This window comes from Panthera pardus, unplaced genomic scaffold (assembly GCF_024362965.1).
Source record: "Panthera pardus isolate Hobbes unplaced genomic scaffold, ASM2436296v1 HiC_scaffold_24, whole genome shotgun sequence".
Classification (NCBI taxonomy): Eukaryota; Metazoa; Chordata; class Mammalia; order Carnivora; family Felidae; genus Panthera; species Panthera pardus.
Genome location: NW_026526810.1, coordinates 119,993,909 through 120,065,997, shown reverse-complemented (window position 1 = coordinate 120,065,997; position 72,089 = coordinate 119,993,909).

Sequence of the window (72,089 nt, the reverse complement as noted above, 5' to 3'; positions counted from 1 at the left end):
TCATCATCATCATCATCAACAACAACAACAACAACAACAAAATAATGCTCATTTTATACCATGCGACTTGTTTTCACAAGTGAGAAACCGTGGCACCTTTTGCCAGAACTTCCACTGAGAGCTTTCATAACACACAGTGCTTTCTAGTGAAACACATAGGAATTTATGCTTATAGAGGTGTCCAGAAATGGGGTGGGGATGAGAAGGTTAACACTCACTACTGTGAACTATGTGTATTCCTTTCATACTAAGGTAGATTAAAAAAAAACATTTTGCAAATGAGACAGCATGAACTCAGAGATTAGTGACTTTTCCATAAATGTATACTGACAACTAGCCCATCGGAGCTGGAACAGTCACCCAAATCTATCTGTCTCTAAACCTCATCTGACACTTTCCGGTTCATAGTGAAATCTCTTAACTGCCAGATTTGCATATGAGACAGTCTGGTGTATTCTGTGAGCACAAATTAATTCACAAGTAGGAAGGATCAAAAAATACACTGTCTAGTTTACAGCAGGGTCAGGATGAAGGGAAGATATGAGCACAAAATATTAAGCAGAAAGCAATAGCTAGTAAAAAGGATTTCTGAAGTTCGAGCTACCTATTGGAGAAGTGGGCAGAGAGCAAAAATATAATTATCACTAAGCTGCAGAAGCTGAGAAAGAGTTTTGTAGGTTTCACAGAGCACCATGAAGAACAAATGATGTTATTAGCATTTGTTTGCAAGAACGATGAAAGCAAAGTGGAGTGGTGCCAGAGATCACAGAAGCATGAATCTCAGTGGCCCAGCTGAACTTGGCCTTGAACTCTTGTTACGAACTCAGCGTCACAGTGCCATTTTTACCTGAACAGGTTATATACGTTTAGCTACATATCAATTAAAGCGACTTAGAAGTCCCTGTTGTCAATAAGATACGCATCACTTAATAGCTTCACAGGCTGTGAAAGAGTATGGGATACACACAAAATGCTAAATGATAACAGATTTAACCACTTTCCAAGAAAGAAAATTTTAAAAATCCAAAGCAGTGTTGAAATGGTTTGTTACAATTGCCTTTCAATTCAGGTTTTTGTTTTGTTTTGGATTAGCTTTCCAAACGAAATAGTTTTTGTCTTCTTTATGTTTTTTTCTCCACAAATTTCAATGGACTTGCCTAGGGGAGCGTGTCTTCAAGAAAGTGGTAGGGCTCAGAGGCAGGGGTCATACATGCAGATCGGACAGACGTGCTCAGAAAGGTCTTTCGTGTCAACTTTTCCAGGCAGGAAGGAAAAGATAGGAGAAGGGAGTTTGGAGGAAATGCATTCTGATGTACTGCTAAATAATGGTCTTCTCATTCATTGGGCGACAGAAAATACCCAGGCATTTCAGGCATGAAAAAAAGAAGTTTTTTTAATGGATAAGCCAGCAACCCTAGAAATAATGGAAATTGGGGGCTTAATGCACATTCTCACTAGATGGCTTACTCGAAGACGAGACTGTAAGTGTCTGCAATTTACTAGCTTTTTTTGTGATTCTTTGATGGACTGTAGATTGTCTCAAAGTGGCACTCCATTACCCCTATCTATCACTATTAATGGACTAACTAAAAGTGATCTAATTGCTGGTCATGGAAATACAAAAATACTCTTTTCTTCTCACCGATGACTATGAGTTTTAGAATATCAGTGTGGATCTTCTTTTGTTTTAAAATAATTGTAGTGGTGATCACTTCTAAATGTAAATGCTAATGGCAGCCATGATACTACGTCTACCGCTTTAATGGCTGGATGGTGAAAGCTACAAACACTGATTTTTTTAAAGCAAGAAATGCAGAAGTGTTTTCATATGATGGTGTGATTCCTTTTTCCGTTATATCGCCATTTTCGTAAATATTTTATATAATCCGTTAGGTCATATGTATGCGGTGAGGTTAAAATTAATACCATACTGGAGCAGACATTTGGTATCACATTTCAAACATGGATCCTGCTCTATTTTATCACTTGTTTATATACATGTAGGATCTTCAAGTATTTTTTGTTTCTTCTCTTAAGCTCAATCACAGGGCCATATCTGGGAGGGAAATGTGTTTTATTCTAAATTGGAGGTAACTTCACCTTCCATACTTGACATCTGTAAAAGTCTACACTTTGTATTCTATGGATACAGCAACTGAACTCTTATTCTATGGATTATCGTAAGTATGGGGATTATTGTCCATGCTTATAAATGAAAGTTTTCTGAAGTTTGCTTATGCTGAAATTCAAGAAACAGAAATCCTATCCACAAGGACTTATAGCCTTAAGGTTGATTTTTAACGTGGCAACCTGAAATCTAGTTCGTTTGTTTTATTCTTAAATATGTTTGACTATGAATAAGTCAAGAAAACTCTGCACATACTGTGTCTTGCTTTGTGGGGGTTGTTTCACATTTGGGGGGGCAGGAGGTTCTGTGTGTGTTATTGCTTTTATAATAACTGCAACATTGATACTAATGAAATAAGCAACACAAAGCTAAGGGGCCTGACAATCAAAAGTAATGTTGAGAACACATCCATATCGATTCAAAGATAATATATTTTTGCGAAACTTTTCTGTGTTAAGAGATTTGACTGGGTTTTTAAATGTTGCCATTTTGGTGATTAGAGCGTTAAGGCAGATAGACAGCTAAATGACTTTTGCCCTGTTAGATAATAAAATCACTTCCATTACTCAGAAACTCATTTCTTGCTGCAGGAGACCCACATCATTTTAATAATAGTAATTATAATAATTATCATAGCACTTACACTTGCAATTATACTGTGCCGCCTATCCAGCGAATCCTCTAACTCTAGGAAGGAAATACAAAGCATAGATGGGAATCACTGTACCACTGAAACGCAGACCTCACTGGAGTGAAAAAAGATGGCGTCTCTATTCTCTCTTGTTTCCAGCTTTTCCTAACAGTTGTTATTCGGAAGACCAAATTTAATTAAAGGCCCCAAAATTAAAAAAAATAATAATAACAATTTGTGAGAATCGGGTGGAAACTGAAAAAGCCTTAGGTACCCTAAGATCCCCCAAGTTGTTTATACCAAAGAATATTGACTGGCTGTAGTATGTCTGTCAGTCATTGTATGCTTGACTGCACATATATACATTGTCCATAGTCTTTTGGATGATTCCCTGCGAATCAAGACTGTGTTATTTAAAATATAGTGGGAAAATAATTCTATTCTACTCTCATAGCTCCTTTTGTTCCAGCAAATTCAAACCACACCATATTTTCAGGGTTATTTTGGCTACATTGTGAATATACATGGATTGTATATAGACAGCATTACAGCAGTAATTGCTGGTTGGCAATCTCTCAGAACATTCTGGGTTTGTTCGACTTAAATTGTTTTTTCTCTTGCTCTTCGTTTTGATGAGTCTCTAGATATAATAAAAATAATTCTGTTGTATTAATACTTCTTAGGTGAACCTGACTGGAATTAGTAGCTTAGCGTAGTTTAAGACTAAGAAATATCAGCTCCAAAATTTGACCAAAGTTCCCAATTCTTACAAGTCCTCCTTAATAACAGCCTCTTTCTAGACCTCAAGATGAAAGTAATTTAGATGTATTACTTTTCTTCTTTCTCATGTCTGCATTTCCAAACCCACGTCTTTCTTCAAATGCGCCCTCATCTACAAAGAATAAAATGGTCTTGCTCTGCTCTGAAATTAATAACACGTAAGCTAGCTTATTCCTTTCTTGGAGCACTTAATCCCTGTCCAGTCTATGAAAGCAATGATCTTGTCAACTGGCGTCATGAACATTCATAGTGCCTGTCACAAGTAGGTGCCCAATAAAATTATTTCACCTACACTGAGATCTACTTTGTACAAAAACCGTTTTGTGCTCAAGTGGATGTCTTAATGTTTACCACCCACAATGCCAAATGCTTAGTAAATATTTACTAGATAACAACGATTATTGTTGTCTGCCCTAAAGTTCTTTAAACTCATAAAGAAAAGGGTCCTATCTTATTTGTCATCCTATCTTCCATAGTACCTTGCATATACTACACATAATACTTATTCAGCAAATGGATTCAGCCTAAGAATTCTGTTCACAGTATGCTGCTTAAATCCAAGAATAAAGTTTTATATTCTTTATAGAATATTTGCATTCTATACAATTTGTAATTCATTAGGAGTTAGATTTCCAGAAGCACTTTGGAAACAAGTGGCAACTATTCCAAAAGTCCTATCCAAACACAATAAATTTGAAATACATTTGAAGAAAAAAGAAAGAACACTCCCCATGACTCCCCCAAAAAGTTGCTCTATACTGAGGGATTTAATGTTTTTAGCAGATAACTAAAAAATGTGCTGAATCCAAGAAAAGAATTTATGTGTGGCCATCTGAACTTTAAGAAATAATTGCCCTGCTAAGATTTATCTTCTCTACAATTGGGTTAATGGAAGCCTGTATTTTGGTATGCGAAGAATCCTTTTTTAAAATAAAAATTTGTAAATCTCTTAGGCGTGTTACCCTCTTATTTGACAAGAAAGTTGCCTTCACATATAATCTGTCATAGCGAAGACTGCAAAAATGCACTACTGGTGAGTCTTTAAATGAAAACACTATTTCTTAGAGATGAACAATATTGAGTATATTCTTTCAGTTATGTGTTGTTGAAAGAATAAATGATTCTCATTACGAAGGAAAATGTTGAAAAAAATTGCAAAAACAACATATTAGTAGTTTTCACTGGAAGAGAAGACAGCGATTCAGAAACATATGTGAGAGGACGATGCGGGCCTGTTTGCTTCTCTTGAAGGCTGTGTTTTGGGAACAGAAAGCATGTCCTTGCTGAGGGAAATGAGTGCCATGTAAGTTTTAGATTAGCTGCTGCCCTAAAATCCATCTTGATGAGCTTGTGTTAAATGGCAAGGTTGTGAAATGAAATACAAATTAGGCTTAAATAGGATAGATTGCATTAAAAATGTGCTCGACTGAGCGGGAAAGTTCAACCAAAGTTCAGTGAGTTCATGCTGGTGGTGAAGTGGGGAGAGGAGCCGGGCACAGTGTCGTGTCTGCTGTGGGCGGGACCTCTCCCGGGGACATCTTCTGGCTTCCAAAGGTGACACTATGTACGCACACAAGGGCATTCCAACAGTGACTGACATCCTGCCGGATGAAGTTAATTTGATCCACCTGAGGATGAATCCAGCGACTCCCTTAGGACCAGCCTGCTCACTGCCGGTTCACACTAAATATATATGTTGACCGGGGCGCCTGGGTGGCTCAGTCAGTTAAGCGTCTGACTTCGGCTCAGATCATGATCTCATGGTTCATGGGTTCAAGCCCCACGTGGGGCTCTGCACTGACAGCTCGGAGCCTGGAGCCTCCTTCAGATTCTGCGTCTCCCTCTCTCTCTCTCTGCCCCTCTCCCGTTCACACTCTGTCTCTCTCTCTCTCTCAAAAAATAAATAAACATTAAAAAAAATATTTTAAGTATATATGTTGACTGATCCTCCAAGCACAGCGTTGCTCTGCATTGTGAGGAGATACTTCCGATTTTAAGTTATCATTCGTTCGATTCTGAGTGAAGAAACTAAGCTGAATGGCATAAAAAAGAGATTTTCTTATCTTTTCAATTACTATCTACTTGTAGCATAATTTACATAATTCAAAAGAACTTTGAATGATTTCATGTACCCTACTGAGAAAATGTCATCATTTTTTACATTAAAAATTTCATAAAGTTGAAACAGATAAAGTTGAAACAGATGACTCTCTTCCTTCCAGCTTTATCTAGTATAGCTGAAATTTGATACACAACGATTTTCTTCTGAGTGACCGGAATCTAAAACTACTTGCATTGATAAAAATGGTGAGCTTTTATAACTAAGAACTGCTCATTATACATGAATATTTTGTATTTAATTTAGTTCTTCCAATAGTGCTGTGATGGAGTTACTATTATTACCTTCATCCCCATTCTATAGATGAGGAAGCTGAGGCACTAAGAGGTTGAGTCATCTGCCCGAGAGGCCAAACCTGTACGAAATGGAACGAGGATTTAAACACAGGCCATTTGGCTGCAGAGGTGGAAAACTAAACCGGGGATTGTGTCATCCTACCCTCTTAGGCTCCATAAAAGAAGAATCCATTACAAGACATACACACCTAGAACACCTAAATGGTCCAAATTAAGAGATCAAAAGTGGGAATACACATAAATCGCTTAAATTTAAAGTAATGGGCACAGGGTCTTTTGCAGGAGATGAGGATGGCTGAACATTGATTGTGGGGATGGTTGCACACTCATGTAAATATAGTAAAAGACATTGTATATGTATATACGTATGTATGTGTATATATCCATATATATATATATATGGATATATGGATATGTACATATATATATATATGGATATATGGATATGTACATATATACATATGGATATATGGATATGTACATATATATATATATATATATATACCAAGCTGTATTTTTAATATATGTATTTTATTTTTGTAATGTTTATTTTATATTTCAAAGAGAGGCAGAGCACAAGTGGGGGAGGGGCAGAGAGAGACAGAGACAGAATCTGAAGCGGAATCCATGCTCTGAGCTGTCAGCACAGAGCCCAGTGTGGGGCTGGAACCCATGAGCTGTGAGATCATGACCTGAGCAGAAGTCAGACACAACCAACTGAGCCACCCCGGCACCCCTATATGTATTTTACTTTAAATAATCTTTCCAATTTTTATTGAAAGGTTTCCAGATCAGAGAAAGATGATTAATGCTATTTATAACCTCATGTGACCATATTTAAGGATAGTCCAAAATCATGGCATATAATCACCTGAACTGAATTGTTTCCATGCCACAAATCTTTTTGTGACTTGATTGTGAGACATACACACATATGGGTGTGTGTGTGTGTGTGTGTGTGTGTGTGTGTGTTTCCTACTTATTTAGGTATCTTTTTCATTACTCAGGAAAAAGAAGCCCTAATTTCTTTTTCTCCATTTTGAAATGTTCTAATTATAATGGAAAATACATTCAAATATAATTATTTTTAACTATCATTTTCCTTCAGCCTTCATTAAAGATTTTTTTTTTTTTTTTTTACCATTTGAACTATGGGAAAGCAGAGAAGCCACTTCGGAGTGGTTCACTTCCTGAAAACATTTATCTTCAAAATAAATTGGATTTCGGCGGCTTTGGTTAATGACTAGAAGTTGACAAGGCATCACCCTTATCAAACCAAAGCACTCTGTTCTCCATTTGGGATATTAACATTCATAGTCTCATTTTCCTAAGGTTACACCCTCATGTGTTTAAATTTCTAATGCCCTTGGGAAAAGTGTATAGTTTAATCCCACAATGTATTAGATACCCTATACTACATTCGTTCTTGTTTTGTTTTACTTAAAAACATGTTCTGCGGTATCGCGAGAGAGAATAAAATAAATGTACTACATTTTATTCATATTTACAATGTGCTCTATTCTCTCATATATATAATGAAAGGATCTTGCTGACCCTTATGTTCTAAGCCACATTGAAAATATACATTTAAGATTTTAATCATAAACAGATTTAGTTTCCATTATGGTTTTCTTGTTTTAGCCTGAACCAACACTGTCATTTAAAGCGAACGTTTATTTGTGAAAGCGTGCACTTTATCTGAAATAGCTGATTATAACGTTGTTTGGGGTTTTTATGATACCTCATTTAAAGAGGTAATTTTTTTAGGTTAAAATGCAAACATTTCACCTTTTAAAATGCTTCGTGTTTGATTTGGTGTGCTTGAATTAAACATATCCAGTCTACTGGAATCTATCTCTATTTAAGGGAACCTTTCTGAAAAACAGGCATGGCAGTTGACTTCCTCTCTGTGGCTTTCCAAGAATGAATTAAAATGTGCAAAATGATTTGAGATTCATGGTGAAAGCATGCTTTAGAGTGTTAATCCCCCATGAATTCTGCCTCCAGGATCCTGCTTAAATGAGCAGGAAACTTCTGGAATTAAAGATGTGAGTTAAGTCACATAAATACCATTATTTGTTGGTGCATGTGCATGAGTTGTAAATACAGGCCTGCACTGATAGGGTAGAAAGGCCGAGAGAGACTGAAAAATAAAGTCTCCTGTGTGTCAGAGGAAATGCTCTGGAGATGGAATGGATATTTTCAGGAATTTGTTTTGTATCTCTTAACGTACTTGAGCAATGTAACATCCCATTGAATTTGACTCTGATCTGAGTTTCAGAGACTTGCAGATAAATTAAAGGGTAGCATTACATTTTGGTTTACTGTTGAAATTTTAGAGTTTAAACTGTTTTTCCACTTCTATTTCCATGTTCTGGGGCGGGGGGGGGGGGGGGAAGGTAACGTACATTTATTTCCTGTGTATTACAACTGGAAAAAATTCCCACACTGTATGGCCGGGCAGTTTAAAGGGTACTGTCTTTAAGAGCAGAATTTAGAAATCCTGTGTCTCATGAGTACTGCAGAAGTTTAATGTATGAATTGTTTTCTAGATTTCTCCATTCATTCATAACTATATTACAGTATTTCTAGGTTGGCATACACTGGCTAGAGTTTTAATATTTTCTTTAACCATCTCTCTCTCTGTCTCTGTTTCCCCCTCTCTCTCACACAGATATGTGCATACATACACACAAATCTATAATTAGATTTATACTATTAGAGTTATGATTTGTTTTTTTTAAAGAAGGTAAGATTGGAACACTTCAGTTTCCCAAAATCAGTTACTTAAACATTTCTAATTTACAGATATGGCAAATATGATCATTCAGGTGGTCTAATTTCAAGTCTAATATTAACTCCATTTATAAAGAGGGGTAAACAGGTAGGTGGTTGGGATGTGGTAGGAAATACTGTGAAAATATTAAAAAAATCAGAGTTTAAAATACAAGTGAATTTATGGTAAGACTAAAATAGAAACAGTGACTTTACCATTTGCTTTTTAATACAACTGTCATTTGCATCAGGAGCTTTGTTTTTTTAAAGTGCTTTCTGATTTGGTGCCCTGGTATCTTTTCAAAGCCTTGTAGAACAATTGGAATTAGGCACTTAATCCTTCAACTTGTCAATGTCAAGGAAAAGGAAAATGGATTAAGCAGCAGAAGATGCCTGAAGGTTTGACTGATACACTTACTTGTCTTTAAGAGCACATCTTATTCACTGGGCTTTGTTATTTTTTCACAACTTCTCCTGAAGAATGAGACTGGCCTCTGCTGCTTTTAGGACAGAGCTGTATCCAAGTCCCCATGTTAGAGAATTGCCTGGTCCTATAGTGGACATCTCCAGGATGTAGTCAGAGAAGACTCCACTGGACCCAAATCCCCAGAGGGAGTCTCTGTAATGAAAAGTACAATGTGTTAGTTTCTGTCTGGTTGTCTCTCCTGCTTTAGACATGCTTGGTACACTGTGTACTCTTTCCGCCCTTTAACAGCAAACAGCAGGGATGTTTGTTTGTTTTAATTTTTTTTAATGTTTATTTATTTTTGAGACGGAGAAAGACTGAATGTGAGCAGGACAAGGGCAGAGAGAGAGGGAGACACAGAATCCGAAGCGGGCTCCAGGCTCTGAACTGTCAGCACAGAGCCTGATGTGGGACTTGAACCCACAGACCGCGAGACCACGACCTGAGCCAAAGTTGGGCTCAACCGAGTGAGCCACCCAGGTGCCCCAGGAGTGATGTTTTTTATAGAAACTTTACACCAAGTATTCCCTTGAGGTTCAGGAAGCTTAAGATTCAGAGACTCCAATTTATAAGGCCCTGGGAGAAGCCATCCCAAAGTGTTCACACCGTCATGCTTTTGTAAAATGTTCCAAGGTAAGATAGTTTCATCACAACACATCAAGGCCTCACATTTTACCACTTTAGATTCCCTGAGGTCACATCTCCCCTCATGCTGGGTGCCCTTGGAGGGATCAGAGGTAATTTTAGGATTTGGTAAAGGAGAAGGTGAGTTTGAGGATACACTTAGTCTAGTGTTCTGGGATGATGTTTATTTGGTTCACAGTAAGTTTCATTTGTAGTTATTGTTGGCCATACCTGTGCTGACTCATGCTTATCACAACATAGAGAAATGTGTCCTGTCGCACTTGGCACGGCAAGCGTGTGCCTGATGGGGTAGATAAGTGTTCGAAATATGTGGAACTGGAAGCTAGCTTGTGAAAAAACTTTCCAGGATCTGATGTGCAAAATTTTAGTCCAGAATATGTTCAAAGAATACATTAAAATTTGGGACGTATATAAAATGTGTCCAATAAATTTGATTTTCTTTTGTTTAATGGGAAAGGCATATTTGCAAAAGTTTAATGTACCTTCTTAAGTGGAAAGTTATCTTGGAGTATTGTAGTAAAGCAAGAAATTGCAGAACCTTCTATTTGGACGGTAATGTTGTGTACCTTCTTAGATTTTGTACCTACTTGGAAAAGTTTTAAAATAAAGTGAATGGGACATGACATACAAATTATAAATATGAATGGTAAATGTCTTACATGCTATTTTGATATTGACAAGAAAATTGTAACCAAATATTTTTATATTATTCCAACAGCAGGAACACGTTTTGAGAAAGAGACGAGATTCAAATAGAAGTAATAAATGTTTTTTTAACTAACCTACTGTTACTAATCTAGTAATGAAAAGGAAAGTATTACATGCATATGTGGTAAAAGATTTAATTATTTTGTTGATTTTACAAAAAAACTAATGCCAACAAAAAATATGATAGAATTCATAATATACAAGTACAATGCAGACTGTCATCCAAAACTGGCGATAGGTATCAGAAAATAGAAAACTTAGGTTTTGTCACTATACACACACACACACACACACACACACACACACACATATACTTTAAATGCTCTGAAATTAGTCAAATCTCCAACTGACAATCCTAAAAATCCTAAAACTTAAGCCACATTACTAAGAAGGTGTGAAGCTGCTGGTCTACATGTTCAATTATAATAATGAAAAATTCAATCAACCACGACTAATGAAAATTGGATTATCTTTCCTTTTTTTTTCCTTTTTCTTTCTTTCAGTTTATTTATTTATTTTGAGGGAGAGAGAGAATCCCATGATGTCAGCACAGAGCCCAACGTGGGGCTCAATCCCATGAACCTTGAGATTATGACCTAAGCTGAAACCAAGAGTCAGATGCTAAACTGAGTCAGCCAAGTGCCCCAGAAAACGGGATTATCTTTCTATTTTTACTATAGATATGAGAGATATGATACTAAAATTCTTGTCATAAGAAGACATCTAATAAATACATAACCAAAAATGTTTATGAAAAGAAATACTAAAGGGGCATATCAGGAAAAAGTTATTAATAAAAAAATTGAGCTATGTGAATATCTGATTTTTGTGGTTTTGTCAGCTTTTAAAATTTGCAAGTTTGAAATTTGCATATATTCACACCATATGTGTATATACACTATACACATACACATATATGTCGTGTGTGTATACACTTTCTATGTACAATTTTCTACCTAATTTTATATTCTCAACTTACACTCTTTTTTCTTAAAATGAAACTCTAAAATAATGCAAGCTTTTAGGCTCCTGAAAACCTAGATCTATCCCTACCTACAGAATCAAATACATTTCTCTGAGTACAAGTAACAGAACCCCGGTGTGTGTTTAATTTCAGAAAAGGGACAGGTTTATTATAAGAACACTCCATTCATCACAGAATCAAAGGTAGAAGTCAGTGACGAAGATTGAGGAGGTGGAAGCCAGGATGGTAAGACTCTGGGTTCTAGGAGTGTCTCTACTGGTTGGCCGGTCCTGCTGTCTTTCTAACTGCATCTTTACTTGAAGTTCAAGCAATGAGGAGGAAGAGTCTGTGCTAAAAAGGATCCTGCGTGTGAAATCCCTTGAATGACAGCCTACCAGAATTGCCTGGATTGAGAGCCAAACAGTTTCACTAGGGGAAGGTAGGCAAGAGAGAAAGAAATAAAGAATCTGCTGCAAACAGACACTGTGCTTAATGTTGGGGATATGTGGGGGAGATGGGGTTCGGCAGCCGTGCACTTTTCAAAAACTTGCACTTAGGTGTAAGAGATAACACCATAAAAAAATAGTTTGAAAATTCTGTTAAAGGCTAGGGAGATTTGGAAACACAGGGTAAGAAGACAAAGCCCCAACCGGATTTTCTTGGAGAGAAAGTGCCTGAACTGGATCTTGATTCTGATTCTAGACTTCTTTTCTTAAAAATTAAAAAGTAAAGTAAAATAAAATAAAATAAAATAAAATAAAATAAAATAAAATATTTTGGTATGTGACCTTTACAAAAAAACCCAAAAAACTGGGGAATCTAATCGTTCCAACTCATCCAGTATAATATGCTCTTCTGACATTAAGGAAATTGAATCCCAGAGAAATGAAGTAATTGACAAAAGAAAATACAACTATTTGGTGGCAAAGTTTTACTGAAAAACTCAGGTCTTGTGAATCTTACCCCAATACCCTGTTGATCATTTTACACAACAGATGAAAGGAATTCAGGGAACTCACCAAACATCAAAGTGAATAAATGGAAATTTATAGGAGGTTCACGGAAAGCAAGCAAAAAATCTGGTATTTATCATTTTAATTCAGAAAACATGACTAAAAATGCATATATATAAAACAAAACATAGTATGTACAGGTTAAGGAGAGCAATCTGTTGGGGAAATTAATGGGCATTTGTAAGAGGAAGCCATAAGCAGGAGTCCATGGGATTTTCAAGCTAACTGACAGCATGTTCAACAGTGAAAGCAATGACATATGTCAAACATCATTGAACAGACTTTAAATCTGCACTTAATAACAAATACATAACCCATTTAGACCCAGATTCCTGGCTTTGATTTCTTAAGAACATATAGACAAATACACTTTATAGCATATATTAAGATTCATGATTTACAATATACACAAGGATGATATTACCCAAAACTCTGGGTAATGGATAATAGAAATTCCAGATTTGTAAGCATAAGAGTAATACTGAGCGTGAGGAAAAGGATCAATGCAGAAAGTAGCAAGGGCGTAGAAAATACCCTGCACTGAAATGCATTCCCACTGCATTTGTTAAATTGTTTATAAACTTGTTTCTTTCCTTCTTTCTTCTTTCCTTCTTTCGAATCCTCTTTTGTTCTTCTTCTAATGAACCCTTGCAAACACTTACTTTATTTCCTGGTAAGTTTCCCTCATCATCACTCCACTGCTATGTTTTCCACTGTTATGTCATTCAGTGAAAACGTCTTCCTCAGCTAGTACAGGTAAGATTTCATTACTTGAATTTACTACCTGTAGGTAATGTCCTAGGGAGATTTTAGTGCGAATATGTGATTAATGAGGCAGTAGAGAACAGTGATAAGAATATGAACTTTCGTGTTAGACAGAATTGTGTTAGAATCTTCACTTTATTACTTGATAACCTTATTACCTTGTGCAAATAAATAAAATCTCAGATTCTTCTTTGGTCCTATGAGAGTAATAATAATACCATCTCCTTGTGGTGTTGAAAGGATTAAAATAATTAAAATGCAGAGCTCTCTGGAAATCCTACTCATCATCATCATCACCATCATCATCATCACCATCATCATCTCTGACGAAAGCAATATTTGGACAAATGTCTGTCCTCTCTGAAGCAAACATACATCTTGTATGCCACTTCTGTACTTTTTCCTAATGATTCCTTTGCTTTGGCTCCTTGTTAATTTTCAAGGAATTTCCTGCAGTAACTTTCTTTATATTTGAGGGTTTTCTGTTAAGAGTTTTTAATACAAATCAAAAAGAGAAAAGCAGGAAAAGATGAAATATTGTCAGCGGGAAAATAGAAGTGAGAGGTGGATATAGTAGACATGAATTTAATACACAGCCATTAGCCATTGAACTTAGTACTCTTATTTGTTTGCTCTCAGGGCATCGCTTTATTCCCAAGAAGTGGCTGCAGCGGGTTAGGAAGTTCAAACCTGCCAGGCTTCATCTGAGCGAAACAGATGAGAGCGTCATCTGATGAGAGTGGGGGAGGCAGGGTGAATTCAGGGGCTGGAGTAAATCGAGTATGCTTTGGAATAGCTCCTCTGGGAAATTGTACAGGGATTCAGCCGGGAGTGAATAAAAGGGTTACCGAGAAGCGCTGAGTGGAGAGAGAAGGCATTTCCAGAGGATCCAGTTAGCCTAGTTACATGACTCTAACACAGCTCAGCAATTCTTGGTTAGCAGTAAAGAAGGGAGTATTTTGTGTTTAAAGGGCTTGCTAACGGGTGGAGATTTGAGAGCACCCAGAGTAAAATTAGTCTCATTTGTACTGTTGCAGGGCTGAATTCCTGGGCTGCACACTGAGCTGTTTGTTTTCATTGTGTACAACATTTTGTGTGTTTCATGTGACCTAGTGAGGTCATTATTTCACACATTTACTTTTTTTTTTCTTATCGTGAAGGAAATATTTAGTTGTTGGAAAGGGTTTGAAACTAAATGTGGAAAAATCATATGGCTCTTAATTTAATTCACCCTAAATAAGAAATTAGCAGTTTGAATTTTTTATAGGCGTGTCTTTTATGTGAATGAACAGAGAGAGGGAGACATAGAGAGAAATAGCTTTAAGCATATTTCTATGAAGGCATGTGTATGTATATAATATACATGATAATATAATACAGATTGTCTCATAACCTGATATTGAAAAAAATTAGTACACTATAACTTTATCTATACCTTTATTTGCTGTTCTATAATTCAGAATTTCTACATGGTGTTCTATTTCCATTATTGGTGTGGTTTATTTAACTAAATCTGTAAGGTTTATTTGCATATTTTATTTTAGCTTTTGCTATTACATTCAAAATTCCATCAAATACACTATAATTAATGCTGGTAATCATTCGTGATTGTTTGTTTAGTAGGTATTGCGAGAAGACTTGATTGAATATATGACCTTCTGTATCTCACTGTTGTATATTGTCAAATTCTCCTCTAGAATAACTGTTATAAATATATCTCCTTTGATTGTGCATAGTAATGATTCTAAAAACTTATTCTTTCTCCTCCTCCTCCTCTCTCTCTTCTCTTTTGTTCTTAGCCAGAAAAAGTTACCATTGCAAAAGATTACCCTAAATCATATTTTACAACATGTCAGAAAAACCTTTACACACTAATAAGTGTAAGACTAGCTTATTTTATTCTTGCTATTTAATATCACTAAATCTGAAAGCACCACAACTAAGTTCAACATTAGAGGACTCTAACTTGTCTACAATATTTTTGTTATTGAAATTCTGCATTATGTATTTCTGTTCACAAATTATTATATATTAATAACATTTTATGTACCACATACCCTTAAAATAAAATTCTAGAGCCAAAATACATTCACATTTTCTTAAAAACAGACATTATTAGTATGTGAATTTGCAATATTAGGGCAACTTATAGCCGGCTTATATTATTTTATATTATATTTATTATTTTTTATTTATTATAGCGCTTTATTAGTGGACATTTGCACATACTCTCACCTGCATTGACTGTTACCACTTATTTTTATACAATGTTTTATTGTTTCACAAAATTACCTCTAGGGCTATAAACCCATTTCTGAGGATAACTTCAGTCATCCCCTTTAAATTTTATTTTTATTTCTATCTTTTTAGTTTCATCTATTTTTCTGTGTTCAATATTTCCCTGATTCTATTCTTCACATTTTAGAATTTATACATCCTATTACTACATATTAAGACTTTATATGGAGTGTCTTCGTTACTGAATGAGCTTTTATTCTGGAGTAGATTTCGATTTACAGAAATACGTGAAAATAGTACAGAGCGTTCCCATTTCATCCCCATTCAGTTTCCTCTGTTACTGACTTTATTAAGGTTAATTGATAATGATTAATGAACCATTATTGACACATAATTATTAACTAAACACCTTACCTTATGCAAATATCCTTAGTTTTTACCTAATGTGTTTCTCTATTGCAGAATCTAATTCAGGACACCACATCACATTTAATCATGACAGCTCCTTAAGTTCCTTGTGACTGTGACAGCTTTTTGGAATTTCTTTGCCTTTGCTGACCTTGACTATTTTAAGGAATACTGACTGGTTAGGTATCTTATAGATGGCCCCACATTTGGGATTTGCCTGATGTTTCTCTCATCTCTCATTATTAGATTGAGATTATAGGTTTATGGGAGAAAAGCCACTATGGCAAAATGCCATTCTCAGGACATCACAGCAAGGGTAGGTCAATGGCATACACTATCAACAAAACTTATCACTGTCGTGAATCTTGGTCACCTGGCTGAGGCAGAGTTCGTTAGGTTTCTCCACAGTAAGTGACTCCCTTTGCCTCTCTTTCCAAACTGACTTCATTGTAAGGAAGTCACTATGCACAGCACATACACAGAAGTAGGGAGTTACGGTCTGCCTCCTTGAAGGAGGATTATCTACATAAATTATTCCAATTCTACCTGTAAGATTTATCTTTTCTCCCGATTTCATTTATGTATTCAAATATTTATTTACAGCAGCCTGTAGGTAATTATTATACGCTTTGGTGCATAACCCAATATGACTTTATTCTGCTTACCAAATTTTTCCCAACTTCGGTCATTGGAAGTTTTGTCATTTGGAGCTTGTGTCCTTTTGAGATCCCCCTTGGTTGTGGCAGTGTAAAAAAGTGCTTTCTCCTCAGTCGGTTGAGCGTCCGACTTCGGCTCAGGTCACGATCTCGCGGTCCGTGAGTTCGAGCCCCGCGTCAGGCTCTGTGCTGAGTGCTCAGAGCCTGGAGCCTGTTTCGGATTCTGTGTCTCCCTCTCTCTCTGACCCTCCCCCGTTCATGCTCTGTCTCTCTCTGTCTCAAAAATAAATAAACGTTAAAAAAAGTGCTTTCTCCTCTTGTATATTTCCTACCCTAATCCTAGAATCAGCCATTTCTGCAAGAATCTCTACTTCTATGTTTTAAAAAAAATGGTATTAGGACCAAGCTCTAGGTACTAGGTATGTTTGTGTCTTTGCCCCCAGGGCTTCTCAGATGAGAAAGTAGGGAAATACACCTGACTACACTAATACGTGTCTGTACACATACAGTCTCCAGCTGTAATCTCTTATCATGTGGATCATTCTAGCTTCTCCCCTTGCTTGTCTACAAATTCTCACTCCATCAGGGAGCAATGTGTCTCCTACCACATGTCATCTGTTCACTTGATTGTTCAGTTCTTGCATGCATGCATGGTGGTTTCAGAGTTGTTATCCCTGACATGGTGGCAAATTTGTCAATTACAGTATGGCTCAAGTTCTCTGGCCTTCGGTCTTACAGACTCAATTCATTTCCGGTTATGAAGGTAAGGGACTGTTTCCTACATAGCTTTCAGTTAGGTTGTTTTGTATATTTGTAATGTGATTTCATCATTTTGTCACACTCTGCACTCTCTCCTGGGATACCCTGATCTCCTAACTCATTTTCTCAATACACATCCGTTAAGGTTAACCCTTTGTTCTGTTTGTTTAGCATGTTTATACACTCCTCTCTATCCCCCAAAATATTTCTTTCTCTGAAGTCAGCTTTGTTTGAAATTAACAGAGCTACATCTATTTTATTTGGTTAGTAGTAAAATGCTTCTTTCTTCACTCCTGTAATTTTAACCTATTTGGATTTATATTTAAAGTAAACTTCTTCAGAACTACATAGAGTTGAGGGTATTTTTAATCCAGTCTACCAATCTCCATCTTTTAACTCATCCATTTATACCATTCACATTTAAAATGATTACTGATGTAGTATTATTATTTGCCATGTTTATAATGGTTTTCTACTCATCACAGTTCTTTATCACTTTTTTCCCTTCTTTTTCTGCTTTCTCTAATTTTCATTTTAAATGAGAATTTATATGATTCCATTTTGTCTCCTCTCTCCAGTGTACCAACTATACCCATTTTTTAGTGGTTTCAGTGGTTGCCTTAGAGTTTACAATATATATTTTTAACTGATCCGTGCCTGCTTTCTTTTTTAAAATTTTTATTTATTTGTATTCTTTGCCTGCCTTTTAATAATACTATTTTGCTTTATGTTTGGTGTAGGTACCTTATAATAGAATATTCTCCATCCCTTTTTCCTCTCTTGTGACATTGCTGACATTCATTTCACTCATCCATATGCTACCACGACCCGATACATTGTTATTAACATTGCTTTAAGCAAACAATTATTTTTTAATGAATTAAGAAGAGAAAAAAAATATTTTTATTCATTTATTCCTTATCTGATGTTTTATCTTTCTTTATTCAGATCCATGTTTCTGACCTCTATCATTTTTCTTCTTCTAAAAAAACTTCTTTCCAACCTTCCCCACAGGTCAGGTCTACTGATGATGAATTTCTTCAAGCTTTGTTTGTCTGAGAAAGTCTACTTTGTCTACTCCTCCTTCACTTTTAAGAAATAATTTCATCAGATATAGAAGTCTGATGTTTTGGGGGGCACCTGGGTGGCTCAGTCGGTTAAGCATCTGACTTCGGCTCAGGTCATGATCTCGCGGTTTATGAGTTCAGACCCGCGTTGGGCTCTGTGCTGACAGCTCGGAACCTGCAGCCTGCTTCGAATTCTGTGTCTCCCTCTCTCTCTGCCCCTGCCCTGCTCATACTCTGTCTCTCTCTGTCTCTCAAAAGTAAATAAATGTTAAAAAAAATTTAAAAACAAGTCTGGTGTTTTTTCTTTCTTAATTCTTTAAATATTTTATTTCATCATCTTTTTCATTCCATAGTTTCTGATGGCAAGGTTGCTATAATTATTCTTGTTTCCCCATAAGTACTTGTTATATGCCTGTGATGTTTTTCAGGACATTCTTTATCTTTGATTTTCTGCAGTTTGAATATCACATGCTGAGTTATGGTTCTTTTTGGCTTTGAACCTGGTAGTGTTCTCTGAATTCCCTGGATCAGTAGTTTGGTACCTGTCATTCGTTGGTCATCATTACATTAATATTTCTTCAGATCTGTTCTCTCTTTTTCCTCCTTCTGGCATCCCAAATATGTGTATATTATGCCTTTTGAAATTGTTCCACAGTTCCCCAATGTTCTCCTCTGGATTTTTCCCCCATTTTTTTTTCCCTTTGCACTTACGTTTTGAAAGTTTCTCCTGAACTATCTTCAAGCTCATTGAAGCTGTGTTGACTAAGGATCAGCCTGCTCAAGTTTTATTAATTTCAAGAATTTCTTTTTTGTTCTTTCTAATTTCCATCTATCTGTTTACACTGCCCTTCTCCTAGCTCTGGCTGCCTTTCCCCTGGAGAGTAGGACTTTATTATAAAGGAAGTTCTAGGTATATTTCACGATGATAACTCTAACCATCTCCCCCCCCCCTGCTGATTTCATGGGGAGAATGTTTCTGGATTTTCATCATAACAGCCTAGGGGGCTTCCTAAGGTAATACTGAGAAAATATACCCCCCACCCAATGAAGACTGTAGTTCCCAAGAACATCTCTATAACATATCAGTCCTCATTCTGACCCCAGAAACTAATCCAAACCATCACTTGAGTTTCCTGCTAGTTGGTGACTTCAATGGCTTCTGTTCCAGGGAAACAGATGCTGACCATTTCTCTTTGGGTATGCTTGTCTTTTCAGATTTTGGGGGTAGTGGTTTGTTCTGAAACCTCAGTTCTTTGAGGGTCCGTGATATGTCCTGATTTTCAGTTTTTCCAGATTTTTCGTCTTGTAAGTACGGGAGTGACAGCCTCTAAACTCTTTAAAATTCAGAGCTGAAATCCGAAGTCTTACACTTAAATTTTTAACACACTTTAAGAATATTTTTTTTTCTGTCACTTCCTCCAGCTAATTAGAAAGTATATCTTTTTCTTCGAAACAAGAAGGACCATAGCATCTGTGCTAGTTATAAAATTAATGCTTCTCAGTTCAAATCCACCCTCCTTAGCCCTATTTTATGGTAGCAGAACAGGACTCTGTAAACCTTTCTCCTGTGACAGCTGGAAAAACGGTAGGTCTTCCAGTAGAGGATACTGGAGGAAAATGACAAGAACAAGGAGCCTTCTCTTTTTGTTCTGAGTGTGTTTCTTCTTGTGTCTATGGCTTGGAGGCCAATGGGTACTTCTTGACCAATGGTGTGCATGAGACCTAATGGTACGTGCCCTCCAGTAAGTACGGCCAGCACCCAGCAAGCTCATTTTTAGCAAGTAATCTAACACCCAAGTGGTTAATTTCTAAGTCCATCTCTCTAGCATCTCAGAAGTCAGCTATGCATCTCAGACACTAGCTTCAAAGTCACAACTCATACCTTCATTTCTGAAGACTACCCAAACGGTCATCAATTTATTTTTTTCCATAAAACAATCTTTTCCACTGTCTCACTGGAGTTTAGAGAAGTAAGACATATTCACTTGTGAGCTTCTATGACTTAGTCTCCACTGTTGTTATATGGATCCAGTTATACTATTTCCAAAAGTACACCAAACCTACTTTTACAAACACATAAAAATGAGTGAGATCTGCTCTGCCTCGAGACACATTATAATCAATAATTAATCCAGAAAGGACATACTATAATCTACACTCCACTATCATTTTTCATCTGACATTTGATTCTCTCTTTGAAACTAGAGAGGTGGCACGGTTGTGCTCTGTATGAGGACTTTTGTTGGAAAGAGAGCAGATCACTTAACAAATTAAAAAGAACTTCAAAAATGTTAGCCCAGTTTATAGATATTATCGATTGAAATGCGTTGCAATGCATGCATTACAAAATGTAATATATATTGGCTATATTTATTTATAAGCAAGCACAGCAGAAACTGCGGGTTATCCTCAAATACTCATCCTCTCCTTTTTCCCAGTAGTAGTGAGATGTTCAGGTTTTATCTTAGCTCATGGTTGCTCGGGTAAAGAATCTATATCTATGCTTTTCTTTCAGCTGAGGAGCTATTTGACTAATTTCTGGCCAATAGGATGACAAGAGGAATGTGTCCAACTCCTGGATTATGTTCTTCAAGGAAAGACATGTGATTTTCACTTCTCGTCCTTTTCCCAGTGGATGGAATGTAGCTCCAATGGCAGGATCTGGTCTTATACTATTAATGGAGGCCTGTTCTCAGGATGGCAAACAATAAGTCAGAATCTAAAACGTCCTACCAGTGCTGCCCCATCAGGCTTGATGACAGCAAGGAGATTACCAAACAGGCTGTCTATTTTAGCCCACTGTTATTTTCACATTGATTTCAGAAATTGAACCACTCTATAAAATAATAGAGAAGTTACATTTAAATAACATGCAATTGATGTTAAAATATGTGAGCATATTCCCATAATTTAAATATGATATCCCAAAATATTTAATATAGTATGTGACCATAATTTATTACCATGATAATCATAATTTTTAGTTTTAAAATTTATTTCCACCATATGCCGTTATTCATAGGACATTCTTTACTTTTTTGGACGTGCCGGGAGGGCTCCTTTGTGACCACTGAGACTACTCGATGGTAGAAACAAAAGCAACAGCAACCAAATCAGTTCAATCTGGATAAAATGTATTTGTATCTAATATTTTATACTGTATATTTAGGTTTAATCATGTCGCTTTGAGTTGTAATTTTTTTTTCTTGTTTGTTTTGCAGGTTGTTCTCATAATTCTACCATCAGTTGACAGCAGAGTTGTGGGGGAAGGGTGTCTTGTGGAAACTCATGGCTTTGGTGGGTAAGGGGCGGGACACATGTGATCATCCTTATCCCTGTATTCATGCTGGATGGTGTCTGCTGATGTAGGGATGGCCAACACCAGGGATCCCTCTGTTTTCTGTTGTTGATATATTCTATGAATTCACGTATATGACTTCTTAGCTTTGTTAGAATCCAGTAGACCCTTCTTTCTAGTTTGGCCTCCATCGGTTGTCCCTGATTTTACCAACCTCTCTGACTATTGTGCCTGTGTCCTTCATCTTTCTTCCTACTCATCCGACAGTATATCTTGTAAGGTCAGCACACACTTACCATAGAAGTCCCTGTGTTTGACCTCTTGGCTTTCAACTCAGGGTTCTTTCACAAAGAAAATTATTGAACTTTGGGGGTGAAAATAAGATTTCTGTCTGTCCGGCTAAGCTGCTTTGTTTTCTTAGCTCTTCAGTTGCCTCTTATGTGATCTCAAAGAAACCCCAATACTGGTTCCTCCCAGAGATATAACCAAAATTAGAAAAAAAAAAAAAAAAGTTCTACTGTCACGAAGAATTCTCTCAATTTACCCAATAACCTCCTCCATGATGTTTTAGGAAGTTAGCCTCCAGGTTGGGGATTCAAGGACCATTATCTATTTCTTCCAATTGCCTCTTTTCTTCAATCTTTTTTTTTTTCTTTTCCTCAACATCTCTCAGATGTGATGAGGGTAAGGCCTTTTTTTATTCAGGCTCAGTGCCCTAACTAGCAAAGTAACTGCAGGATTTTCTCAAAGAAGAACCTTTGCCTTTGAATTGTTTAATGTAAATTAAAAGCATGTGATAAATTCTTTTTGTCCCCTTGATAAAGCTTGGCTTTTGAGCCCATTGCCTTCTGGCCATTTTGGTTAACCAAAATGTATTATTTTCCTCCTTTCTTTTTCTTTCTTTCTTTCTTTCTTTCTTTCTTTCTTTCTTTCTTTCTCTCTCTTTGCACCGCATTTCTAACAATCTTAATTACTATCTCTCCAAAAGAATGTTCACAGTTTTAAGGCATATATTTCCATTACCTATGGATATGAAGATGAAGTCTATAGACATATTAGATGGCAGAGTTTAATATTTGACCTAGCTATTAAGCCATGTAGTTATTTTGTCAGGAAAAAAAAAGATTTAATAACAGATTAAAAGCGTTTTATTATCATAGATGGGAAGTTTTTGGTTAACATATGTTTGAACCTTTCCAACACCATATATTCTTTTATTCCTAGACTGGCTTCTCCGGTGTGCAATAGCAATCACTTTCAAAAAAGCAACAAAATGCTTGTTTTCTTGAGATTTCAAGGTTGCAGCAATATTGATAGCTAACAGCTATGTGAACCATTCATGGATCTTTGAAAACTTCCTTGTTAGAGAATAATTTAAGAGAATAACTCTTAAGTCTAGATGTTTATTTGTTCTGTTTTGAAATCACATTTCCTCTTTCATTAAGTACCAGGGTGAGCCTTCAGTGCTCTGTAAAATACACTCTTAGCTTTGGTGGTGTTTCTATGTGCAAATCATATTATTCATGCAAGTGACTAATGTATTGCAATTTCAGAATTGCCTTAGAATCTAGTAGCTTTACAGAAAATTTGAAGTGATTTTGGAAAACGAAGTCTACAAAAATTCTTTAACATTCTAAGGTACATTGATTTGAAAACCCTGTATCTATGTCTGCACAGTGACAGAGAAAGGATCTGGGATTATTTTATGAGTCATTATAACTACAGGATTATATTGTTCCTTAGAAATAATGTGACAATAGAGTTCAGAGAACCTTGGACTAGTCACAAAATCATTTTAAAGAAATGTTGTTACTACAAATTTTATCTGTAACATATTTGGAGCTTAGCACATCCGCCAGCAAGTACCAGAAACCACAGAATAGGCATAGAACCTTCCCAGAAATTTTATTTTATTTAAAGACTTGGAAAGCAGAAAGCATTTAAAATTTTAAACATATATGGGTATGCTATGAGATAGAATGAAAAGTTAAGATAAATTTAAACTTCAAAGGAAGACTTCAAACCCCTAAGGCTTTATGATCTTGCCTATAGCTCACAAATGTTTCATTGCTAAAATTTTCACTTTCTTTCTCTTTTATGAATCCTTCATTAGAAAAGTTTCAAAGGCAGAGCTTTAGGATTAGAATTAAAAACATGATTATCTAAAAAGAGAAATGAAGCCCATTCACCATAGCAAGAGAAAGATAAACTATTTAAGAATTAATGTAAAAAGATGCACTGAATTTATGTATCATTCAGAGTTTCATTAAAACACACACACACACACACACACACACACAAAACAAAACAAAACAGGGCCCTTATAAGTGACGTAGGAACAGGATTTATTATAGGGATTGACAACTTTTCAGTAGTAGGAGCTGGTAGAGATATCTATGCACGACAATTGTCTCTGTCTAAGGTTGGGATTCCCGTCACTATAGGTCTGTCAGATTGGCAGTCATTAAGAAAATGAGAACTGGGTGAAGATGGAACCAAGGTCTCCAATAAACACTGGAGCCCATGAAAGCAAACTGGCCTGTGCTTGTCTCACCACCTCCAAGCTCCAAGGCATGGCCAACATCCAGGAAAGGGTAACACTTTTCACCACTGGGTGGCACAAGGTTCACGTAGGTATTCTTATTCCCAAGGAACAGATTGACCAGAGCAAGGAAAGGGCCAATCTTAAGAGAAAAATGTGTTATTCCGACGATTCTCAAGTGAAAGAAAGACAGGCTTATCGTTAAGGGAAGAATGTATTCACTACGCTTGGATCTAGGGTGTAAGTTTCATAACTGGAACAAAGCAAGTCCTAAGGACTTCAATCAGACCACATCGTCTTGGTGGATTCAGAAAAATGAGAATTTCTTGGTCTAGGTAATTTGAACTGTGTACAGTCCCTTCTGACTCCAGACAGATTGATTCTCATTGTTTCAGGAAGGGCTTAGTGGGTAGCTATTTGCTGAAGTTACTCAAATGTAGGTAACATAGGGACAAAAGAGCCAGAGGAATGGGAGAGAGGAGAGCTCACACTTGCTGAAAACTAAAGGTAAAACCACAAAGGAAGGAAATAAAAAGTAGAAACAAAAAAGACAAAGAAGGAAAGAAGAAAGAAAGAAAGAAAGAAAGGAAGAAATAAAAAAGAAAGAAAAAGAAAGAAAGAAAGAAAGAAAGAAAGAAAGAAAGAAAAGAAAGAAAGGGAGAAAAGAGACTGAGAAAGAAAAGAAGGAAAGAAGAAAAAACAAGAAGAAAGGGGAAAAAGTTGCATCAAACTATCACGAGAGAGATATTATTAACTTTCTATAAGTTATTTAATTAGCTGTTTAACAATTTTATGGAGCAATATTTATTATTTTTCATTTTAAATTGACTAACTAGAAATGCAGAGAATTAAGTCACAGAGCCACAAATATATAGTGAATGCTAGAGCAGAAACTTAAATTCAGGTGCGTCTCATTTCATTATCAATTTCCACTGTACCGTCCTTTCTTATAAATCCAAGTTGATAATTCCGAGATGATCCCTCCTGACAGTTTCTGAACCAGTGTGATCAGGCTTCAAAATCCGGAAAGCTGAGTGCCATTTGCGAACTTGTGTCTTTTTAAAAATACTGACTTGCAATAAATAAATAAATACATAAATAAATATTCATACTTATTTTTAAGCTACACAAAGTATTTGTTAGTACAAGTTTATTGAAAAGGTACTTGTTTTTCCATCTCTGATTTCAAGCTTATTTGTTGGATATTTTTTCTCAGTGCTTGGTAGCATCGAAGGCAGATTCCAACACTTTCTTGCCACTTTGGGGTAGTAGAATTGTATTAATTTGTGATCTTAACATGTAAGGGAATGTGATTCGGGGTCTATTTATTCCCTCTTCTTGCCGGGCAACTTTGCCACACTAGGTGGTGACTGCTCATGCTCTTTCGTATCAAAATTGTGAGGAGGGATTAAAAATTCCAATAAATAAATAAATGAAACGTGCTTTCAGCTAGTACTGTGATGTATTGATTGTATGTAATGTTTTAAAGGAATTGTGAAAAGAATAGGTATTTTCATATGGAGGGTACAGACCTTTTCTATAGCCCTCAGATTCCAGGGAGCAACTTGTAAAACGAGTGACTGCATGTGTCAACATTAGGCAAGCACATAGCTGGAGAGAACATTTCTGGTTGCCCCGCCCCACCAGGCAAGCTGCCCTACTGTCTTTCAGCGGAGTCATTGAAACCCTCCTCACTTCATTTGGGAAGAGAAAAGCCATCCCACTCCCTGTCATATAAACTCAACATCCTTTGAAATAACCTGCATTTGTCCTGATGAATCTCTAACCTGTAAATACAGGTTACAAGTGGGTGTTAGATAAGAGTGTCAGAGGGGCACTTTGGTGGCCCAGTTGGTTGAGTAATTCTTGATCTCAGCTCAGGTCATGATCTCAGGGTCGTGGGATTGAGCCCTGCTTTGGGCTCTATGCTGAGCGTGGAGCCTGCTTAAGATTCTCTCTCTCTCTCTCTCTCTCTCTCTCTCTCTCCACCCCCCTTTCTCCCACGCTCTCTCTAAAAAAAATGTGTCGAAATGTTTATGCTCTTTTCAATAGTTTCTATATCTATAGATGTGTCTGACCACTCTTTTTTAAATGCTGTACTTTAAAACAATTGATTTCAGCTTTGAGCATTAGCTGAAATTCTAAGACAACAGAAAATCCCACTTAACACCCTGTTACCTAACTACTCACCTTTGAGAATGTTTGGAGAGAATGTACCATAAGAATCTATTGCTTTATAGAGATATAGATCAATTCTCATTAATTACATGTAGATAAGAAAGATACCTTACCTGACATTTAAAAAGAAAAAAAAAGCAGGCTTTTAAAGAAATAGAACATATAAAAATGATTATTATCAGTTATCCCAAGAACCACAAATTAGACCAAAAGTATTTGTTCTGCCTGTGTTTGTGCCTTAAAAAGTAATCTCTAGTCCTAGGCTCTAAATTGTTCACAAACCATTTCCAGATTGTTTTTGAAGATCTCCAGTTTGTTATGAAAATACTGACAGAATCTTAATTATAATATTGCTACTGGGCACCATTAACCTCTTTCAGATACGTTTATGCTGAAGAAACGAGAATCTGCAAGGCATCCGTTTGTTGAATAAACACAGGTGTTGTCGAGTCCCTGCTGGCGTGCCATCTACAGAAGCATCATTCTTTCCAACCAGTCATGAAGAAAGGGAGAAGGGAGAAAGATCACTGAGGTCAATCGTATACCTGCTGAATGTCTTTCCAAAACAAAAGTGGTTTGTCAGGAGGCTAAGTGCAGAGAGACACCGCCGACAGCCCATGATGAGAGGGACACGGACTCTTGGTCTCTTCAAGGGAGAGTTGCATGTGATTTTGTGCGTTTACAAAGAAGTGGGAGGAATGACTTGTTTGGTTTTTAGTGGTGTGCAAAGTCGCATGCCCCGGTATATACGTTCTCCCCATGCTTCCCCCAAACGTGTTTGGGTGCTGACTTTTTGCTGGGTTGAAGATGACTTCAGATGAGTTGAACATGACATCAGATGCTGTCATTTAAAATAGTGGACTTGCCCAGGAGAAAAACAAGTTGAGGTTTTCTTTGATTCCCCTTTGGAACCCCTGATGTTATTTATTTTTTTTTTAATTTATTTTTGAGACAGAGAGAGAGAGAGAGAGAGAGAGAGAGAAGATGAGCAGGGGAGGGGCAAAGAGTGAGAGGGAGGCACAGAATCCGAAGCAGGCTCAGGGCTCTGAGCTGTCAGCACAGCGCCCGATGCAGGGCTCAAACCCACTAGCTGTGAGATCATGACCTGAGCTGAAGTCAGACGCTTAACTGACTGAGCCACCCAGGTGCCCCTGGAACCTCTAATTTTAAATATCAGTACAATGGGAAAAAAAAGTTTGTCTTCTGGATGCAAGGGATATCCAAATTAAATGACATTACTCCTCAAATTAGCTCTCAATTTACCCATGATGCAAATGTTTGTCGTATTTCTGCCTTGATATCCATTGACAGGAGAAAGATGAAACATTTACAAGGACAAGAAATTTCCACTAAATGAAAGTGCTGCTCTCACTTTTTTGCCTCCATCAAATTACTTGTTCTCTTGTTCTTTCCTTCCTTTACCCATATCTCTCTGGGCATCGTTATCCAACCTGAGCTTTGGTGTGAGGGTCTCTGCAAACATGCCATGGCCATCTGCGGAATCACGGTGCGTTTCTGGAACACTAATTGTAGACTTTGCCTGCTGTAAACGTTTCCTAACTATTTACTTCCTCATCAACTGGGAGAAGAGAGGTGAGACGCAAGGAGTGTTTTGAACAGAATAAAATAACACTGAATTCTAGACATTTAAGATCAACATGCTTTTAAAGAGTCAACTTGAGCAAACGTTTTATTTTGGTAGCTAACTATAGCAAACTCTGGTGCCGAATGAGTACAATAAGGACAAAAACGTACAAGATGAATTCAATCTGGAATACATTCTTAAGTGGGGGATCATCAGATAGTGGAAATGCATGCATTCCAAATCAAAGCATCCAAGGGGAACAATTGCTGATAAAGGTACAGACAGCTAAATGCACCCTGTCCTTCTCGATACAGGAAGTCGGCTTAGATTAAACAGAGGAGAACTTCTAAGCCAATCCTCCTTGATTGCACCACCAGCAGCCAGCCTTCCTCTGGACTGATGTGCATAAGACTAGAGTCTGGTGCCTGGTGTGTGTCTGTATTTATGGAAGAAACTGGCTGTGAACCAGGGAGTTTCTCCTGCTTCAAATACTCTCCTTTCAAACACAATCAAACTGTCAGCTGGTTGGCATTGGTTTGATACATCTCTCAGACGTTCTCTTTTCAATACGCTGAGAGAATCACAGACCACAAACATGAGCCTCCAGACCTGAGTCATTAGTCCTCTTTTGATCAGCAGCTTATGGACCTGATCCCTGTTTCGAGTTAATGTCTCCGTGTTGATGTAAATTGCAAATGAACAATCGGATGGTATGAGATTTTCTTTTGTACCATTAGTTGGACTAAGAATAGAGAATTGATCACTATGTATACTTAAAAGGCTTAATTATATCGAAAAACATACTCGAGTCTGTTTTATTTTGCTTTCTGCTATATTCATTTAAAAGACCAGGATTTGTTTACATATTTAAAGTACGTTTTTTCTATATAGATGATAAGAAAATAACAATTTCCTACTTTTACATTCTGCTGAATATATTCTAGGAAATACGTGTGTGTTTGCACATGTGCCAATGTTCCCCACGGTCCCTTGGATGCTGGGTACCCTTAAAATTTCCCCTTTTCTCCTACCTTCTTCCTATTAACTTGCCTGGTGCTACATGAATCCTAGAAAACTAGGATTCTTTGTCCACCTCAGGGAAGTCCAAGACTAGGTATCTTGTCTTCTGGCTGAAACTAGGAAATTCCTAAGAAATAAATCAAGTAAGGTAAAGAGGAAAACAAAAGAAGGAAGGAAAATACAGAACAAAAATGTAAACTTTATTTTGGTGAAACACCTTATTGGCCACTGTTTTCAAAAACCTGCTTTCAAGGTACAATGACTTGTGAATGTGCCTTTTGCATCTGTAACACATTCTTCAGAGGAGAGAGAGCTGGGGGGGGGGGGGGCGGGGGTAGGTGGAGGGAAGGAATTGCCATTTGATTCATCCCTCTTTGAGTCAGTGCTAATCCTTGCAGGAGCTTCCTCTCTTTGACATCGACTGGGTTACATGTCTATGCTGCAATCCCGTGTGAGCATACAGGCTGACATTAGGGCCAACAATTGCCAGGAGGTTGTATTTGAACTGTATGTTCCAGTACAGTTAGGAATAATCAAATCTCACTTGCTATTGAACATACTGTTGAAGGGCGCCTGGGTGGCTCAGTCGGTTGAGCGAACGACCTCTGATTTGGCTTGGGCCATGATCTCATGGTTGGTGAGTTCGAGCCCTGCGTTGGGCTTTGCACTGGTGGTGTGGAACCTGCTTGGAATTCTCTCTCTCTCTCTCTCTCTCTTTCTCTGTCTCTCTCTCAAAATAAACACACACACACACACACAAAAACAATGTTGAAGTGTTTAAGTTGGGATTTTTGTTTGTTTATTTGTTTGTGTTTTGTTTTGTCTTGCTGTGACCAACCATGTGAGCACAGCAAATTGTCTCTACGATGACCATGTCTCTTGAAGCACCACTGTCTCATTCTAAAAATTATTTCTATATGCTCTGCATGTCGCACTGGTATAAAGGTGTGGATAATTGAGTTACCTTGCTTGAGAGGTTTAAGAAACGTACTTAAAGTGGCACAGGAGAAACAGACTTTCAAAGCAAATATCTTCCAGATTCAAGCCCAAGTTATAAGTTTTGTCTCAAAAGAAATTATTAACCCTGTTGAATATTCTAGAAATTATTTCCAAGAGGAAAGAACACAAATGCAAGCCACGATCCCAGGAGTCTTTGCACGCTTGGCAGGAGATAATCTGTCTCATTCCTATCATACTGGTAGGACCATCAGCCCTTTGCAGGGCCCAGGTACAATGCCAGTGTGCAGCAGAACTGTGCCTCGCTTCTCATGGAGACACACATTTACAAGGCAGGGCCCAGATAAAGAGAATGAGGTCAGAACTTCTGGAAATGTTTTGCAGAATACTCTTAGCAGCTCTCAAAGGTTGCAGTAGAATATAACAAATCCAGAAGCTTTCTCCCGCCTACCTACTAATATTTGGTTTCTAGAGGCAGATAAGCTCACCTATTACTCTGAAAAAGATGTCTCTTAATATACTAACATGGAGAAATGCTTCATCTAAAAGAACTATATATTTGATATTAATTGTGACAGATCATTTCCTTCCCATGTGCAGTTGGTGTTATGCCATCAGTGTTGTTAGGATACTGAGGATAATTGAAATGTCTGAATTTACACAACGGCATCAAACTGAAATGGCTATAGTTTGGGAACCAAGACAGGCCAGATTAATTCTGTACTTAGTAATGTGGTGTATTACCAAGAATGCTCGATTTGCTGGTAAATAAAATACTTGAACTGGGTAGAAACTCACCCGCCTTCTTAGTGGTGGCAATCTGCATGTGTGTTTATGCTTCCACAGGTAATGGTCCCTAATTAACATCAACAGGAAACTTCCAAAATGTTCTCCATATCTAACGTGCCTTCCCAAAACGGTGGAGGCAGGACTCCTCAGAAGGGCAGCATGTATGTGTTTTCCCTTTTATCTAATTCACTTCCTTGATTTTGTCTTACCATGGCAGGGCGTGATGAGCCAGCCTGGTTCCCATGCCTTGCAGGTCAGGTCATTGACTGGTACTGGGGACGGGCAGATCTGTGTCATTGTAAGTGACATAACCACATCCTCTAAGTTTGAAATTAGTGCAGCTGAAAATATAGTAAGAAAAGAATCACATCCAGATGATGTTTTGCAAGTCCTCTCCAATGCGGTACAGTCATGTGGGTGTTTCCTTTCTGTTTCCTCTTGAGCCTGCTACGGTTTATGAGCTTGAATTGAATCTGTTCGTTGTTCTCCAGGCTAAGGACATGGCACGTGACTTCTGTAGGGTGTGGAGATTTTCTGATCAATTTTGTACGTTGCCATGTCAATCTCTTCATCACTTCCTGGTTTCTATGATCATATTACAATTAATCAGCCAGGGATCACAAGTTTGTATTAAACCTCACACACATTCATTGCTGTTTTCCATATCTTTTTTTAGAAACTCTAATTTCTACTATTCAAACACACAAGTGGTATCATCATCATCATCATCATCATCATCATCTTTTGTGTATCTTTACAACTGCAACAGTCATTTTAGAACATTAGACCATTTAGCAATGGCTGATAGCAGTCTTTACATCCAGTAAAGCAGTACCCAGTATCCTGTGGCGAGCACTGACCTTAAAGAGAATGCAATTTACACGGTACCTTTCAGGATGAATAGCTTCATTTTTAAACTGCTTGTGGAAAAACAACAGCTATCAGTTATTTTGCGTTTTACTTCACTGGGTATCCACGGGCAATTTTGAGTTAAGGTACTCCTTGAATATTTTTCTCCTCTCTTTCTTAAGTCAGTTTGCAATCTTTAGATGTATGGTTTGAAACTTCTGCCTTGCCAAAAGAGTCATCCCTCATGTCTTTAACATATAGAACAAAATAAACATTTTGGTCTGGTTACATTTGGGCTTCTATAATAGAATTTTTATTCATATGAATCAGGACTTTTAGAAAAATCTATAGATCGGCAAATGCATCACATCTGGCTATAACGATCTGTGGATAATAATAACGGTTCTTATATATAATATACAATAATAACATTTATAATAACTTACATTATTGGTTTGTAGCTGGAACCATCAGTTGGTGCCGACATAGTGGGGGTTACTGCTTAAACCGAGTGCAGCTATCGGTAACTGTTTGCAGGTAACTGACTGTTTACCTCTCAATGTAGGCTCTTTTCTTTGGTCTACTCATTTTCGTATTTGAACTTTCTTAACCTTAAAAGAGAAGCTGGTTTTTCTCTAACCCCTCAAACACTGGAATGGAGTTACTTTAAGACAGTGTGTTCAAATGTAAATCTAAATTCTCTGGCCTCAGCAATTTAATGTGTCGTTCATAGCAACAAAACATTAAGTATTACGATGTCTGGAAACAGGGAATGACTAGGCAAAAATTTTGTAGGAACCAGATCAGTTTGCAGTTAAATGCAAATCTCAAAAGAAAGCAATAATGTTAATTTCAGTTACACATGAAACTGATAGTATCAGAGTTTGTGCATTTGGGGAACATCTATGTAGTTTGGTGTTTTTAGAAGCCTTTAGAAAAACAGTTTCGTTAGATTGTCTTTAGATTTGAGCGATGGAGTGTAAGTTATCGTTAGTAGTAAAATACTTTTCGTTGGTGTCGAACATGGAATATTATTTTCATTAGCTCTGTTTTAAATGTCCCTTTAATTCTAGTGACTAAAGTAGTAGTCACAGAATCTTAGTGGTCGAAAAGATCACCTGTTGAAACCATATTTTTACAAATGCTCAAGGTGAGCTTTAAGAGATGTGATTATACATAAGACCTCAAAGATTCTTACATCAACATAAAGAAGAACTGCTCAAAATCTGGTTTGGAGATCATTGTCCATTTATGGAATGTTTATTCCATGTCTCTTATAATACGAACACAGGAATGAAGAGTGTTTTGAAAACCTTACAGCAATTTTACATCGCCATGACATTCAAGCGAACGATTGGTGGACGTGTATTGTGTATATATATGTTTTACGTTTCATTTTGCTAACAATTCGTTTTGTTGTATTCTACAAAAATACCCATAATGAATTAGAATATTTTTTAGAAGTGGGTCTTCACCGGGTACGGTTGAAAAAGCATTTACTCTAGAAGCTTCATATATTTGTAATTGTCACTTTTCTGTTGTTTTTTTTCTTACTGCACACACTTTAAAGAGGTCCAGAACCTCTTTATGCAGTGTGTAAGTGCCATTGTTAAAAGTGAAATTTTACACAAGTACACACCAAAAAAAAAAAAAAAAAATCCTTCAGCTGTTTTCTTAACTTTGGGGTGTATTTAAAATTTAAAAAAAATGTGAATAATCTTTTTGATTTTTAGAGAAGGAAATGGCATGGTTCCCTCAGGGCTATTACACTTTGGGATTCCAGACAGCCATTGATGATGTAGCTGCCTATTCTGGTCCCCATGCTGGGCATACATAGCGCTCAACAAATACTTAACAGCTAAAATAATACAACTCAAAATGTCTGACTTTCCAGAAAGCCAGCCACTCTCCGTAGAAATTAAAAGCCTTCACAGAAAGTCTTTCCTTGGATGTGGACGAAGCAAGGTTCTGGAATTACACATCATGGGGTCCTGAGGAATGAGCACACCAGGGACCATTTGTCTCAGCAGAGAGAAAACAGCTGTGCTTCATGGTTTGTTCAGTTTCTCCAAGAAGCACACCTCATTTTTCCTGCCCAATCAATTTGGATAAACTGCTTCCTAGAAGAGGTTGATATTTTTCTCAGCAGGCAAATAAGAATACAGGGCTTTGGTAAATATCGGGTGTCTAGAATGCTAGACAGCAAAGACTTAAATCGTAGAAATGCATTAGGTGGTATTTTTGAGCATGCAACATACCTAACACATCTGGAATTTCCCTGTTTTTACATTAGACTTTGGGTGCTCTCTTCTAGATTTGCCCTTGTCTTTTCAAGGAAATAGAAGTTACTGGAAACGTTGGTTTATCTGTTTCAGCAATTCAATTGTCTGTACAATTATCTATATAGTTCATGCTTCCTGCATCCTTGTATATGCTCTCAAATGTTGTTTGGTATACATTCTTACTAGTTTGATGGGCATTGTTGTCTCTGTCATTATTTGGGCAGTTATAATTTCGAAGCCACAACCAGTGATTTGGTGCTGGAATGCTGCCCCAGATTTAGAAATAAATCTTACAATTTTTTGTTCTTAATCATTTTGAGTGCTGGAGTTGAACTGCTTTCTCCAGCCTATATGCGGTGGCTGGATGAAGGGGAAAGGTTGCAAATATTACTGGCAATACACAATTATTTAATCTGCTGCACTAAATCCCTGAATCAACATAAATCCTTGAGTCCAGGGTGGTTTTTTTTGTTTTTTTTGTTGTTTTTTTTTTTACCTTTCAAACGACACACTCAAATTATATTCTATGTATCTATAATAAAACGTGATTTTTCAACTCAGAGTAGTTATTAATTCTATGATAATTAACATAACCAAGCCCTTGAATTTCAAATGCACATTTCATACAACTACGTGCAATTAATTTTTATTTGGTCACTGTTGCACTTCTCAGTGTTAAGGATTTATGAAGAATGCAATTAAGAAATTTCATTGTCTTAAATTGCAAAGGCAAAGAAAGACACTAAACTATTCTTGACAATGTTTACACAACTCATTGATTCACTTAATCATTCATTCAACAAGTATCTGTTGAAAATCCAGCAATTGCCAAGCAGTGTCCTAAGCAGTCATTGAACAAAAGTGCCAACTTTCGTGCTGTTTATACACAGTGATTAACATGACTAATTCTTCCACTAAGAAATTTTTATAATACACATGGCTTAAGTTTTAATGCTTCTTTCTTTCTTTCTTTCTTTCTTTCTTTCTTTCTTTCTTTATCTTTTTCTTTTTTTTTTTTTTTGTTGGTGGTTTATCTTAGAGTTTCATTTCCTAAAATGTTACCCTCTTTAGAACTATGAATTTTAATCACTGTTCTCTGCAATACGTTGAAAGCCTAAGAAAACAATTCAGAATCTAAGTAGAAATACAATGTTTGACACCTAATGTGGAGGTGAATTCCATTCAGCCTTCATCGCCACTCGTATTGCTTATATATAAAAGGACTTCCTAATACTGGTGAACCTTGAATTGTATTTCCAGAGAAATAAATTTCTTTCCATATAACTTTATAAAATTTGCTGTTGTTAATGTGTTGCTACTTTACATACGAGGTTAAGAAAGCTGAAATCTTATCAATAACTGTCTGCATGGTGTCACCTAAGTAATTAGTAGGGACATGGCTTTTCAAAAAAGTGAACACAAACTCATGCTCATGTATTAATTGCAAAATCAATAAAGAAAATAGCATTAAAAAAAAGAATCCTTCTTTTCCTCCTTTTCAAAGCTGATCATTGTTAGCAGGTTCTTTTGACCCATTTCTTACTGCGAAAAACTGATGAACTAAAAAGTAAATTAATGCATATGCTAGCACATAAATATTCAGGTTTGTACCCATCATGCTTCAAGTTTATTTGCACAAAAACATTATACAGATCACTCTGTGCTTTGTTTTTTGTAATTAATTCTATATTTTATCTTTGCATCATTATGTGGAAGCACTTAATCCCTTCTGTTTATTATTTTCCATTATGTGAATGTGGCATCATTCATATCTCCTGTATCCTGTTGAGGATGCTCAGATGGTCTCTACATACAGAGAATTATTATTATTTTTTAATTTTTAATATTTATTTATTTTTGAGAAAGAGAGAGAGGCAGAGAGAGAGAGACACAGAATCCGAAGCAGGCTCCAGGCTCTGAGCTGTCAGCACAGAGCCCGATGTGGGGCTCTAACCTACAAACCACGAGATCATGACCTGAGCTGAAGTTGGACGCTTAACAGACTGAGCCACCCAGGCGCCCCGATTCAAATAATTCTTAATGAAGCAGGTGGCTTAACTAAACCATTTTCAGGAACTCCAAGTGAAACCCCCAACTTGGTTTTCATTTGAAGTTCCCCCAGGGTTCAATATGTACTTACCTTTGCCTCCAAGAAGATTTAGAATTTGCCTACCTCATTCAGGAAGCTATCCTGACATTTCTGTACAGGAAGGATGCATCCGAGGGCTGCAGGAACTCCCTGACTTTGCCTGTGATGTTCAGGTTGGCTCCACAAAGAAAAAAAAAAAAAAAAAAACATGTTAAGCTAGTGGAACTAATCCTTCCTGGGGTCTGGCCAGCACTAATCCATGAAGAATCAACTCTCAGTTATCTGTGGCAATGAATGATGCTAGTGTAGGGGCAAGGACCTTGAAAAAAAAAAAATATATATATATATATATGTATATATATATGTATATATATATATGTATATATATATGTATATATATGAATAATATAAATCAGATTTTAATCATCTTCCTCATCCCGTCAAAGGATTACTTTTGTTTCATTTCTATTTGTTTCCCTAAGAGCTAGCAATGAAGTTCACAGTAAAAACTGAAAAGTTGAAAACAAAAGCAGTACCACAAATACGGCAGAAAAGACAGGGAGAAGGCACTTAATGAATGATTGGCTGTTATCAATGGAGGTTTATGGTCATATAAAGAAACACTAGGGACGGGATCATTTCCTTATGATTTATCACCACTCACTACTGTTAACCATGAACACTCACGATATGAACAGATAGGAAAGCAATAAGAATACGTTGAAGACCAGAGCTTTGGTCTTCGGAGAGCTTAGCAGTGGCAGAGAACTAACTTCTGGTTTCCAAGAAAAGGAATGGCGTGCCATTGCCATTGATGGCGTGCCATCAATACACAGAACCGCCTTGTTGTTGTAAATCCTGCGGTAGACTATGTCACTGGACTTGAAAGACATTTATGATAAGCGATTGGGGGGATGGGGTGGCTTTTGGTTTCTCTGTGTTGATGACAGCTGCTTGTGGGAGCCGAGTCCCTCCGTCACCATCACTGACCAACTCGCAACGCGGGCGAGTCTCCTTGGCAACTCTCTCATGATCCCTGGCTGCCAGACGCTGTTCTGGAACTTCCGGGACATCACTATGCAGGGTTCAAGATTAAACACTTTCTGGTACTTCCTGCCAAAGACTGAAGGACCTCCCGTCTCCTCGAAGGCTAGTTAGAAATGAAGAAGCCAGCAACAGGCAGCTATGTGAAGCTCCGTTTTTATAATGGGGTGACAATCATCGTAAGTTGTCTAGCATTTGAGATTTTTGCTTTCTATTTCTTTCTAAAATTATCCTCCATCCTGTTCCAGTGTCATGGAAAGACAGTTCATTCCTATATTTTACTTATTTGTTAATGCAGAAAAATGAAAAGTTCAAGTGTGAAAGCTTTATTAGAGAAAATAAAAGGCTGAAATACACAGCTGTCTCCACACTATTTTATGGACCTATTATCTACTGTTAATTGAATCCATGCATAGCAGTGATAATAAAATATAGAAAGGACAGATAGCTCGGTGAGGGAACCCTTAAGAGAACCCTTATTAGCCTTAATAAATAAAAAAAAAATGTGAAGAGTACAGTATTATACTATGATACCAGAGGTCTCTATGTGAATTAACATAAAAATAGAAGTAGCTTCTTGGAAAGAATAAGCCAGGTTTTCCAAATGTGAGGTAGATTTATGACAGAATGCCTGTTCATGTTCCATGAGTGACTTGCTTATTTTTTGCTTTTCTATTCAGAATAAAAGGTAGGTTTCAAGTTTCTGGTAACAATATAACTGAATACTAATGCTTTTACTTGCTTGTTTAGTTGGAAACTCATAGGTATTCTGTGAGTTTTATTTCTTGAGAAATATGTTTCAGGTGATTTATCAAGTTACCTTACAGTGATTTCCCCAGAAAAATATTACTCCTTTGGTAATGTGTTTTTGAGTCAGTCTGTTTTTGGAGACAAGACTGCAACCAGTTGACAATGACATGGGAAGCAGAGTTCACCTATATGCATATTCTTTGGCTTACGTGATGTTACCTTCACATGCAGTTTTCCCGCGTGTTTCCATCGGTGTCCAAATTTGCCTATTTTCCTAAGAATAACAGTCGTATTGGATAAGAGTACACGAGAATGTTCTCATTTTAGCTGTTAGATCTGCAAAGTATCTACTGTCAACCGAGGTCACAAGCACAAGTGTTGGGGATTAGGATTTTAATATATCTTTATTTGGGCGGGGGGACACAAGTCAAGCTATAACAGTTACTATCATTGTTTTGCCTACAAAGCACAACACTAACAGCGCACTGTTCTTATGACGCACACAAAATATATGACGACTTCTTGGGTAGACGTATCAGCATATGTGTGCCTTCTTGCACCGAGTTTTCTCCTATATGTGACTTTTACCCCAGTACAAAGCTTACTTGATAAATACCGAACCTGTGGATTTCTGAAGGAGAAACAACAGTTTATTTTCAAAAGTAATTCTTCAGTGGATTCCGAAGTTATTATGGAAATAAAGAGAGAAAAATTTCCTGGTGTTTGTACCACCGTCTCATGTTAACTGCTAATTTGTCAGAAAAATACCGAAAAGAATAGCAAAACTCCCAAGGTGATAAATATGAAATAGCTAATATATTATCCTGATGACATCCCTACAGGCTGCCAAGGAATATGAAATTCAACAAGGGAAGATATTCTGCTGGCAAAACTTTTCTATATGAATGAGAATGATCACCTTCTAAAACTGTACTCAAGACCACTCCAGCTGCATGAGAATTTTATGCAGAAAAACAGTCTCTCACAGGCACAAAGCACCACGCTATATAAAAAATTGTATTCCAATGGAAGCATTTGAACAACTATCAAGAACGCTGAAAAATCAAAAGGCTGTAAGGTCTATGCTTAATAAGAATGAAAAAAAAAACACTATAAAGATAGGTCCAGAAAAAATTCTAAGCTTTGTATTTTCTTGATATCACTTTGATTTTATGGAATTAAATACATTTCATATTATCTTTACATTACCAAACATTTGATTCCAAAGGTGTTAATGTTAAAGTAAGAAAAAAGATCAACGATACCAATCCTATAAGTAAATACAAAGTAATCCAGTCACTGTTCACCTGGTTTTAAATCTATGGAAACCAACCCTCTACTCCCATTTTAGCGTGTCAGATGTCATCAGGCAGCCAATGATCAATTCGTTTATCATTATACAAGAGACAGATACAGGAATCAACATATCAAGATATTCGCTTTTCCATTACTTTATAATTGTAATGGAAGTTCATCAAACTCACCCGTAACAAAAAATGCAAGTTAATAGAATAAAAAGATACTGTCAACTTGAAGATAACATACAAAAGCCATAAATATTTTTCGAAATAATATGAGGAAATCCACATTCAGATATGTCAAATGTGATTCAAAAGTACCATAATTTTCCTGAATCTCAATTTGATGATATGCACCAACAAATGTTTCAAAGGTTTATGCCTTCTGGTTCTACAATAACACTTTTAACAATGCATCTTAAGTAAGACAAATGTGCAAAGATATATGCATAAAGGAGTTCATTATAGTTTTGTCTATGTAACAGAAAAATATAAAATATTTAAAACATCTGGGGTGCCTGATTGGCTCAGTCAAACATCTGACTTTTGGCATTGGCTCAGATCATGATCTTCTGTTTCATGGGATTGAGCCCCATATTGGGCTCGTGATCATAGAATCATAGCATGGAACCTGCTTTGGATTCTCTCTCTCTCTGTCTCTCTCTTGCTTGCTCACTGTAAAAGTAAATAAATATACTAAAAAATGTAAAATATCAATATAAATGTAGGCAAACTTTTTATACAGTGAAATACTATGCAACTGAATCTGAACCTGTTTCTCTAGATTTGAATTCTGATTTGTCAGACATATAAGGTCAGAATGACACATTGAATGGCACGACAGTAATGTAATCAGCTCTTTCCTACAAATAAATTGCAAAGCAAAAAAAAAAAAGGAATGAGAAGGTAGGAACCAATGGATTAAAAATAACAGATGTATTATCCAATACGGAATTTATATGGATTATGATGCAAATAAAGAACAAAGAGAAAACATTGATACATTAAGCAGATATGTTTAAACACTGGATAATATCTGATTACATTATAGAATTTTAATTAACTTGTTCAATGAGATAATAGTATTGTTATGTCTTTAAAAAGGAATCCATATCTTTTTTTATTAAAGTTTACTAATTTTGACAGAAAGAGAGAGAGCGAGCAGGGGAGGGGCAGAGAAAGAGGGAGAGAGAGAGAATCCCAAGAAGGCTCCATGCGGAGAACATAGAGCCTGACAAGGACTCAATCTCATGAGCCTTGAGATCATGACCTGAGCCAAAATCAAGAGACAGATGTTTACATGACTGAGCCACCCAAGCCTCCTTAAAAAGGAACCCATATCTTTAGATATATTTGCACATAAATTAATATATACTAACCCTTGAACAGTAAGAGTTTGAACTGTGCAGGTCCATTTTATATGTGAATTTTTAAAATAAATAAGGTACACTATTGTAAGTGTATTTTCTCTTCCTTATGATTTTCTTACTAGTGTTTTCTTTTCTCTAGATTATTTTAGGGTAAAATACAGTATAAAATACATATAATATATAAAATATGTGTTAACTGACTGTTTATGTCATTGGTAAGGCTTCTGGTAAACAGCAGGCAATTAGTTAAATTTGGGAGGATCCAAAAGTTATACATGGATTTTCCATAGTGCAGGGGTGGGGCAGGAGTATCAGCTGTTCTAACCCCTGTATTGTTCAAGGGTCAACTGTAATGTCTGGAACGTATTTACAATGATTCAAGCCTGAGGATGGAGGTGAACAGGTGGGATATGGGTAACACATGATTAGGCTGATAATTGTTGAAGCTTTGGGATCAGAAAATGGAAGCTCATTATACTGTCTCTATGTTTGTAACATTTTAGGAGAAAAAACATTACACATTTAGGAAGTATGTAGAGTTAAGTCATAAAAGCATGGCATATAACCACATATAACATTGCTTTGTAAGTTAAATTATATATGATAGTAAGCACACATACATAATAAAAAGCTGCAAAGATAACCCAAATGTTAGCAATAATTATCTCCGGATGGTGGAATGCATAGATGGCATTAATTTCATTACACTTTTTAGTAATTTCTGATTTATTTTGCCAATACTGAATATAGAAGAAGGAACATAGAACTATTTTGTCTTAAAATAGGTATTTTTATTAACTATATCTTTACAATAAACTGTCATCCAAAGCACTGTCCACCTTGTAGCCAAAAGAAACAGACACACAAACAAAAAAATCCTTTGGAGAGGTTTATGAAATGGTTCACACAGTCCCCAGCCTACCGAATGTCCTTCTCATGGGTGGAAATATATCCTTTGGAAAGTGGTGATAAAAGCTGCCAAATTCTTCCTCGATGGTTCAATATTTTTCACATCTACACACATCCACCGCATTTTTGTTGACACGTTCTCTCTTCAAAAGGTTAGCCAATTAACTTGGCCAGAGTTTACTATCCTTCTCATTTCATAGCTTTGGGGTGGGAAATATTTCTTCCCCTAAGGATTTCTGCATATGTTTAAAAGAACCCAATTCGTGCTGATTTAATAACTCTTGGGGGCCATTTTGCTTCCATATTTGAAGGCCCCATTCTAGAGCCCCTGAGTTTTGCTGTTTTCCTAAGTGACTAAGAATTCACACTTGAGGCTTAATATCTATGGAGTTTCACATTGCACACTGTCATATTTCTTATACCAACTTGCATATGCTGTTTCTACATAATATTTTCAACCTGTTTTTAATAAGTATTCTATTCCTTGTCAATTTTCTCTTCAGTACCAGGTTGCAATTAATCTCCCTTATTTTGCACGCTTTACTACCTAACTCCTAGTGGTCTCTTCTTTTTTTCTTCTCTCCCCAGCCCCCACTCCATGCTTGCTCCCATTGAGATCAATCCATATTTAACATTTCAGTTCATTTGAGTTGCTAGAAATGACAACACAGGTGTTTTAGATTAGTAGTAAATTACTGATTAGGTGTCTTAAGCTGACTAATGGGCTTCCTGATAACACTACTCTAAATGATTGATACACTGAGAAACCTCCACAATCCCAAATATGGATGATATGTGATGCACCCAAGTTCATCCAGCTTTCCCAAATGATAGGCTTGCTTTTAATTAGTATGTTTCTAGCATTTTAGTTATCTACCGCCTATGCTTTTTGACCCAGTGGTGTCCATCCAAATTTGTATACCATGAGACTGTAAATCACGATCCCAAATTAGACCATCCTTTTGTGAAAATATGTGTTTGTTTTTGTGACAATGAAAAGGTGAGTGAGCTTGGTGGCAATAGGTAAGACCTGATAGTTCAGCATTTGGAGTCAGCTCAGACAAAAAAGAAGCAAGAAAACATACTCTTAAATGGGCACGATTAAAAAGAAAATTTCGTAAGAATGATACATGCATATCATATTTGCAGCATCCCCTGATTCTTGTTAAGACTGAAAAACTTCTCTAGCAAGACTTGTGAGTTTCTTTCTGGATATGATCACTTGAGGAGTTCAATTCCAAGTCACATATTTCACCATCAGAGCACAGAAGTTACATCTAGCTAAAACCCACTACATTCTCTTGAGAGAACTCCATTGATCCATGTATCTTACAAGCGAACTATTTTACCAATACCTCAAAATGCATTCCAGCACAAAAGATTTCTGTTGTTTCCCTGTTTTGTTAACCATATATGCTTGGTGGGCATATGGTACCTATGCAGCAGGTGTTATTATTGTCTCCATTTTACATTCTTAGTCACAGAGAGGTTGAACTCTTAATTCAAAGTCACATAGCTGCTGAATACTCAAGGTGACATTGAACCCCAGGTGCTTCATCTTCCTGGCCCACTAAGTCATGCTGCTTTCCTGCAAACAGAATTTGAATGAACTACTCATAGGTTTGGACATACTCATTGAGAGTATCATTGAGAGGTGCCCTTACTGGTGTTGTTTTAAGAAATCAAACATTAGAGATGAAGTAATTGTCCTATTTGCCTATATATTCTTTTCCCTCACTTCCCAGAAGGCACCCCACTCACGAGCTTGGTTTTTACTTCCAGTCTACTCTATATTTCCTACAGAAGTAAAATAATTACATTTCCTTCCATGAGATTATGTAGTCTTGCTTTGAGTGATTGTAATGTAATAAATGGTATTTGGGGGGACCTTAGAAACATTTTTTATTCCACGTTATGTTTATGTTAAGAGTGTTTTCCATTGGCCTTCTAGGATTGGGAGTTGAAGCCCTTTATAGAACTGTTTCAGAAGGACTTTGAATTTCTCTGGGGATGATGTGACCTGCTTCAAGTCGTAGGTAACAAAATACAGCGCAGAATTAGAGAGGAGGCTCTTTCCCTACGCTTGCCTGAAATAAAAAATGTTTTGCCAGGCTAAGACAGATCTTGGTGGACGCACCGGGGGTGGTACCTTTAGAGCAGTGGGTGGATCAAGCGAGAGTCAGGAAATGAAGAATAGGTTGGATGCCAAAGATGTATTTCAGGTGATTAGCCAGTTTGGGAGAGCAAGTGAGGAACATCCTAAAGAGAATTGTAAGATCTTCTGGACAATCCTAATTTCTAGTCTTTTAAGAGCTGAAGCCTCACTGGCCAAAATGTGATCCTTCAGAAAGTGTAAAAGGGACGTTATTTGTAACCACAGCCTGGTGAAGCCTGTTTTATATGAATGACTCAGTGTTCACTCCCTTGGCTCTGAGAGGATTTTCACAACGTTAAGAGTAATATGTTATTACGCACACATCTTAAGGGTCAGCGAACATGTTTGCAAAGACTGGTTTACACCTCACTTAAGATTCAAAGCCATGTAAAAACAAGGACACTTCTGTTGAACTTGGGGTCAGATAGTGAGGGCTCTGAGAAGAAAAATAGTGGACATTGGAAGGTCAATACTGAAGAGTGGGATATCAGTGCTAAAATGTCCTCTTCATAATTTTACAGTCACCTCTGCTGATATGCAAAATGATCAGAGGGAAAGAGATATTTTTTACACACCACAGATGCCTCATTATGTTTCTGAAAGAAATATAATGATATTTCATAGAGCTTTCACCTCACAGAAGTCAATCTTCCTGATTCTTGGACAGCCCTACATTGTTATGTTTCTGGCGTCTTCTCAGCCACCTGTGCAATGTCCTAAGTTTTCATTTCACAAAACCTAAGCAGTCTTTTTATACACTTAATAAAGTCAGACATGGTGAACTTCAGGCTTTAAGGATAGAAGAATAGGGGAAAATTAGAGAGGAAAATGCATATGGAAAAAATAACAGCAGGTTGTTATTCTAGCAAATGGTCACATTTGTTTTCAATATGGTTTTGAATTCAGTGTGCAAGATTGAAATTTGACTTTTCTTCGAAGTCAGTCTCAACCCCACTATTAATGGAAGAAGTTATTGAAGGCTGCAGAGAACATCCGGAACAAAGCAGCACTCAGATATGAGTAATTTCCAAGACATTACTTTGGTTAATTTCGTTACATTTTTCTCAAGGGTAAAATAAACATAGTAATAATTGCCGTGGCCTGCTACAGAATATTTTCTGTGAAAAAACATTTTTTTATTCCAGCATTACAGGTAATGCCACTGTTATTTTAGTCAAAGCCTGGTTTTAGTTGAAGCTGGAGGCTATGTGATCCGTAATGCCAGAATATGAAAGCGAAGTGCAACATCTTTGACTCCAGAAGAATAATAACTCTGTGATGAGAGGCTCCAGATAAATTTCTCCCTGGTGATATTTACTAATTTGTTACTCTTTTATGTGCATTTCTTTTCTGTCATGATAGAACAACAGTCAACAATACCATATGAAAATCTCCCTTGACGTAGGGAATTCCAAAGGGAAAATCCCTTTTCGTTTTTATTTTCTGTATCACTTTAAAGACCAGCTTATGGATATTTTTCAATAGTAAGTCAGATCAGCCTGAGAATACATTGGGAAAACAAGAAGGCTCCGCTGAAAATACATTGAGTACATCTCCCGATCCCCTCCCCAGACCAGGATGCAAAGCCAAGCTGAGCTTGGGACTGGCTGAATGTCCTGGCATAAGAGCCTTGGCATTTGGCAGTTGAATTTCCAGACCCAAAGCTCAACTGGTATTTTTCTCTACAGTTTACTGTGGTAGTTTGGGGAAAGTGTATGTCAAGAAATAAACCGCCAACTTCAGTGTGCCTAATTGTGCAATTAGGTGAACTATTGCACACTTTATAGCATTACTGGAAGAAAGCAATTACTTGCTGCCATACAAACGTTATAAAGTAGAACCAAAACCAGAAATTGTCCCCGCTGCCAAAGTGCGTGGAGCCCACTTGCAGTCTGAGGCATGTAGAAATGTGGCACCCATTAGAAGGATCTGAATGCCAGGGAAGTGAGCTAATGGAGAGAAGGATATTTTTAGTATGAAAATGATATCAAAATGAAGATCACAACTCTGTCTTGGCCCAGAACAATTGTGTGACCATTTCACATTATACGTTACATATTAATTATAAGTTTGGAAGACTTCTTCAGGATTCTTTCCTGGTGATAATAACCAATTGCTAGGTTGTCAAGGCTATCCATAGGATTAAATAATACTGCTCAATTTTCTAGGTTTTTTCCTAGGCTTTAAGAAGAGCACCAGGAAGGTAAAAAGTATGTTTGCTTTAAAATTATCCTTACATTTGCAACTCTCAATTCCACCAATTCTTTAACTCTTTTATGGTTAAGTATAGCTCTTTGTTACATATGTACCTCCTCCCGGACATGCAAACTAACATACGCACTCTTGTACAGACACAAATTTCACCATTAATACTGGTATACATAGTGAAATTATGTAATAGAGTAGACAAGAACTCCAATTGGCATCAGAATACTTGGTTTAAATCTAGGTTTACCAGTTGTATAGATGTATGTATGGTAAATGTGTATATCTGTAATTGTTTCCTAGAACAACAAAAATCAATAATCCTTACCTTACATCAGAATTACAGAAGTACTTCTGCCTTTCTTCCCCACTTTCTCAGACCCTAACAACCTCAATCCACACTGATCTTTAACTTCCACGACTACTCACATTATGTTTTATTCACGTTTTGCAATTAGGCACGCTGCTATATCTCATTCAGTACTTTATCATGTACTAGATGTGCAAAGCAGCTCCGAATAAAAGAGTGACAGACAAGGGCCCAATCCACTCTGCTCTCAATGGAATCAGTTCTTTTGCTTTGGGACATGCACTGCTTTACTTCCAAGACGCCGAGAGAGCTCACAGCACGATCGGAGACTACAGTCATCGGTAGATATCACTTAGGAATAAAGATGCAGAATTCCGCGTACAATATGGCAAATTCAAACTCAGGAGTTTTTTTATGTTTTGAATTTATTTTTTTAAGTTATTTATTTATTTTGAGAGTGAAAGAGAGCACAAGCATGTGGCAGAGAAAGAAGGAGAGGAAAATCCCAACCAGGCCCTGTGCTTTCAACACAGAGCCCCACGTGGGGCTTGATCTCATGACCAGAGCCGGAATCACAAGTCAGACGCTTCACCCACTGAGCCACTCAGGCACCCCTACTTTCATTTTTTTTTAACTTTTTATTTAAATTCTAGTTATTTGGGGCACCTGGGTGCCTCCCCTATTTTATTTATTTATTTATTTATTTATTTATTTATTTATTTTAATTTTTATTAAATTCTAGTTAGTTGGGGCACCTGGATGGTTCAGTTGGTTAAGCATCCAGCTCTCGATTTTCTCTCAGCTCATGATCTCAAGTCCCATGTGGGGCTCGGCACCGAAAGCCCGGATCCTGCTTGGGACTCTCTCTCTTCCTCTCTCTCCGCTGCACACTCATGCTCTCTTTCACTCTAAAAATAAATAAATTATGCGTCAGTCACTATGACAGTTACATTTGTGGAGGAAAGCTGTTAGAAATGTCAGGGGAGTCTCGTAAAAGTATATTCAGATGGGAGATTTTCATAAATCCCTTTAAGAATTGGACAAGACTAATAGAAAAAAAGACATAGAGGATCTAAATATTGTAATCAACGAGCTTGATTATATTTATAAACTATACAGTGTATATCTGCGCTTGTATTACAACATATATTTTGGCACTTCTCCTTTTTTTGGTATGTTCGTAGAGCATTGATTAAAAAACTAACACATTTTAAAAAATATAAAATAAATAAATAAATAAATTAATTAATTAACTTCAACAAAGTAAAATAAATTCTAGTTAGTTTACATGTAGTGTCAAACTCAGAAATAAGAATTTATGTGGCACATAAGTTTAATCTAATATCGGGAAGATACTTCTATATTTAAAACTCTTCTTGTAAAAATTACTATTTTTATATGATTGAAAGAAGGAAATCTAGATTATAATATTAGTTACCAACAAAAATTTCTTGCAACCAAACATTGTTTTTCCAGAATAATTTAGATGCTGGTGTCGACATGTACGTATATTTTATTTTTAAAGCTGTTCTAAACTCAGATGATTATAACATGCCATATATAATGATGTTCTGGCTGTATTAAGATTTACATGTAAGTCAAAAATAATAAACACAGTAGACTGAAATTTGAAAGATATTCACATAATTGAGACGGTATAATTTCCTAGAATAATACTTAGGTCAGGAATTGTGAAATTCTTATTTTGCATTTCTTTAACTAAAATTTGAATATTTAAAAAAGTTATTTAGCTAACATGTCTATCATATTTTTATGGAGTTTGCAAATCATTTTCGAAACGGATATAATTTGGGGGAAAAATTTACAACAGATGTGGCCGACAAAGATTAAGTGTGTATTTTTTCAGTAATTGAAAGCAACTCATTATTATATATCAGTAAGAAAAAGCCAATATACTAATGCTTAACAGAAAAGACCATAGCTAGCTCACATAAATAAAACATCATATAAAATAAAAAAGCTTTAATATTCATGACCAAAGTTTTGAAAATAAAAACTGATATTTCTTTCCTATAAAGGTAAAAAATGTTAAAATAAATAATAGTGCCCACAGTAGGCAGAGGCAGTAAATGGATAGGCTTGGTATAATAATCAATGCATTCAACCTCTCTGGCTGACAGTTTGGCAATGTCTATGTACAATTAAACAGGCATACACTTAGAGTCAGAAAGTCTGCTTCTAGTGATTTGTCCTAATAACTGTGCAATAAACACATAATTACACAAAGATGGGTTTCACTTCCCTATAGGAATGTTTAAAATAACAAAATTCTATAAATAATTTTAATTGCTACCAGTTTAAGACTCAGTATACAAATACATAAAATCCACGTAGTACAATATTATTCAATTAGGAGAAATATAGAATGGGGAGTTCCGGTATCTGGTAAGATGGAGTGAGCACACTCTATCCTATTCCTTCCCTTTGACACGACTATAAAATTTGTACGGAAAGCATGGAGGGGTGATTTAAGAAATCTAAAATGTAAACAGTAACAGGCTAATGTTAAAGAAGACCAGAATTCAGGTGCCGTCCAAATGGTGTGGGTTCACCTTCTCCACCCCCTCCCCCACCACATTCTCCAGCCTGAACACAGGCAGTTTGAAACCCAGGTGCAGACAGAGCTCTAGGGAAAGCCCTCTGGTTTCGGCTCCAGTTGCAGGAAAAGGAACTCCTAAGGATCCAAGAGAGTATGTAAATCCCTTGTTTCTGTTTTTATTTGTTGGTTTTGTTTTCCATTTTCTCTCCTATCTTTTCCAATTCATTCTCTCACATCAACCAATCCCTTGGTGATTTGTAAAAGGTCCACTGGGTAGAACAAAACCTCTGAGCAGGGAAACCTTCTACTCTGATCTGGAGACTTTTGATTCCTAAAGAGTCAGGGAATCCTTGTGGCTTTATTTCTTTCTCTGTCTTCTTGCTACTTGGTCCTAGACATGAGACCTTTTGCAGAAGGGAGCAGCACTGTGGTACAACTGGAGGCCCTGCTGTCGTAACCTGAAGGTCTAAAAAGAGGATCCCTAGGGAACTGGTAAGTCCCAGAAAGATCCTGGAAAGGAGGAGCTCAGAAGAACCTTCTTGTAACCTAGTCTATAAACACCTGCAATAGTGGAACATGTGACTTTTGATCTCAAGGTTGTGAGTTTGAGCCCCATGTTGGGAGTAGAGATTATGTAAAAACAAACAAACAAACAACAACAACAACAACAAAACACCCGGGATAACCTACATCTGTGTCTGATAATGCTAATATAATTAGCATATGCAACAGAGAAGATTGAATAAGCAGATAGACAATTGTCCAGATATCAGACTGAATACTGACTGGCCAAAGAAGACCTAAATACTCTACTAACGTTTTGGAAAATTCAACAGAGTAAAAGAAGTCAATTCTCTTTAGATTGATATATACAATTAACTCAATTTTAAGTAAAATACCAAAAGGAAATACATTTTTTTCTTCAATAAAAACAAACCGATCCTAAACTTTACATAGACTTTCAAAAGAACTAATCAGTAAGAAAAGTGAGCAAACAATTGACACAATAACTTGGATAAAACTCAAAGGCATTATGCCATGGGAACTAAGCCACTCTCAAAGTTCTGGGTGTTCTCATTTGAATTATGTTCTTGATAATACAAAGCTATAGTGGGTACAGAATATATCAGTATTTGACAGGAGTCAGGCATGAGGATAGGATGTGACTAAAATAAGTAGTATGAACGAAACTTGTAGGTAATAGCACTGGTCTGTGTCCCGAGTATTGTGGCTTTATGTAAACCTATGCATGTGTTAAAATTTATGGAATTGTACACCAGGGGCACCGGAGTGGCTCAGTCAGTTAAGCATCTGACTCTCGATCTCTGCTCAGGTCATGATCTCACGGTTCTGTAAGTTCAAACCCTACATCGGTCTCTGTGCTGACAGTGCAGAGCCTGCTTGGTATTCTCTGTCTTCCTCTCTCTCTGCCCCTCTCCTGTTCTCTCTCTCTCTCTCTCTCAAAATAAATAAATGAACATTAAAAATTTTAAATAAACTTAATTGTCAAAGTGGAAGATATAGATACTGCATAATACTTGCAATATATTATGTTATTAAATGAAAGCACTCCACCCAGCAATATATAGATTATACACAATCCGACTAGTATAAAATATGTGTGTATATTTATGTAAATAACAGAAAGATGTCCACACATTTACTCACATAAAACGCCCGGAAAATATATACCACATTGTTAATATTGGCTATGTCTTTTCATTTCTTCACATTTTCTTTTAATTCACAATTAAAATGCATCACTAAAATCTGAGTAGAAATATTTCCCTGAAAGGATCCTTCCCATGCCAACTCTTATTTATGTAACACTATTTCCAAAGGTGTCTTTGCAATGTATAAAATCAAATTATAAACATGTCATGTTTGGATAGTAAACACCAACTTAAGTACATTAAAACCAGGAAAAAGTAAGTGCTATCATACAATTGGTTTATACAGGAAAGTTACAAACATTGTCTTAGAAGCAACCAAACACTTAAGAGGGAAGCTATAGATGAAGGTATATAAAGGAAACAGAAGGAAGATTCTCTGTTTTGAGGGAGGATGGAAACTTATTGTGTAATGCCTTGCAAATAAAAATTGCTGGGCTAGAAATCTAAGTTCTTTATAGACAAATGAATCTGTATAAGTAGTTTGAAGACAGGAGAAAGAGAAAGAGAGGTAAAATAAAGATATGAAGGGAAACATTGCTTTTAGGGCATATAAAGAATAAGAAGATTGTATAGAGAAGGCAGCACCACTTATCTCTGATGTTTTCATCCTCTTTTCCTTTAAGGAAAATGGTCCTCATAATGAGAAAGGTAAATCAAATACTTAAGAGGAAATAAATCCCAGGATTAGAGAGATGTTTGTAAGAAAGCAACAGGTACCTCTAATGAGTTCAAATTTCAAGGGCCAAGTACATATTAAAATAATTTGCAGCTAGGATTACTGATACACTGTCAATATTTCAAGGCATTATCAAATACCAGAGATAAGCAAATATGTCAAATTTTAATAGTACTAAGAGATTAATTTTGAACCTCATAAACCAGTAATCTTGTCAGTATTTCAAGGATTCTTGAAAGACTCATTAAGTAGATGTTTGGGGAGCAGTTGGCAAAGAAAATAGAGATGTGGATAGGATCACAGAGATTCACGCTTCAGTTCAAACAACAGCTATAAAACATTCATTTAAAGGCATTGTCTTAGGTGCATTGTAAGTAAAAGAGATATAAAGATGGAAATAAAAAAGATTTTTCCCTCAATGATCTCCCAGTGTTCTTGGATAATGCTACATAAACAGATAGTGTCTATTAGTCACTAATATTCATCTGGAGTTCATTATATATATATAATTTATATATATATATGCATATATATATATATATATATATATATATATATGGTGTTATAAAGAATTGGATCATAAAATTATGGAGACTGAGTAGTCCCACAGTTCACCGTCTGCAAGTCAGAGACCAAGGAAAGCAGGTGGTGTCATTTAGCCTGAGAACCAGAGAAAACGATGGTTAAATTCCAGTCTGGGTCTTAAAGTCCTGAGAACAGGAGCGAGAAGGGCAGGAAAAGATAGATATCCTAGATCAATTAATTAGGCAGGAGGATTGGTTGATGCTTATCCACAGAGGAAAGAACAAATTGCTTGACTGAGTCCACAAGTTCAAATGCTTATTTCATCTGGAAACATCCTCAAAATACTTCCAGAAATATTGTTTAGCCAGATATCTGGGAACCCGTTGACACATAAAATTAACCATCACAGTTAGATCGATAAACAAAATGTGCTATGATATAAGTTACACTGATTGCAATAAGGATTATATAAGTATCACTTGTGTGAAATCATCTCCAATATCCTCAATCAGAATTAATTATTTGGGAATCTTGATTCCTTGAATCATCATCCAGAATTTGCCTTGGCATTGAAGGACCAGGAAGATTTTTCCACATAAATATTAAAAAATTATTTTAGGTAGGGGCGCCTGGGTGGCTCAGTCGGTTAGGCGGCCGACTTCAGCTCAGGTCACGATCTCGCGGTCCGTGGGTTCGTGCCCCGCGTCGGGCTCTGGGCTGATGGCTCAGAGTCTGGAGCCTACTTCCGATTCTGTGTCTCCCTCTCTCTCTGCCCCTCCCCCGTTCATGCTCTGTCTCTCTCTGTCTCAAAAATAAATAAAAACATTAAAAAAAATTAAAAAAAAAATTATTTTAGGTAAAATGAAATCTTAGAAAAAATGCATTGAGGTTTAAAGAACATAATGATTTGTAAATGTAAAAATGTCCAATATGATTTGTTAACCTTAAAAATAAAACTGTCCGTTATTTAACCAGTAAAAACGGGTTTACTCAGATACAGCAGAATTGGAATTTAGGATTAGCAAGCTATGGCAAAACCATAGAAAGTTCTGGAGAACAAAAAAGAGGAACATTCTCTTACAGAGGTAAGGGGGACATTGGGAAGGCTGTTGTAAACAAAAACTCCATTGGAGTAAACTGGCAGTTTGAAATTGAGTGGCTTTTCATTGGTCGAATTGTGGTAGTCTCTCATTGGCTGGGCTGTGGCTGGGGGAGGAGAAAAACACTTCTTGCTGGGGTAATAAAGTAGCTAAAGTAATATCCGTTTACAATATATGTCTCTTCCAAGGTAAGCGGTCTGTGATTGAAGAGTGGACAAGCAGAGGAGAGCTCCCCCTGCTGGCCTCCCAACTTCAATTTTAAAAGAGGTTTCCTTTTATTAATTTTCACATATTAAATCACAGTATATGTAAGTAGAGTTTTATGAAATAAAACATAAAAGGGCAGGAGGGGTTGTTGTGTGCATCTCAGCCCATGAATAGTAATGCTCTTGGCTAGAAATGCCTGGGGACACTTCTCATAGACACTTCCTCCTTCCAAACCAATGACTGGATGGATCCTTGTGGTTCTTATTATAACTGCAAGATGCCCTTCAGCAACAATTATCAGGAAACTGTGAAAAAATGAGTGTTTATTACTTACAAGACTTGGAAATTACATAGCACACAAAAGGCCACACAGTGAGGTTGTGAGGAGAGAGACAGAGAGAGAGAGAGAGAGAGAGAGGGAAGCAGGTGCAAAAGGGGAAAAGATCTGGGGTTCTGTTTTTATTGAGTTTGAGGATGTGGTCCTAGTGTTTCACAGGCTCACTCTTTATTGGTAAATAAACCAATAAAACACATTGGTAAAACACAAGAGGGAATTTAAAACCTGGGGAAGAGAAAAGACAAGTGGTACAGATGGTCAGTTATCTAAATCAACCATGATCTCTAAAACAAAGGAGACTCCATAGGGGAAGGTTGCTGGCTGGCAAGGTGTTTATTAGAATCCCTCTTTGAAATGGATGCCTGGCAATCAAAACTTAAGTCAGGCACTTGAATCACAAAAAAGAAGAAAAATCTATCCAGGGCTTACTGTATTGCAATAGACTGAGAGGCCTTTCATTGTAGACTATGAGTAAGGGAAAATATTTTGAGAACACGTAGTTTGGAATGGGGAAATACTGGACATAGTGGACTGAGCTAATTACCGTCTGCATGCACTGATGGAAAAGGCAAGGGGAAACTCAGTGCATCACTGAGATATTTTACAGAAAGGAGAGAACATGCTAAATCATTAGAAACGTTCAAATGAAAATATATTTGAGCAGATCTCTTTTGAACATGGTCACTTTTGATGATTATTGACATTGAAACCTCTAGCATATTGATGAAACAAAGGTAATAAACTACAATATATTTAACTTGTAATTGGCTCATTTATGCTATATTCCAAGAAAAAAAAAGGAAAGAAAGAAAGAACGAGAAAAAAAAAAGAAAAAGAACAATAGTCCCCCAATTTCAGTGGCTCAACAGAATAAATATTTAGTAATCATTCATATCGCACAGCCGATATAGATAGATCAGTGAGAGACTCTTCTCTGGATAATGGCTCAAGGTCTTTGGCTGATAAAACTCCAGTGTCATACGGCTTCAACATTTAGCACACAAGGGCTCCAAAATTCCTGTTTCAGGGAGAGAGACAATTTGGAGAATCCTAATTTCTTGGTTATGCTTTGGTACAGAGGTGAAATGTGTCACTAAAACATGCAGCCCAAGTCCAGAAGTAATGCTATAGGCCTGCCTAATGGAAAGATAGCTTGAAAATGTCAGAAAAGCTCATGCATTTGTAGGAAACAATACCTATACCATAAGAAATCAAGGTTAGAGTAATGAATTTATGAATAACTAACATAAAGTTGTTGCTGGGACTGTGGAAATAAATGAGATAACTTGTGATGAGACTGATGGTTGAGGAAAGAAGATTCACATTTCTTAAAGGAAGCAAAACCAACGGAAGGAATTGAAACAGACAAGGATGAAATGGTGAGCTAGGCAAGTCTCCTGTCAAGGACATCAAAAAAAGAAAGTTTTTAACAGTGGGAGGGTTTCAGCAATGTCAAACGCAGGTAAGAAATCAAATTGTCAAAAGACATAGAGGAGGCCTTTGGATCTCTCACCTGCAAGTTAGGGGAAATATTTTAAAAGAAAAAATTTTAGAAGAGTCTTGAAGATGACATACATATTTCAGACCATGGAAGAATAAATGGTGGCAAGGAAGTGAAGAGAGTGAACAAAATTTTCATTGTCTCTTGGTAAACAGCCACCACAAATCCCAGCAATTTTATTCCTTAGATGAATGTCTTCACTTCTCCTGAATTCAATTGTTTATTCTACAAAATGAGCAAGAGCTTAGTTCTATGCTTGCTTCCAGGCTCCAAAAGTGGTAATAATAGTAATTATTAATAGTAATAATAGTAATAATAGTTACTGCCTATTTATTGCCAACCATGTATTAGGCATTGTGCTAGGGTCTTTCCATGTGCTATCTAATATATAATTACATTCATATTTTTTTTTAATTTTTTTTTTCAAAGTTTTTTATTTATTTTTGGGACAGAGAGAGACAGAGCATGAACGGGGGAGGGGCAGAGAGAGAGGGAGACACAGAATCGGAAACAGGCTCCAGGCTCCGAGCCATCAGCCCAGAGCCTGACGCGGGGCTCGAACCCACAGACCGCGAGATCGTGACCTGGCTGAAGTCGGACGCTTAACCGACTGCGCCACCCAGGCGCCCCAATTACATTCATATTTTTAAAAAGAGACTCATGAGATTTAGATTAAATGACATGTCCCAGGTCACATGTATATTATGTGCGTAGATTCAGATTAGAGCCCAAGTTTGTCTACTTCAAAATTGTATGCTTCTTTATCCATAACTGATGGCAGATTAAGTACATGTCATAGGTAAAGTCTATGTCTATTTTGACCATATATTTTAATTATGATATCTTTGTTTAAAATTTGTCAAAATATGGGGGTGCCTAGGTGGCTCAATGGGTTAAGCACTGAACTCTTGTTTTCAGCTCAGGTCATGATCTCACAGTTCGTGAGTGAGTATAAGCCCTGCATCGGGCTCCTCACTGAAAGTATGGAGCCTTCTCTGGATTCTCTCTCTCCATCTCTCTTTCCCCATCCCCCCTCCTCTCTCTATTAAAATAAATAAATAAATAAACTTTAAAAAAAAGATAGCTTTAAAAGTTGTCAAAATACAGATGACTGTTTTAACAGGTGATTGAACAGCTGTGTATAAAACATATTGATTAGCAGATCAGTGATAAACTAGAGGACTAGAGGGAGACTATAATATTTGACTCTTCCTTCTTCAAAATTTCAATTAATGACTGCAATGAGCACAGGTTAGCATCCATAAGTGGCTATTAAATCGAGTCACTCTGTAGAAGGGACAATTTTGTTAAGTTTGGGACTTATTGAGGCTGTGTGAGTAGAAAATTGAGCTGACCAATTTAACATTTCAACTTAAAAAGACCCAGAAGTTTTAGTTGACTGCAAAGCTCAGTGTGGCCAACACAATCATGCTTTGCTATTTACACTGACACGATCAAATAATTCACGGGTAATTTAAAGGGTGCCGACAATCCCATTGAATGCGGTCTGAACTGAATGGCAATCCTTGGACTTAAAATATTGGCACCACATTTTAAGAGTAACGCTGACTATCTGTGGATGGCTCCAAAGAGAATTACCAGGAATATCTAGGCACTGGAAGCCACATCACATAGAAAAAGACCAAAGACGCTCGGGATATTTTGTTTGGCAAAGCTAAAACTCGAAGAGTTGTAAGCATTTGAAGAACTAACATAAGAAGATATTGGAAAATTAGAAGATACATTCCTTTGTTGAGCATTAAGAACGGCATTTTGTAACTTTCAAACTTAGTGTTCTGTCTGTCCTTTGGAGTTATATAGAATAAATCAGACATGATAGCTACCCAATGGAAAAGAGCTGCCATTAAAATAACCAAAGTTTTCAGAGTGCTATATAAATAAGATGAGTATTTTATTTCTTCTCCAAAGTAGGTCACTTTGGAGACTAAAAAGGGTGTTATTAATAATTGTCCTGAAAATACACTGGGACTATCTCAGAAAAACTGGAGTTTTCTGTCTTACTGAAATTTCCCGGCCACATTATATGGTGCATCCAATTATAATTATTAGCTTCTCTTTTTACAGATGAGAAATCTGAGGTATGAGAATTTACCCAAAATCATAGGGATGCATGTGTCAGTCAGAATTCAAACCTGATTCCAATGTTTAGGCTACTCCATGCTGCAGCTTGAAAGTTATAACCTTCTTGGTAATACATTTTTAATCTGGGGTATTATTTCACTGAAGTCTGTAAATCATCCTTTTTACCAAAAAATGGGGTAGAAATGTTCGCATTCTATGGAGACTTAGGCTCGAAAATTGCCACATTTTATGAGTTATGTCTAAGATGGGATTGTGTCAGCTTTAAGTATCAAGTTGGCTGGGCTATAGTCCCCAGATAGTCAATCATATAGTAATCTAGGTGTTTCTGTGAAGTTTTTCTATAGATGTGATTAAAGCCCATAATTGGTTGCCTTTAAGTAAGAGAGATTACTTTAGATAAACTGGGGTTTTGGGACTGATTCAATCAGTTGGAAGACTTAGTACAAAAGTGAGACTTTCCAGAACAAATTCTCCTATAGGCTGAAATTTCAGCTCATTCCAAGAGTCCCAGACTGTAAGTTCTGTCTTACAGATTTCAGATTTACATAGTTAGTCCCCACTGTTACATAGCCATTTCCTGGCAATAAAAATATAAATATATTTTTTCTATGGGTTCTCTTTCTCTGGTTGAACCCTGACTGATATAAGGACATGTACTCAAACTAGTGGAAGAGGCAGAAATAGAAATTAACATTGGTGAAGTTTTCTCCTGGTAGTAAGTGGAATGCTCTTACATGGCAATCTGTGGTCAAGATTCAGGCAGTGGTTAGGTGAAGGGAGAGTCTCTAGTGTCCAGAGAAAGAATTCTATGAGAATAAGATTTAGATGTCAGCCCTCATACTAGGAACTAGAGAGGATGCTTTCCATCCCCACCCAAATTTACTTGCCTTTATCACTTCAGTAACATAGGCTAGACATTCATGTGCTGTCCCTCCCTCCCTCCTCCCTTCCTTCCTTCCTTCCTTCCTGCCTTCCTCCCTTCCATCCCTCCTTCCCTTCTTCTTTCCTTCCTTTTCCCTCCTTCCCTTCTTTCCTCCCTCCCTCCCTCCCTTCCTTCTTTCCTTTCCCCCTCTTCCTTCCTACCTTCCTTTCTTCTTTCTTTCTTTCTTTCTTTCTTTCTTTCTTTCTTTCTTTCCTTCCTTCTTTATTTCATGGGCTCTTTAAGGCTTCTAGATCCTACTTTGTTGCTTTGAGAGCAGAAAATCTCCATAGGCATTGAAAATTCAACATCCTTAGGGAGCAGCACTCAACCAACAAGCAACAGGTGCTGGGTCATTTGTCCCTCACTTCTTGGGAGTGATAGCTCAGAGACTTGTGTTTTCCATGGACTCCTAGAAATTCTGAGATATTAGATAATGATAAACACAGTATACACAGGTGCTGTCTTCATAAAACTTTCATTTCATTTTCCTAAACCTTTCAGTAAGGTTTTAGGGCCATGTCCTGTATGATATAGAATCCTAGAGCTGGCAGGCAGCATAAAGGCCATTTTTTCTCAGTCCCTTTTTGCCTCTAGTTTCTCTACATGCCCACAGTGGTGACTGCTTATTAATGAGTGCTTTATTGATCATTAGCTTTCCCAGCTCACTTCCCAAAGTTTCTGCCAGTGTTTCCTTATTTTTCACTATAAAACAAACAAAAATATCTGTACTTGAATTCATATCTCCAGATCTGCTTCTCATAAAAGTCAAAACTAAGACAAAACAGTTTACTGGAAGAGAAATTTGGAATGAAAAGCAGAACAGAAGTGTTCTGGTACAGAGAATTCATGGATAAGCATTCAAGGTCATTAAGTAGGGTGGGCTATACATGTGAAGCAATATGGGAAAACAGTAGTGAATGGTGGACCCTTATGCTTTAAACTAAGCCTATGTGGATAGTAGAAAGGAGACATGAGTTTTACAAGTCAAGAGATTTAGATTCCCAGCACAGTGTCTGGAACATAGAAAGATATTGAATTGGATTGAATTATCAATGTATTTTCTGCTTTGGGATTCAATGGTGTTGCTGAGCCTACAAATTAGCCAGTGTGAAAAAGAGAAAAAAAGGGCAGGGGATAATGATCTTTAAGTTTTCTTTCAAGTCTAAGATTCTATGATATCCCAGAGCACACAAATTTGAAACATTAGGGAAAGCTTCATGAAAGTAAACTAAAAGTTCCATGAGGCAGGACTCATGTATGGTTTGTTCGCTGTTGACTATCTGTACTGGGCAATAGTATGTGCTCAATGAACATGCTTTGAATGAATATAAAATCACACAGTAATATAAGATCCATTTCTTGCATATTTGATCCCATGTGAAAAGCCCTCTTTCCAGGCAAAGAACCATTGTCCAATTTATATTACACTTTTATGGCCCACTTGCAATATCTTAATCACTCCTATCTGAATATTTTCATGGCTTTTGTCTATGACTTGATTACACAGGCTATAGAGTCTATCACTGAAGTTTAAATCCATTCTTTGCTCCTTAGAGCCTGTCTCACCATGGTCAACTTAATGTCAGCCTGAACTTCTGTTTACTCAATCCATATTTATAAAGGAGAATATAGTAATAGTACCTACCTTTCAGAGGTGTTGAGAGAAACAAATTGCTTAGTATAACATCTAGCATAAAATTAGCACTCACTGAATGTAACTACTCACTCTTATATGTATCCACATCTTCATTCTAAGTTTTGTTGACATACTTTTCTAATTTTTGCTGACATGCTCTGTAGCTTAAGTAAAATAGGTTCTAACCTTTAAGAAGCATGAGACATAAATCTCTGGGGAGATAGAGCAATTATTATAATCTCCACTTCACCTCGAAGATGTAAAGGAGCAATACTACATCTTGAAGTAAGAGTTGAGCAGGTTGGATGTCAATTTGCCAATCTGTTCTGAGTTGCCACTGAGTTGATGTTAAAGATAGAGACAGTCTCTGACTGCTGATGACTTTTGACTTAAATGGTGCTAGTTTTCAAAAATGTGTCAGGGCTGAAGAAAATGTTCACAGCCTGAGAAAGAAAAAGAAGACAACGCTGCTCTGAGGAATGAAAGTTGGACATTTTCCATACGAATCATCACATATTTCCTTACTCAAGGTAGCAGGTGCATATCCCTTCCACTTATCAATAGTGCTTAGTACTAATCATATTTTCAGTTCTGCAATGGGAAATCTGAAAGTCCCAATCCCATGAGTCAGCTCTGAGAGGGTTGCTAGCGAGGTCAAGGAGGATTGCTCTCCACTGAGAATGTGACTGTTAGGGTTTTCTTTATTTCAGGGTTTGGAAAAGAAGGAATCAGTCGACCAACAGTTACCTACTGTGGGAACAGCTCAAGGAATGTACTCTAAGGGGATGAAGCCTGGTCCTTAGTTTATGTCTTTTTTTCAGAAAAAATACTGAAATACATCTATCAACATGGATCTTTGTGGTACTTAAATAAATGCTACACTGTTTGAAAATAAAATAGAATGGCCAGCAGATATAATTAGGGAAATATCACTGGGGGAGTCAAGAGTCGAGGAAGGCCTTGAAGGTGGACAGAATTGGGATTGACAGAAAAGAAGATGGAACATTCCAGTTCCTTGTAAATGTAGAAATTTGAGGACTGGGAATAAAAAGAGCCAGTGATTTTCCTCACCTCCTTATCCCTCAATATCCAGCCAAATATGTGGGTTAATCCCACCATCAACCTCCAGAATGGAACTGCTCTTAACCCAGAAGAGCATCTATATTTTATAGATGTATTTTATAGAGTTTTATATTTTAAGTGTTTACTCTGTGTTAAATATAAACATGAATACAGAAACCAAGTTCCGGGGGCGCCTGGGTGGCGCAGTCGGTTGGGCGTCCGACTTCAGCCGGGTCACGATCTCGCGGTCCGTGAGTTCGAGCCCCGCGTCAGGCTCTGGGCTGATGGCTCGGAGCCTGGAGCCTGTTTCCGATTCTGTGTCTCCCTCTCTCTCTGCCCCTCCCCCGTTCATGCTCTGTCTCTCTCTGTCCCAAAAATAAATAAATGTTGAAAAAAAAAATTAAAAAAAAAAAAAAAAAAAAAGAAACCAAGTTCCAGAATTGTTATCTCAACAAGGAATAAGATGAAATGTCAGCAGGGTATTTTCTGTTTTCCTGGTTTTCAATTTAATTTGAGTAAAAGCCCAAGGTTGCTCTTTATTTAGGGACCAGATTTGGAAATGAGAGATTTTTCTTCCAGCATCAGCCAACTGCTAATCTGGGAGGAATTTGTCTGATTTTTAACCTCTTACATAATTGTTAGCAAATATGACCTGAACATTTATTTTACAGAATTGATTGTTGATACTTTCTCATCTCTGTCTTTTAGCTCCAGCATCTGCACTATGCAATTGTATATTGTTTTATCTTGAACAGCTATCAGCAAACTCTTTCCATCTGAAATAATCAGAAAAAGGGGAGGTTTGCTTTCCTGAGGAGCCATCCGTACCCACGAAAACCAATTAATTGGTTTATTATAGTTAAACTGCACTGGGCTATAATAGAATAAGAATGAATATAAAAACTTTCATATTTTCCTTGATTTTTTCCTAAGGATTCTCCAAAAGTTCATAGACTCTATAAATAATACTTTTCAATAGGAAAGCAAGTCATATTCTTCATTACATGTTTTTAAAAATATGAGCTACCCTTATGAAGTTGTATCTATTCAGTTACTATTTTCACTTTGTTTTCCTTTAAGAGAAATCTTGATTGAAATTAATCCCTGATGACTGGTGCCTGAAATTCAGCTGATGATTTATTATGATGAGAATCACTCTGGAGACCTTCTATTGCCCATCCCATGAGGGGCCAAAACGGAATTCAAGGCTCAGCTGTCTGGCTCATAATTCCATTCATAGATGGTTCTACAAACTACAAGTCATGGGTCAAATCCCACTTGCTGTCTATTTTGTTAGGATGAGTGAACTAAGAATGGTTTTTTTTTTTACATATTTAAGGGGCTAAAATAAAAGGAAAATGGTGCTTCATGACAAATGAGAATTAAAGGACACTCTGACTTGGATGTTCATAAATACAATTTCCTTAGAACACAGCAATATTCATTTCTTTATGTATCCTCTGTGGCTATTTTTGTTCTACAACAGCAAAATGGAGTAATGGTGACACAGAACATATGAATTGCAAAGCCTAAAATATTTACTCTCTGGCCATTTACTGAAAAAAAGCTTGCAGACTTTATTGCAGTATAAAGGGCACTGACTTTGAACTAAATGCATGAGATCTCAGGCCTAGTCCTTGATCTGTTACATGCTAGACATGTAACTTTTGGAAAAGTCTCTAATCCTGGATAGACTTAAAATTCTTATTCATAAAGTGAGATGAATAGGAATGTGGAATGCAGGGAAAGTATAGGGAAAGTGAATGTTACACTGTAACAGTATAAAATGGAAGATAAAGTTTAAGTAGACACATGCCCATTTGGGCCAAGCAATTCAAACAATGATAATTTGGCCAAGGCTTTCCAAAAGCCTTTGTGTGCAGGGGGGGGGGGGGGGGGGTGGGGGGGGAAGTAGAAAAGAAAAATTTTCAGATTGCCAAATTCATTAATTTATCTAGCAGACGCAAACGTGATAATTTCTTGACCTTTTCGAGGAATCTGCCATCAACTTGTGAAAAAAATAAGATGAGCTTCACCTCTTCTCTTCAGATAGGACAGATAATATGTGTGCATATAGACTGTGTGAATGGACATGTCTTAATATATGCAGATAAATGTACAAAAGGAAGAGTACCTCGGGGACCCACTTGTCCTTGACGCCTCAACTGGCCTTGTAAAATAATGAAATTTCTCCAATTAATAAAACTGTCAGTTCAAAAGCAACCAGGTTGGAAATAAATCACAGAAGGATTCCTTCTTCAGCAGAAGGCTGAGGGCAGGGCTGTATGTCTTTAAGTGGGTACTAAATTCTGTGTGTGTAAAGACAATTGAAGGAAGCTCCAGGAAGCCTGGCTGCTGGACCCTCAGGCAGCCCACTGGCAAGAGGCAGACAGATAGTCCGAGCATTCCTCACACAATCACAGCCTTTCCGGTGACATTCCACTTTGCAGAATGATGCCACTTTTGTCAGTGAGCCAAGTTCCCAGCTCAAGAGCACCAATCTATTCTGAACAAAGGGAATCATCTGGGGCAGGCCTGTTTTGATAGCCTGCCTGGCTCCTGGGGTGGCTTGGGTCCAAGGGAGGATGTGGACCACAATGCCTTTGAGTTGGATCCTTGGGGGATCATAAAGGTAAAAAAAAAAAAAAGGTAGAGACTGGAGAATAAGTGTCTCCTGAGTTGACTATAAACCCAAGGCAAAATTGCAGGATCAAGGACTCATCAGTGGGTCAGAGGTGACCCCTAGTGGGGTCTGCAGCTTTCTTCTGCTCAGTTAAAATAATCTTTGCCATAATATATCTCAGGTGCTGCTTGATGAAGGTAAAAACGAGTGGAGCAGGGAAGGAACGGAAAGAAATTTCAAAATCAATAAAGTAAGAGAGGGAAATAAACAAAATAAAAGAGAAAGGGAAAGACTACAAAAGAGGAAGAAGGAAGCCTATGAAACAAAAAGAAAGTCCATAATGTCTCTTGAAGAAATCTTTTGCCTTGGTGAAGGAGGCATTGATTACTACCACTGAAATAAATAAGGTCATATCACTCTCCAATTTAAGATCCCCTAAAAGCCTGCCACTAGATTTCAAAGCAGAGCTCATACCCTTGTGCAAAGCCTGCATGGCCTTATGTGGCCCAGCCATTCCTCTCTCCAACCCTCTCTTTAACCTGTGTCCTCCTTGGTTACTAGCGACATCAACTACTTTTAGGCTCCTCTCTCCACTAAGCAGCTTCCTGCCTTAGGATCTTTGAATTCCCTGCGCCTTGAGTTTGAAATTATCCCACACCAGCTCCATCTTTTCATTCTGTCTCCGCTTCCATATCACCCACTCGGCGAGTGCTTGCTGTCCGCCCAAGACAAAGAAGGCGTCCTCCCCAATCTGCATTCCTGCACATTGTGTTATGTTACAGTATATTAATTGTAATATATCAATTGTAATATATTTTGATTGTAATGTATTATATCAACTATGATATATTATACCAACTAAAATATAGTATATGAATTATAATACATCATGATTGTATTCTAAGTATAAATATACAATTCAAGTTTGTCTAATAGGCTTACATAGGTGGATTAATTTTTAAGTTTATTGTTTGTCATTTCCACTGGAAAGCAAACTCCATAAAAGCAGGGCCCTGCAGCCTGCATCATATAGCAGGTGTTCAGTATTCATTTGTTGAATGGATGAATGAATAAATTGCTCATGTAGACATTTTTAAAAGCTGGGGATAGAAATGACTTAGAGGTATTGCGTCCCAACCTTTTTTCTATATATTTAACAGCTGAAGAACTTATGACCCTTAGAACTTAAGTGGCTTATGCAGGTCATGCAGCTTATTTGCGGCAAAGATAGCCAGAACCACAATCCCTTACGACATCTGTTTGGTTAAGATGAAGTTCTGAGTTTCTAGCTCCAGAAGTGACAGCAGAGGCATATTTCTTTACAAAGAGAAGTGTGTTGCAGTGTAAGCGTAAAGTTCAAGAAAGCTTTTATGCTGCTTTGTATCCTCTCTCTAGAAAGAATATTAAAGAAAAGAAATGATGTTTAGCCAAAAAGGAATTCAGCAAATGGAGAGGGCAGAAAATGATTGATGGTGTGAATCTCAAATAAGTGGGTTCCAAAGAGACTGGGTCCTTCCAGTCAGGAGGGACTACCCTTACATCAGCACATCTAAGCAGATGGAAAGACAATATCTTGCTCTGATAGTTCTGCCATTTTAGGGGACTAAACTGTGGATATAATCAATAGATCTTCCATATATCAAATAGGCATTATACTGACCTATGTTAAGGAAATTGAAGCATTTAGTGCCTGGGCTTCCCATTGGACATTGAGGCTATTCAGGCACAATTAACTTATGTATTCTCAAGATGTATAGAGAAATGCCACTTGAATGATTATATTTTAAATTCAAAACTTGCATCAGCAAGTGTATTAGTTTTTCTAAGTGCCAGAAAGTGCCACAAGCAAGGTGACTTAGAACAACAGAAGTATATTGTCTCACCGTTCTGGAAACCAGAAGTCTAAGATCAAAACAGCTGTAGAGTTGGTTCCTTGTGAGAGTTGTGGAAAAACAACAAAACACCTGTCCCGTGTCTTTCCTCTAGCTTCTGGCAGTGTGTTGGAAATTTTTGCATTTCTATGCTTATAGAAGCATAACCCTGCTCTCTGCCTTCAGCGTCCACATGACATTCTCTCTGTGTGCATGCTTGCCTCCAAATTTCCCCTTTTTGTGAGGTCTCCAGACATATTAGATTAAGACCCACCTTGATGCTCTCAAATTAACTAATAACATCTTGAATAACCCTATTTCCAAAGAAAGTCACATTCTGACGTACCTGAGGGCTAGGACTTTGACATATAAATTTAGGGGACACATAATTCTATCCATAAAACAATCTGGTTTTAACCACCTTAGGATTTTCTAATGCAGACAGACATCTCGCTACAAAGTTGCATCTACTTGAGAAGGTGGTAGGTTCAATGACTCCCCTTAACAAATCATGCATTTTATTTTATTTTATTTTTACACTCTTTTTAAAGTTTACATGTTTATTTATTTTTAATATGAAATTTATTGTCAAGTTGGTTTCCATACAACACCCAGTGCTCATCCCAACAGTTGCCTTCCTCAATACCCACCACCCACCCTCCCCTCCCTCCCACCCCCCCATCAACCCTCAGTTTGTTCTCAGTTTTTAAGAGTCTTTTAACAAATCATTGATTTTAATTCCAACAACTTTTGTACTATACAATATTGCCTTTATATTATAGACAATAATTCAAATAACGTCACTGAGCCCCTGCCTCTGGCCAGAAACTGTGTGTAGGCACTAGAAATCTGGCCAATAACCAAAAATAATTTCTAATTTAGGAAGATGCAGGGTATTGTCCAGTTGATTGCCTCTGACTAAATGTATAAATACAATAAATGTTTTGAGGACTATGACTATTTCACGACCAATGAGGTGGAAGGTTGTGTGAGAAGGTGTTCAGAGAAGAGGTAATGCATGAGCTGAATATTTGAGCAATAAAATAAACTGTGTTGATTCTTTTGGAATTTTTAAATCTTTTGAGAAAAACAACAAATACCATACAAATACGTTGAGAGATAATTTTCAGTAATCATCAAAACTATGGAGTCAAATATGGTTTTAGCTTATTGTGGAGTAACTTTCAGAGTGACCTTGCATTTGAAAATCAAGCATTACATTTGTATAGTTCTCTGAGCCTGAAACACCCAGTGTGCACCTCTCTGAAGCTGCTGTTGGCTGGGTTTTGTTATATCACTAAACCTGTTCTGCTCTTGTTCACTAAAAGTCTTTTCAACTCTTAATGCGCATTTATATCTAAAATCTCCTCTTTCCCTTTAGTGGAAACAGCAGAGTGTAACCCTGCAGGGAGACTGTTAAGGTTTAACCTGTATCACAAACACATTTTATCTGGTCTAGCATACACTGTAGAGCCTGAGAAGCTCTGAGCCATTTGTCTCTGTAGGCTCTTCTGAGTATTCAAGTAATAAGTCATCACTGGGTCACAAAGCAACAAAGAATACACCTTATAGGGATTTGTAGATGTATTTCAAGCCCTCAAGGTGCAAGCAAGTATGGCTTGTAGGCGATAACTCCAGAAAGTCTATGGAATGTTTTATAAGTATGTCAAGGTTGAGTATCTATGAGAAATAATTCACATCATGTTTCTTGAATAATATAGAGGTAGATATGGGAATGAGGAAGAGCAATGTCCTGGAGAAGGAAATCCAAATGCTGCCGATCGCTACTTTGGCACACAAGGCCAATCATTTAATAATTCCAGATACTACTGTCTCATCAAGGAATTGAATAGTGTGAACTACCTTTGTTTTCCACAAGTTTCCTCCACCACAATCATATATATTATTCCCATCTCCTGCCCAATAGGTATGAAAATTGGGGGGGAAAGATATTGAGTTCTATGTATTCATTTATTTATTGGGTTATAAGTTATATATTTAAGTTTTATTTTAAATAAAAAAACATATGGCTATCCATCAGAACTATTTGCTAATAGCAAAATTGCTAGTATAAGGACTATTACTCATATGGAGTGCTACAATTTCAGGCAAAAGTAAAGGCATCTTATTAGCGTATATCATTATCCGGGTTTTTGAAATACTGCTTCATTTTACAGGCCCCATGGATTTTAAGAACCAGGTAGGGATCATTAGGAGTAAATGGTCTCTATGTTCCTTTCCTTTGCACCCAAAGATTCTGTTCTTAGTAAAGAAACTGAGAGGGAAAATAAATTTCAATGCCTTGAGAAATGGATCACGTATAGCACCCTCCCTAGGCACCTTGGCCAATGATGTTATTTCTGGGTTTCTTAATACTAGAACCAGCTTTATATTAGGACCTTGGGAGCCTACCTTCATGGTACAATTGGAGAAATTATAGTCAAATTACTCCACATTAAAAACCATCTTTATCCTTCACAATGGTACAGGGAAATTGAGATCCTTTTTTGTCCCCAGAGACCAATGCTTTAGAGCAAAGTCATTAGCATGTTCCTTCTGGATCATTTTTAAATATCAAAATATCTTAATTTTCATGATATGTTAACTATTAATCAACCTAAAGAGTAGTTATTAAGCTTCCATGAGGAGCCAGACTACACTGGCACCAGAAACAAGGGGATCTTGGTCTCTGCCTTCAGGGAGTTCACAATCTAAAGATATTTATAGTTGAGCCAAGTGATGAGGCATTAAGGAACAAAACTAAGGAAGATGGGGAAAAGAAATGATTTGAGTCCCTGAAGAAGAAAATCTACGGCGGGAAGTAAACTGGGAGTGGGGTAAAGCATGGCATGACTAAGGAAATAGAAGAATGGAACGTGAAGACAACAGAGGCCAAGGGTCGGAAACATAACCGGGTAGACTCAGTAGGTCCAAGAGTGATCATGCTCAGTGCCTCTGTATTACTTTGGAAGGCTCCTGTGCTGGGTTATGACTGTCCTCTGAGAAACAGCACAGTGAAAGTCTCACAGATCCGCTGGCTGTCTAGAGCACACACTGCCAAGAGAGTGGTTCAATTAAGGAAATAACTTCAGGTGTTTAATGAAATAAACATTCCTTCTCTGTAATTCATTCAATGCACATTCATGGAGTTGTGTCCCCTGGAAGTCTTATCCACCTTACAGATTCAACCACAGCATCTAGATGTTTATGTTATAAATCTATAGAAGGCAAGCGACAAATTGCCTCATTTTCTCCTCCACTGGATATGTTCAGAATTAAGTAGGACTCTAGAAAACGAAGAGGCAGCATGGTTTAGTGAGGGGGAAAAGAGTTTTGGATGAAAATGAAACTATCTCTGCCCTCATCTTTCCTCTGCCAGCAGGTGGTTGCCTAAGTTTTGAAAAAGCAAATAACATCTACTGTCCTTAGTTTCTCTTCTGAAAACTGAAAGGGCTGAAGCTGAGCTCAGAAATATTCGCATTTATGAAGGACCTCTCTGCACACGGAAGCATGATAGGAATGACATCAAAACAGATAAAAGTTTTTTTTTAAATCTATGCTTCCCCACATTCTAGGAATTTATGCCACACTGTCAGTGTCTATCAAAGTATATATATCGCAAGGTGAGACAGTTGCAGAGTCTACACTGATTAAATTCAGCTGACTATGAATCATTACAATGCACATAATATAGTTTCAAAAATGTGTGAGTTAGGAAAGTAGAAGTGTTCCCTGGAATGATGTGTTAGGACAAGGTGGCAATTGAGAAAGTCATTCTCTTTAACCCAGTCCCTTGGAGAATAATGGTATAGAGAGATGAACATTCAAGAACTGCTTTCATGAAGGTAGGACTTGGCAGTAACAGAGGAGCTTTTATTAGAAGAGTGTGTGGTCCTTGGAAGTGAGCATAGACCAGTCAAATGGCATCAAGAAAGTCTTCCCAATAGGAATTGATGTGCCTAGCATGAAGTAAAATAGAAACCATAATGGTTACTTCCAATGTTAGCATTGCATTGGGAACTGGAATTGAGGAAATAGTTCTTTTTGCCGATGACCCCCACATGGTCCTTAATGTCTGACTTCATACTGACTTGGATAAATTACGAGAGAATCCAATTACCAAGGACATTTTTCAACATAACACTTGATCCATAAGAAATTAATGACAAATCAAATACTTAAAGTAAAATAATACAGAATAGTACAAAGAAGAAAGCAAAACATTTCCAGCAACTCTCTTTCTGAAAGCACAAAAATTTCTCTATCTGAAATCAGCAGATGGAAAATAGAAAATCTAAAAATGTAACTCTATGGTACATAGCCTATAGCAACCGTGAAGTCGAACTCCTCTGCTTGCCTGTTACATAGATGTCGTGCTATATATATTTGTGTATGTGAATAAATAGGTATTCATAAGCATCTAAATATATGTGTATCTACATACCCACACCTATTGTCAGTATGCATAATCTATGTCATGGCTCCACAGATTTAATGGGAAACAAATGTTCTAGGAAAAAAAGCGTTCCAAGAAAAATTAGAGAGATTCGTACTAATTACAGGTACAATTTTATGGATTAAGAAAAGTCCTAAAGAAAAAGAAAACACAGTACTTTAACAACACTGTGCAGGTTACTTATATGAAGATTTTTTTCTTGAGAAGTACAATATAGTACTATAAATGCATTTTCCTTGTGGTTTTCTTAATGATATTTTCTTTTGTTTTCTCTAGCTTACTTTATGATAAGAATATGGTGTATAATAAATACATACAACATATAAAATATGTGTTAATTAACTGTTTATGTTTTGGGCAAGTTTTCTGATCAACAGTAGGATATGCTAGTAGTTAAGTTTTTGGAGAGTCAAGAGTTAATAGGTTTTTGACTACACAGGGGTCAGGGTCCCTAACCCCCGCATTGCCCAAGGGTCAAATGTGTATGGTTTCCTCGATATGTCTTTTTTAACCTAATTTAATAATTCGACTTGTTTCAATAAATGTCTCATGTATACAAGCAAAATGTTTTGAAAGAAAGGATTTGAAGAAAGGCTAGAGGAAAGTGCAACTGAACTACAAAATAAAAGAAAGATTTTGAACAGAGGAGTGTTATATAGTAAGATCCCTTCTTTATAAAAGATGTAGTCTTCTCTTTCAGGCCCTGGGGCAAGGGTACTTAGTATTTTATCTGCTCAGAACGTTTCCTCCTTTGGGGATTAGCAATCTCTCCACTTTAAGGAGTTTCAAGTATGTGACAGTAGGGAGGTGCTCATCCATACTTAAGACGCCTTGCACTGAAGTGGACTTTTGGGTGAAAGTGAACAAATCAGAGTCTGGTTCAAGGATTTTCTTAGTTGAAGTTAAAGGAAGAGCCAATATCTTCTCTGCTGGTAGCCATCAGAGATTAAACGTCACAGCTTTGGGTAAGGGTGTAATCCATGTGTTTATAAAGCCAATGTTTTGGACTGTCAGTCCAAGTGTTTTTCACCATGATGGAATGCACACAACAAGGTGTCTAACTTATTTATTTTTTAATCACTGTCTTCAAAGATCCTCTGCCTAATTAATATTCATTGCCAACCCCCCCCCGCCACCCGACGATATTGTAGGTAGACCATAACTCCATGACTTACTGAAAGTTTAATGAATCTGCCTGAGTCCTATTTGGAAGTCATTCCATATTAATATATATATATATATATATTTTTTTAATTTGTGTCATTGTTATCTTCTCCAGGCTGGCAACACCTTCTTTCCTAGAAATATTCTCTTGGGGCACAAGTGTGGGTTGTGTTCAGGCCTTGGCATAGTACAGGTCAAGCAGCTGTCTAAGGTGAGGTACCAGAAACCTTGTCCAGCCTATTTCTTCAAAGACAGGAAGATAATGTTATCTCTCCCCTGTGATACTGTGGGAGTGAAGAATACACTCTCCTCACTTCTTTTCCTTTCCAGCAGAAGCTACACCAGCCAGCCTCTGGCCTTCTTCTCTGGTTCACAAACCGAAGCCACTACTTTGGTTCGTATACCAAACTCCTGAAGACACATGTCATGTTCTCCTAAAAACTCTGCTTCTGAGCTCATGGTGACAGCACTAGGTAGGTCTCCAGGCTTCTGAATTCAGCAAGCACACAGCTTCAGAGAGATGCCATACACAATTATGATAATTCTCTTGCTGTTTGATAATATCAAGTTTCAGGATGTGTGTGGTGACTCTCAGTTTTGGGGCTTCAGCATAGAATCTGCGAAAAAGAAAGTAACCTATTTACAGAGGGAAAAAATTGAGCCAAACCACAGGGAAAAACAAGAGGGAGAAAAAGAGCGAAATCTGGGTTGAGCTTCTGTCTCTTATTCTGCTTGCTTAGGACTAGCTTTACCTCAAACCTCCCATGTGAAGTTGTATGAGCGGTAAGTTTTTCTTTCTGTTGACGTAAATTTGTGTCTTTTAAAATGATTTTGTGTTTCTTTCCAGGAAATTGTTTAAGTGTGATTCTGTCCAGTATGGAATTAACATCAGAATTAAGAGAACATAAGAGAGAGAGAGAGAGATAGGGGAAAAGAAAGAGAGAGAGAGAGAGAGAGAGAGAAACCCAAATATCCCAGGAAATATAAATAGATTTTGACGGTCATGATTTCAAGTTGGGACTGGGGCTTAGTAGCTCTTCTTTTAAAAAGCTTCTTGGTTTTACTGAAGTAGAGAAATACTCAAGTATATCCTAACTTAGTAAATTTATATTTGACGATGAGTGTGTTCACAATATCTTATAGGTAAAAAATCATAACTATCTTGGGGCACCTGGACATCTCAGTCAGTGAAACATGCAACTCTTGATCTTGGGTTGTGACTTCAAGCCCCAGGTTGGATGTAGAGATTATGAAAAAAATAAAACTAAAAACATAATTAAAATTTTAAAATATGTAAATATCTTTTATATCAATGGCTGACACTAATAAATTATAAGATTTCCATTTGTTTACACACACACACACACACACACACACACACACACAGAAATCAAATACATCCACTTAGAGGTCAGAACGGATATACTGGGTCATCAAAGCCATCATTGGATAAAATATACTTCAACATTCTTAAAGCATTCAGGGCAGTTAATTATCTCATCTGGCTTTGGGGGTCTCCAGAGATCAGACTCCTACTGCCTTTTGTTCCATTAAATATATCAAAGAGTTTGCATTCACATTGGCAATAGAAGAGTTAGAGCAGGAAAGAAGGAAGAAAAACATTT